We start from the raw sequence: 72,089 nt of genomic DNA on the forward strand, positions 1-72,089 counted from the left end.
CATGGGTCCATAAGGATTATCAAGGGTGATATTTATGTACATATATCTTTCACTGGTCGACGGGGTTCTCAGGATTTATGTGTTTATATAGTTCGATAATGCACTGGATACTGAGATTCAAATGTAGTGTTACCTGATACGTAATATGGTTTGTGGTTGACGAAACAACGATCAAAAGGTAACTATAATTTTCGTAAGCGAAGCTAGGACGAAAATTGCCTGGAGTCTATGGTGAGTACTCTTCGTTGGTTTAGGTATGATGAAAATAGATGCTAATAGGTTGTACCTGCACTGGACTACGCCTTGTAATTATCGATTTCCAATGTTTCATTCCACTTCCTGTAATAAAAATAACGAGGCAGAATCACACGTTCTTTGAAATCAAGTAGTCTTAATACATAATAAACAATACGATTAGGTGCATTTTAGGGTGAATGTTACCCTACAAGACAATATTAAACAAATACATTGATATTGATACAAATAATTTGATTTTGACAATGTCAAACAATGTCATTATCGTGTCAGTTTCAAATATATACTATTTTGGTTGATAAATATAAAACAGATATTTCTTATAATTTGTTTTTAGAATGGAAACGACGATATAAGACTTGTTTAATCCTTCAACACTTATTTAATTCTCCCTTAGATTTAAAATAACCATTTAACATAAATTACGCTACATCATTTAGTTTGAGGTCTCAGTTTACAACATATTCCTTGCCATCACTGTTCACACACGTCCGTGTTGTTTAAGAAACGTTTTTTGCAGCGTCGTGACCACACGGTTTTACGTAAACGACACTTACAATGAGGAAACAAGACATAGTAAGGACGAGTGGAGACCTCTATACCCACTCGTTTTCTGGTGTCTTCCCTTTTTCTTGGCTTAGACGTTCTCATGAGGTTCCGGGTTTAACTTCTGCTTTTCAGTCGTTTCCCCGTGTTCTTCCTTCGGGTTTTGCCTTCTTAGTCTCAGAATTTTTCCATAATTAAAAGTCAGTAAGGCTCTCATGGTCCGGGAAATCGCGAATACGAAACATACGGTCAGTAGTATGTTCCACCAAAAATTGGTTGAGAATAATCCGTATCTATCATCCACGTACGTTAATCTTTGGTCTTCATTAGTAAATAGGGGGTCTGGGTGTCTAATGCTTCTCTTATTTTTGTAAGCCTTAATGTCCCTTTAATCTTTTCTATTTTGGACCATATCGAGGTTTTCATTTCCTCATTTTCTATATTTGGAAGAGTGGACGACAGGTTAATTGCCTTGAAATTGATTATTTTGGGACTTATTATATTTGTGCTCGAGGTAATTAACGGCGTTCGAACAGTTGACTCTTTAGTTACAAGTCGACATCCTTGTTTCACGGTTATCGTACCATATCTTGTAACAGTAATTCTGTCCTGTAACTTGGATCTATTCTTTCTGTATTATTATAACAAGACAAAGTTCCAACTGTTTCTCTTGGAACAGAAAATAACCAAAGATCATTTCTAAGGTGTATGAATATTTGTCGTTTAGTAATTCCTATCAAGACTTGTTTCAGTTGGACTGGATACATCGTACTGGAATGGTACGGGTAGACTTTTTATATTAAAGGAAATTATTCAAATTAATTATATGCAATGTGACTTTTTAATTAGAATTTGTTTTCGGGAACTGATATATGTTGAACAGACGGTATCAGACGGTTTTGATTCCTGCGAAGCCTTGATATATGTTGAACAAAATTTTTCTACAGCATTTTTATAGTTGTATGATTTTTACTTGTGAGCCAAAAGTTTTTAAATTATTATTCCTTTATAACGTCTGTCCATTAAAAATCTTTCAATCCTATACTGATTAAGTGTAATTCCATATATCGGGTTTTTTAACCGTTCTACCCGATTTTGTCGTTATTTTCTCCTCGACTTCTTGCGGTTTTTTCTTTTTCGGTTTTGCTACTGAAATAAGATCAAACTTTTTGTATTGTCTTTTCAAAAATTCTTGCCCTTTTAATACTGTTTCTTTTGCGTGCACGGCCGCTGAAGTCCTTTTTGATTTCCCTATTTCTTTAACTACCATATGGTCTGATTCACCGCCAGACTCTTCGGAACTGGTTTCTGATGATTCCGCATTAGAACTCTTAGAAGTGACACTTCGCATTTTTGAGGTATCACCTGCCCTCCCCTCGTATATTTCTACTCCTCTGGAAGTAGAAGGTTTATTCTCTAAGTCATCACTTTGAGTTTTCTACTCGGGAGATTTGAAAGATTCTTGAGAGCTTTGAGAGGAATCAGAAGTTTTTTCGGGGTTCCTCCACTGCTTAAATGCCATGTCTTCGGGGGGATTGGGTATTCTTTGCACTAGTGTTTCCCTCCATGAAGTCCATTGTTTAGGCTTGACCTTGGACACAGTTATATCATGATATTGTCCATGCTGGTCATCGTTGGGAGTTTGATTCCTAGGCAATGTACTTTGACTCTTTTTTATTGGGAAATTTATTAAATCCATAGCTTCTCGCAGATTTATTTTAATTGAATCTGAGAGGAGTTTTCTTTACAGTAATACCCGGAGTTTTTACAGCACTGTTCAATTTCTCCTGCAATGACAGGGGCCTCTCTATTGGTGTTGCAGGGGAAACCATATCGTCTGGAAATCTTTTGGGGGGACAAGGGGTCGAAATTCTATCAGGAAAAAATTGGTTTTTCGGAGATATTGTATAATCTAGTTCTCCTGCGCTCTCCGATGATGAACTTTTTGCATCTGTTGGCGTTTTTATTCTCTCTGGTATTAGGAATGTTCCTTAAGGAATAACTAGATTTTTCATAGCTAATAATTCTTCAAAGTTTTCCTCATCACTCTCATTTTCAAAATAATCTTGTTTGAAATTAAAGAGTTTTAGCCCTGCCAGTCTTGATTTAGGGGGCTCATTTTCCGCGTCTGATGAATCGGTAGACGAGGGCCGCGATACCCATCTTTCTGGAAATTTTGCTTTTTTTATTCAGCTAACATGCACCATTTAAGTTCTTCCACTATCGGGGTTTTCCCTTTTAAAATTATAATCATTATTGTACTTTTTGACTATTCTGTACGGTCCAGAATATTTATTGGAAAGTTTTTTGCCTTCCGTATTTGCCTCGTTCTTTAGGTAGACGCAATCTTCTATCTTGAAATCTATGCTTCCCTTGACTTTGGGCTGGTTTCTTAGTTCTTGGTTTATGTTAATTTTTTCCAACGCTTGCCTAACTATCTTATAAGTTTTCCTCATCCTATTTGTGAATTCTTGTTTGTAATCCTCCGAGTTATTTTAATATTGCCGGGATTCAATAATCTCATCATAGGGGATTATAAAATCGCGACCAAATAGTAAATAAAAAGGGTTGTCTTTGGTTGTTTCTGAATAAGCAGTATTGCTTATGTTAGTTAAATAAGGTAAGAATTGATCCCAATAGTTCCTGTTGTCTTTTGTATAAATGCTTAATACATTCGAAAATATTTTATGCCTATTTTCTATTTCACCATTAGCTTGTGGGTGATATGGGGAAGTCACCAATTTCTCTATGTTAAGAAAACTCATTAAGTCTTTTGTTACTTTTGAAACAAAATTGCTTCCCTTGTCACTTATAACCTTATTTGGAATGCCAAATTTTAAAAATAACTTCGCTAACGCCTTACTTGTGCGTAAGCTCCTTGATTCTTTACTGCTTTTGCAAAAGTAAATCCAGAAAAGTGATCTGTAACAGAAAGAATACAAGTGTGGCCTCTGTTGGAAACAGGTAAGCCTCCACTGGTTCCATACAAATCAAATGTGACAGTATCGAAGGGGAATCTCGCTACCGGGACTCTTCCCATTGCAGGATTAGGATAAGCTTGGGGTTTTTTTCTAAAGTTACACGCTTTGCAGGTACTTACAAATTCCTTGAGTTTTGTTACTGCCGACGGCACGTAAAAATATAGTTTTAATTTCTGAAAATTTTTCGTTACTCCTAAATGTCCGCCTATATTTGAATGAAAATATTCGAATGCAGGTGTTATGAAGTTTTGCAGCAATACAGGTATTATTGAGGTTTCGTTTCTATTTACCTCAGCAGTCACGATTCTGCATAGTATTTCTTGATCAAGGTCATAGTAAGAATTATCTATTTCTTTTCTAAGAGTTTTGAATTTATCCGGCAACGCATCATCATTCACAAAATAATTGATAAGTGCTACAAACATTTCGTCCTTTTTTTGCTTTCTTTTTATATTTCCTAAAGACAAGGGACAACAGTTATCCTTATTTTCTTTTACTGTGTCTTTGACTTTGTTTTTCTTACATTTATGTTTGCTCTTAGTATTGATAGCTTCATATCCCTCGGCTTCCGACGGCATATTTTTTGGGAATCTACTCAAAAAGTCACAAGCTGCATTTTGTTTACCTTTTAAATATTCAAATTCGTAATCTAGGTCTTGGATTTTCATAATCCATCTAGCTAGAATTCCCGTGGGTTTTTTAAATGTACGCAGGTACTGCAAGCTTTTATGGTCTGATCGTAATATAAATTTTCTACCAATTAAATAGTGTCTGAATTTGTCGAAGTGGTGGATTATAGATAATAATTCTAAGTTTGTGGCGGAATAACTGCTTTCGCCCTTTGATAAAGTTCTACTTGAATAGCATGTAACTTTTTCTATTTTTTTTTTATTGGAAGGTCCTTGTTAAGAATCAGGGTTTCCTATGGGAATTATTTACGAAAGAATAACACCAATGCCTTTTGAACTAGGATCGGTTGTGACCACAAATTGTCCATTTTCAAAATCAGGCAGCGATAATATTTGTTCAGAAGTGAGTGCCTTTTTGAGACGGTCTAGGGAAGTTTGAGCTTCTTGGCACAACGTAACATTATGGGAGTTCCCTTTAGTAAGTTCCGTGAGGGGTTTTGCAATTTGGGCGTAATTGCGCACGAATTTTCTAAAGTAGCCAGTAAGACCTAAAATTCCTCTGAATTCTTTCTTAGTTCTAGGGGGTTTGAGGTTTTCAACACATTTTATTTTATCTGGGTCTGGGAATATCTCTCCTTGCGTCATCACTACTCCTAAAAATTTAATTTTAGGTTGAAATAAATTTACTTTTTCAGGCCTGCATTTTAAATTGCCCTCTCTGAATTTCTCGAACACATTAGCTAATGTTGCTAAGTGTTGTTCAGCGTTTTCTCCCACGCATATGACATCATCAACAAAATGAATGATATTCTTTAATCTTCTTAACAGATGTAATAAGGGTCTACATAGCGCGTTTGAACTTGTTTTAAGTCCAAAAGGTACTCTTAAGTATTCATATGAACCACATTCGGTCGTAGAAAACGCAGTTTTATAGACATCTTTTTCGGCTATTTTCACTTGGCGGTAGCCTTGGGTAATATCCTAAGAAGTAAAAATTTTGTTTTTGCTCAAGATAGAGTCAAAGATTTCATGTATTCTTGGTAAAGGAAATTTATCACTAACTACTTGTTTGTTAAGGGATCTATAATCTACAACAAGTCTAAGATCACCATTCTTTTTTGGCACCAAGACCACTGGTGCAGAATACGGACTTGTACTGGGGCGTATAATTTCATTTTTTTCTAATTCATGAATTTTATTTTTTAACCACTCTTTGTGCTTATACGGCATACGATATGGCTGTTTCGCTACAGGATTACCAGTCGTTAAAATTGAATGTTAATAAAAAGGTATCAGTCCGATGTCATCTTCAGATGCGGAAAATACATCTTTAAAATTCCATAATAATTTGCATATTTTTTTCTAAAGATCTAAGTCCGTAATATGATTCATATTACATTTGTTTAAGAATTGCGATTTAGTTAGAGGGTATTTATTATTTGAGGTTTTAATGCCATTAACTAGGTTTCTTTTGGAATTTTCCCATCTATCTAAATCATTCTCCGACATACCTTGAATTTGAACTAAACACGTCCCCTTTTTTATTGTAATTGTATCATTTTCATGGTTATTAGTTACCCAAATAAAACTTTCTCCTTTGTCGTAAGATATTATTTGTTCCTCGCATAACAGATTTTCAGGAATTTCATTTGAAGGGATCGCGAGCCATATTCCAGATTTGCTATCTACTGGTTCAATCATCTGTGATATTTGATTTCTTTGCATCGTTTTGGTAGGGATTTTTGTTTTTCGAATATCGGATCCTTAATATTTTTCTGTACATTCGTTGTTTTAGAAATACATGCTGGTATTTTGCTGCATCACTGCGGCATCTTGTTACGTCACCTTCGGAGATGCTATGAGTTCCAACAAGTCCACCATTCCCTGGATCTTGTTCGATTTATGTTGTCCTGTATCTCCTTTTTTTATTTTTGCACATTCAATTCATTTATTATTTAAATTTACTTCATTTTTGTAATGTCTCTCAGAATAATTGAACAAATTCCTGATTATGCTATGTCCTCCTTGTCAGACATGAGGTTCAAAAGATATCGACATTATACCACCTTATATTTTGTTTACTGTTACATTTTTTTCGTAACTTCTGTTACAATGTCTTAAGGGAGAAATTCCTTTCACATCCTTCACCGGGAAGACGGGCCTTTCGTTTGCTACGTCTAATAATACCTTATTCGACCTTAAAAAATTTACGCCGATAATGGCTTCATACGGAAAGTTATTGCATATTATAAAATTTGTCAGAAAAATTCTATTATCCCTTTTTACGTCTAGGCGAATTGAACCTTTTGCATCCAATTTATGCCCTGTCATGCTAGATAAATTGGGATTATTAAAATTTCTTTGCCGACTAATATGCGGAGGCAGCATATTAAATTGAAACATCTGCAGAATGTAGCATTGACCTTGTGAACCACGAGACAACAGTACAAAAATATTTAAGTCTTATATCTCGATACAAAAATTCCAAAATGAACTTTGCAACATCAATACGAGTGTGACAGTGAAAAGGTAAATCATGAGATACTACTACAGAAATATTCCAAGTATTACCTTTCAACAAAAATTCCAAACTGAACTGTGAAACACCGAAAGAATGTAATAGTTAAGAAGTAACCTACGATATAACAGTATAAAAATATTCCTCGTCTTACATTTCAATGAAAAAATTCCAAATGAACTGTGAAACATCAGGAGAGTGTAACAGTGACAAGGTAAATGTAAGACTTGTAGTTCAAGGAAAAAATTCCGATGGCGTGGTGTTGTGTGTGTGTTTTTTATAGGTGTATGTTTGTGTGTGTGGGTGTGTGTGTTTATGTGTTTGTATTTATGTTTCGTGTGTGTGTGCGTGTGTTATTTGTGTGTGTGTGTATTTGTGTTTGTGTGTGGACATTTTTGTGTGTGTGTGTGCGTTTGTGTGTGTGTGTGTTTTGTGTTCTTGTGTTTTTTTGCGTGTGTGTTTTGTGTTTGTGTGTTTTTTTGTGTGTATGTGCGTGTTTTTTTTTGTGTGTGTGTGTTTTGTGTTTGTTTGTGTGCGTTTTTTGCATGTGTGTGTGTGTTTTTGTTTGTGTGTTTTGTGTTTGTGTGTGTGTTTTTCTTCGTGTGTTTTTGGTGTGCATGTGTTTTTCAGTGTGGGTGTGTTTTTCAGTGTGGGTGTGTTTTGTGTTCGTGTGTGCGCGTTTTTTTGTTCATGTGTTTTTGTTTGTGTGTGCGTTTTGTGTTCGTTTTTTTTCGTTTGTGTGTATGTTTTGTGCTCGTATGTGTGTGTTTGATTGTTTGTGTTTCTGTGTCTGCGTTTGTGTGAGTTTGTGTATGTTTGTGTGTTTGTGTGTGTGTGTCTGTGTTTGTGTTTTTTTTTTGTTTTTTTGGTTTTTGCATTCGTGTGTGTGTGTCTGTGTTTGTGTGTTTGTGTGTGTGTTTTTCAAATGTTAGATGACGCTTACACTGATCTGGTGTTTTAGGGGTAGCAAAACATGATTATTGCTTATTGTCAAGAAGCATTAAACCCAAGAATGCCTGGTGTCCCAGGGGAAAAAACATATTCCCTAACGTTCTTGCAAAGCATCAAGTTAGTAAGGATTGTTTCTTATCGTTACGAAATATTAATGCCCAGAAAGGCACTGTATTCCAAGAAATATCGTAAGGTTCTTCTCTACATGACAGAGTCAGCCCTAGAATTCCGGACTAAGTCATAGAAATCAAGACCATACCCTTAATTTGGGTCAAAGTATAGAAATCATGGTCAACTTCTATGCAAACATTAGCAAAACAATGAAGCCCTGAGAATTTCATAAAAAACAAGAGAAAATAATAGAAATGACGGGTAACCCTATAAATCAAGACCACCGTAAAAAACCCATTGCAAAGCTTAGAAACCGCGGTCAACCAGTAAAATCAATACCGAGACAAAGAAAGCACAAGAAGTGTTTTAAGTGCTCTGTGGGATGAATTGCAAGTGAAAACCCTAATGAATGACTAGAAAAAAAACTTTTAACCAGAAAATATCTGATGAGTATTTTGGGGGAGATGGGGCAATGACATAGGGGTAATGTAGGGGCAGTAATAGTGTGGTACCGTGGCGTGAATCGCTTATGAAAACCTGAATGAATAACTTGAAGTAAAACTGTTAACAAGGATGTCTGAAAAGTGGTTTTTGAAGATGGGGCTGATGGATTATCCCCATGATTAACGAAAACCAATTGAATGTACAAGTGGTTAAGGATATCTGGAAAAAACGCTTGTCTTTCGGCTTTACACCTGCGTTACATTAAGCAGGTGTTAGATTGGTTATAGACAATTTTCAATATATTTATTAAATAAAAAATCTCCGAAGAAGCTTTTTAAAGAAACGTAAAGATATGAGGCGTGTTTTTAATTAAGGTCCGTTTGATTATAAGTACACAATGAATGATTATTTAAAAAAAGTAAAATTCATTATCAAAAATTACATACTTTACTTTATTTAACAGCATAGTTGCGAAGTTTGTTGTAATGCTTACCATACCTCTCAACTAATTTTAAAGTAACCTCTGTATAAAAACTTGCCACCTGTTCCGTTAACCAAGAATTCACTTCCATTTTTACGTTGTTATCATCATTGTAATGATTGCCACTGAGGTGTTGCTTGAGGTGGAGAAACAGATGGTAATCACTTGGCGCAAGATCAGAACTGTATTGCAGGGGCGGATCCAGGATTTTTTTTAGGGGGGCGCAAAACCTAACCTAACCTCAACATTGCAATGCTAATATGAAAATAAATTTGCAGATATTTTAAAGAACCAAAATTTTTCAATAATGACGTCATTTTGACTGTGATGTCAATTTTGTTTGTTTTTTCGACTTTGTTCAATGAAAAATCTGAGGACTTTCTGAGGATCAAAGGTGCTTGACAACTCAGGTAGTTTTCAATTATTAAGCTAAGAGTGAAAATTTGGTCGACAAATTCTCTACCTTTCCTCTCTCTATTCTACAAATTCTCTATAACCGCAGTGTTCTTCTCTTAAAACTTTGTATACAGCATCCCTCAGTCTAAAAAGTATCATATTACTAAGTAATTTGCTACCTACAGAGACCAGACAAATGCCTCGATAATTACCACACTCACTCTTATCACCTTTCTTATACATAGGTTTGATTAAGGTTTTCCTAATTAGAAAGCAGTTTTAATAAGAAAGTAGCTAAAACCAAACAAGAAATGACAGAACTACTGCTGATTAATAAAAAATGAATTTCTTTGGTAAAATACTAATCAAAAACCTATGTATAAGAAAGGTGATAAGAGTGAGTGTGGTAATTATCGAGGCATTTGTCTGGTCTCTGTAGGTAGCAAATTACTTAGTAATATGATACTTTTTAGACTGAGGGATGCTGTATACAAAGTTTTAAGAGAAGAACACTGCGGTTATAGAGAATTTGTAGAATAGAGAGAGGAAAGGTAGAGGATTTGTCGACCAAATTTTCACTCTTAGCTTAATAATTGAAAAGTATCTGAGTTGTCAAGCACCTTTGATCCTCAGAAAGTCCTCAGATTTTTCATTGAACAAAGTCAAAAAACAAACAATGATTCAGATTTGAAATGACCTTCCAGAACAATTTGGATAAAAATAATCTAGATCATGTGTAGGGTTTGCAGATATGTTTCAAAATTGCATTTTATTCTTCACATTCTAGCATTTTATTTTTTTAGGTCTGTCTTTCATTCAGACATATTTGAATTTGTAGACGTGTTGGATCTAGTAAAGATAATGGATTCTTTACCTATTCCTTTACTGCTAAGAGTCTTGAAAGTATGCAAACTACCAGAATAGAACTCAAGAATGGTCGTTGACGAGTGGCGATTAATGCTTGCAAGTAATTTTCTATAAGGTGAGATGGTTGAGATTTGGTTCCTAGTGGCTGATACGAAACCATAAATTGGTGTTTTTTTTGTATTTCAAAAAAATTTAAAAAAATTGAAACTCAAGTCAAAATATCACAATTTTTAACTTTCGTTTTTTGCTATAGAAAGTAGCTAAAACCAAATAAGAAATGAGAAAATTACTACTGATTGATAAAAAATGAATTCTTTGGTAAAATACTAATCAAAAACCTTGAAATGACCTTTCAGAACAATTTGGATAAAAATAATCTAGATCATGTGTAGGGTTTGCGGATATGTTTCAAAATCGTATTTTATTCTTCACATTCTAGCATTTGAATTATTTAGGTCTGTCTTTCATTCAGACATATTTGAATTTGCAGACGTATTGGATCTAGTTAAGATGATGGATTCTTCATCTATTCCCTTACTGCTAAGAGTCTTGAAAGTATGCAAACTATCAGAATAGAACTCAGGAATGGTCGTTGACGAGTGGCAGTTAATGCTTACAAGTAATTTTCTATAAGGTGAGATGGTTGAGATTCGGTTCCTAGTGGCTGATACGAAACCATCAATTGGTGTTTTTTCTTGTGTTTCAAAAATATGTAAAAAAATTAAAGTTCAAGTCAAAATAACACAATTTTTAACTTTCGTTATTTTCAAATGTTGTGCTTTATTTAATGCACTTGCCCTTTTCAGATGCAATTATCGAGTTCATTTTTAGCATTGTCGAAAATGTGAAGAGGGACAAAGGAAAAACATGGGAAAACTGATACTTTGAGATCTGTACTACAAGTTAAACTGGGCTTAAAGAGAGCAAGGCTAGAAGCTTGTTTTTTGTTTCCTGACAAGTCTAAAAATTAAAGAAGCCGAAGTATCAGGTACAGTTAATGAATTTAAGTAATATTTTTTTATTTGATTTTCTGCATTTATTTTTAATGAGTACCCACCAAGTATGTTATTATTTGTTTCAAAGAGAATAAATGAGTTTATTATGTTCCAAGCGTAGAAATGTCAAACATGTCAGTTAACTAGACTTTTTGAACTGTCTGATTGCTGGAACTGGTTTAAAAAATCAAACGGTACAAAACGAGCATATATTTCCAGGAAACAAAATCTAAAGAGCTTCCCTTTGTCGGGAGAAATGTTGGATTTTTACAGTTGCGATAGGATTTCTTCATGGTTCGTTTACACATTGTGGAAATTCATGTGGATTTAGCAATCCGTGCGGAAATTCCATCTGTTTTCGTGCTAGAAAAAATCTCTAGCTTTCCGCAACGTTTTGGTCAAATCAGGACGGAATCTTGGCAAGGTTTTTAAATGAATAAAACCATGAGTATGGATTATCAAAAACTACTAGATCTTGTAACTTTGGTTCAAGGCTACACCCGGCTTCTATGATCCTGCGCACCCAGGCTATAAGAAAACTAAGAAAAACGGTGTCATTTGGCTCTATTGCTCAACAGCTTTCAGAAGAGGGTAAGAACATAGGTCATGTTATTGTGATAATTTAAAATTATTACCTTCAAACGCTGCATCATTTTAGCCATAGTTCGAACGAAAACGGACGGATTTCCGCATGGATTTCCGCAATGTGTAAACGAACCATCAGTATTTTTACAGACACTAACGAATTTATCTATTTCTGGTGTGGAAGCACTGTATAAATCCAAATTCGGTATGTTGCCGAATTTGAAATTGGATCAAGCATGGCTTTTGCTGTACATTGGGAAGAACATTTTGAAGTCATTAAAGGGCAACTTGCTGAAATTGTTAATGATGCTCAATTTGCCAATATAAGAATAATATGTGATGATGGTGCAGTAGCAATAAACAGCTTTGTGCTAAGGGTTCTAGGTAGTTTTAAGACTGATCAAGCATTCAACAGTCAAACATCAATTACATTGAAGGTAATTGTCAGGCTATTAGCATTAGTTTTATCACAGTTATTTTAGCTTCAAAATAGATGAATGAATTACTAGATGACTTTATCTATACTAGATTTGGTAAATCTTTTGTTGTTCATATTGTTGACATCAATAAAGTAAACATAGTTTACCACTTGATGCCTTTTATTATGCTCTTTCCAAGTAAAATAATCATTTCTGTTAGAAATGAATTTTACCCCCACCCATATAGGCTATATATATACCTATTCAGGGTAGCCTATAGGCTAAATTTGCACATTAGGGGGGGGGGGGTTTGTAAATTTTATCCTATCTGATATAAATGAGAGGTAAGTTTAAACTTTCCCAATATCCCCCCCTAATGTGCAAATATATACCCTAAATTGGTATATATTTTGGTGGGGATAAAATTCATTTCCAACAAAAATGATTAGCCTATTTCTTATATTTGGAAAGAGCATAAAAAAGGCATCAAGTGGTATGTTTACTTTATTCATAAGTCAATAATATGTACAACAAAATATTTACCCTAGATTCATCAACATTCCTAGAAAATGCAATTTCACTGGCATATCCAGGGGGGCTAGGGGACCCCGGCCCCCTTTAAGATATTTCTGGTGCCCTCTTATCCTGTTTTTTTCTTTTTTTTTCCTTTTTTAGAATAAATTTGTCAATTTGGTTAATTATTGGCACCTTTGTCATATACTCCCCTCCAAGATTTTGCTCATTGGTGCCCTTGTCAGATTGGGTCAACACCAAGATTTTGCTTTGGATCTACTCCTGCATGGTTTAAGTTAATTCTGGCCTTTACAGTAGGCCTAAGCTATTTGCAAAGGTTTGTGGTAGGCTAGGTGACACCTAGAAGCAGATTTATAGCCAAAATTATGTTGTGGGTTGACATTTTCAGGGTATTGGTAAATTTGGAGAAGTTTACATTGCTGACCTACAAATAGACTAAGGTAGCCTAAATATACCAATCAATGTCTTTCTTTATGCTTTTTCCAATTATGATAGGCTTGTTGTTTTACTTGGAAATCCAATTTTAAGTCTTTTATGGACCCTTGAAGATGATACCTTTTTCTCTTATTTTTGCTATTGAAAATGGTTAAAATTAAGGTTAAAAACTTCTTATTTGACAATAATTCCATTTTGCTAAAATTATACAATCCACAGACATTGATTCATCAAGCCATAGACATTGATCTAATTGAAAAAAAACAGTACTTGTATGAAATACCCCCTACCTAATATTCTTCATATATGTTTCTCTCATGATCAATCCTAATTGAATATACCAAAGTAAGATTAAGATACAATACTTTAGAAACCAATTTGGGCTACATATTTGCACATTAGGGGGGGGGGGGTAAAGTATATTGGATCTGTTTCTCTGGTGCTCAATCCTAATAAAATATGATGAAAATATAATACTATATTAACCAAATTATGGAAACTACAGAGGCACTTTATGCCCCCCCCCGCCTAATGTGCAAATTTGCAGTTTGCTTTTTTAAAAAAAAAAAAAAAAAAAACAGTGGAAGTTTGCTGACATATGCAACCCAGATCTCATACAAGAAGCCCCACATTTTGGCCAAACTGAAAGTGTGAAACTGACTTTCAAAAATATGCAGTCAATGAACTTGGTAATTTCTAGAAAAATTTCTGGGATACAATTTTTCCAAGGAGAAGCAGGTTACTTTATTGAAAGATGACCACCTTATTGAAAGCTGTAGAAATGATCCCAGATGTGCTATATACTCTAGATCTGACACCAGTAGCAAAGACTAATGCAGAACCCAAATGTGTTTCTTGCAATGAACCACTTGCCTGCTTTAGCCTAACATGTCAGAAACTAAAAGAGATTTTGAGAAATAAGAGTTACTCATGAATAGTTCTATAAAAGTTTTAAGCCTAAATATCAACAGATGCTACAATAAAGGAAATGCTCAGGATAATCTTCAATTATATGCTTTGCTATTTATTCAGGAACATTTACTCTCTGGATTGAATGCAAATTTCTTGAATAGATCTAAAGTGTGTGCCATTTTTAGAATACCTGCAAAGTGAATGGCAGGGCATCTATCTGGAGGCCTTGCAACATATACAAAGAAAAACTATCAGCAAAGCTGTCAATCAAAAACAGTAACTTATCATCTGTATTAGCTATGGAAACTGAATTGATAAATGTATATATGCCTACTAATTACAATAACACTATCTTGCTGACAAAGTTTTCAAAAGTATCTGATACCTTTTGGCAACATCTGGAATTGCTTGAGCATAGCATGAGAAAATAGCCTATGGCTGGTGACTTCAACTGCAATCCAACCAAGGATATTATCCATTCTGAGATTTTTCAAAATTGCCTACTACATCCTCTTAAGTTTGGCCAAAGTCTCTGAATTTTAAATATACCCATTCTAGTGGATACACATCTAATGTTCTATTGTGTAGATCTATTCCTTGTCTTCCTGTCACAGTATACACAGACAATCAAATTTTTGAACAATCTTTTCATCTACAGTCACTACAAAATACTAATATTCAAAAGACAGGAAGGTGGGTGCAGGAGAAGAATTGGAATAAATGCAGTGCTGACTTGTATATGGCAACTGTCTTTACTATCCTTTCCTGTATCAATGTGCCATTCCATTTACTCTGCTACAGTCCTTCCCAAATATTTGCTACAAATGATCTTAACACTTACTACCATCGGGTTGTTCGTGCCATGAAAGTTGCCTAACCAACAGCAGTCCCTACTAGGCATGTCAAGTTTAGCCCAAATAAAGCAAGATGGTTCATGTCTGTTGAGGCTCAGACAACAAAGCAATGCACTAAAATGTGGCTGAGCATTTGGATTGCATGTTGAAGACCTTAACAGGGGAGTGTATTTGAGTTGAAATGGAGCACTAATTGTAAGTACAAAGCTGAGCTGAAGAAAAAAGGTATTATTGGAAAACATTTCACCAGAAACATGACATCATGATAAAATATAATCTGATAAAAGCTTGCCTAGTTCTTCTCTTACTATGGACAATTGGGATTCTTATTACAGGTCAATGTACAGAATTGAAAATCTTGCCATAAGAAAAAATCATGAAAAGGAGGTTTCTAGCTGGCTTGAACGTTTTTTTGGGACAGGATTGCATTGTTGCCTTATCACTGAAACAGGTAAATTGGCCATAAGAAAAGATCTGTCTAAGGTTAACACTGATGGCCTTTCAGCAGTACACTTTAAAAACTTTTCTGATTGTTTTATTCTCATCTTAGCTTAAAATTAGAGAGATAACCAGCTTGATGTCCAAAAAGGTGTTGGTTACCCAGAGGCACACAGACTGCTTGCAAATATGCTAATGAATTCTTAGAGAAAAAAGTCACCTGTTTATATATGCACTGATGATTTATTGAAAGTGCATCAATCACATGCAATTTTTTGATGCTCTATTGCACAGAGGTGTAAGTATGAGTATTGTCAAAACTGTAAAATTGTGGTACTCAATTTCAGCAATATCTGCAACATGGAGAGGCACAGTTTCAGAACCAATTGCAGTCAAGTGAGGAATAAGGCAAGGCAGTGTTCTTGTTCCTGTAATTTTCAGCAATATAATCTCATAGCTTATGCTTATGATGCCCTTTTCTCAGCAGATCAAAGGGAGACTGCAAAGTGAATTTTTGGTCTATTTGACTTTTTATTAATATTAATAAGTTCAAGTTTCTAACTCTGGGCATGGCTAGAAGTGACAGTGTTACCCTTGGAAATAATCCAGTTCCTGCTGTGTCAGACTTGAAATAGGCCTACCTTGGCTTAATGATTTCATAAAGGCTCTACAAGACAAGACAAACCATTACAAAGCACACAACCACTGCCATTAAACATGCTTACAGGGCTGTTGTTCCAAATTGGGGGCAATACTCCAGGAACGGGCTTGGCTCAATTTGTTGTGTGGTGTGCCAACCTCACGTTATTTACCTCGCCTATGCGGCTAATGTACTTGCCAAACTGGTACCAAAATTCCAATTTTGAAAAATTTGGAATTACTAATCAAGTCAAAGAGTTGTCAAGAATTCATGAGAAGTCTGTGATACAAGCAATAATGAATAAACAACGTTTTTCTACAATAATATCTTAACTGTTTCTTTTTATTAATTAAAAAAAAAACTTTCCAAAAAAGAAGTTTTTAAAAAAAAAAAAAAAAACTGACCATATTAAACTTAAGATCAGCAGAAATTTAAACCTATAATTATTCAAGTTCAAAATGACCAGAAATTACTATTAAAAAATAAATGAAACCTAAATCAAACAGGAATTAAATAAAGAATAATGGCAATCAAACATACAACAGGTACAAATATTAATAAATAAATGAATCTTAAAACAAAGAAAACTTTTAATGTGCAAATCAAGCTTAAAATTAACAAAAATCACTACAAACCAGAGTTTAGCATCTGTCCTCTTTCCTAACAGTAATAATATAAAATCTACTGCATTATTGACACTTTACTTACAATAAATTATATTACAAATATTTTCTTTTGCAATTATTAAAACATTGAAATTAAAAATTACAGTGAAATGAAATCTTGAATTGTTGAGCTTTTAGTAAATGATATCATTATATATCAAATATTCTGTTTAATTTTATTAGTTCTTTCCAGACTGTTTAAGGCTCATATAGTCTCAAGTAAAGCACCAATATTTTGCAGTGCATAGATGCTCACCTGTAGTTCCAGTAAAATTTACACTTTGTAGCTTCAAGTTAGTTGGTTTATTTCAAACAACTGTTAAGGGGTAACTTCAGAAAATCTACTGAAGTGTCCATAATGACCTACTTGTGGTCAAAACACAAACATTTTCACTTTCAAAGATGATGTTATTTTGCCTAGCATTTGCAAAGGTACATGAGTAATTATCAGGTCATTGCATACCTAAATTCATGTCCTATTCATTTCAAACATCTCCATGTAATACAAAATAAAGCTATAAAAGTTCTTGGCACTTTGCTTCATTTTCCTATGCCACTTCAAAGTTTTCAGAAACAAAGATTATCTTCCTATTTCTTATTATATCAAGCCTTTGTCAACTAAATGAAATACTTTGGACTTAGAATATACTTTCTCCATTCTTGCAAATTTATTTTTAAGATTCCCATGTTCCTGCCACCCACCTTGCTGCTTTGGCTTCAGCTTGTAACAAGTTTTTTCAACTGAAAGTAAGCAGGAACATTAAAACTTAAAACACCAAATTTATTACTTATATCTGGGGGATTATTCCCTCCTCAATACCTCATTATTTATACTTAAGTTATTTAGAACTTTTAAAAAATCTTATTGTTCTGATTAAATGGCCTTTGTGTTTCAGGAGTCATTCTTAAATAATTGGAATAAATAATAACATTAGTGAATTTTTAGTACTTTCAGTTGAAAAATACTTTTTTTTAACCTTGATATCTGATCTTTTTTAAATAATGCTGGGAAATCCAGCCCCCATTCATGGAAAATTTCCTTCTTCCCTGAAGAATTCCTCCATGGAAAGATCCTTCCATGTAACCCCCTTTAGAAAAATCCCCTCCCCCCAAAAAAAAATATCTGTATACTTCCCAACAGCCAATAGTACATGTAAACAATGGGCAAAGTTTGTAGCTTGCAGTCCTTCCCCCAGGGACTGTGGGGGGTTAAGTCATCCTCAAAGACATAGTTATTAGATCTTTCAACTTAGCTAAACAAAATGGCCATTTCAAATTTTTATTGAGTAGCTTTGAGGAAAAAGGGGCATGGGAGCAGGGCTAGCTGCCCTCCAATATTTTTGGTTATTTAAAAACTAGAACTTTTGATTTCCAATAAAATGAGCCCTCTCCCAATTTTCTAAGATGACTGGTTCCATATGATCACCCCTGAAAAACAAACAACTAAACGAATAAAAACGCATCCATGGTCTTGCTTCTGGCAAAAAAAATGCAATATTCCACATTTTGTATATAGGAGCTTGAAATCTCCATAATAGGGTTCTCTGATATTCTGAATCTTACAATGTGATTTTCATTGAGATTGTTTAATATTTTGGGGATGTTTTCCCCCTTTTTCAAAAACTGGATAAAGTTCCTCAGGCTCATACCTTTTGATGATTAACTTTAAACTTGATGAATTTTGTATATTCTAAATAAGCATCAAAATTCGATTCTTTTGATGTATCCATTTTTGTAAAGACTCTGTTTCTTAGAGTTCTGGTTGGCCTACTATTGAATCACTTTGCTCATTACTTACAGTTTGTTACAATAACCTGTTTTATTTGCGATTTTTATTTTATCCATTAAAAAAGTCTAAAAGAAATTCTTTGCTATTTCTTTATCTTAGGTGCCAAGACCTTATAGACGTGGGTCTAGGCGTTTTCCCCCCTAAAAATCCCCTCCCCAAAGAAAATGCACATGTGGGCTACCAGCCCAATAAACACACAATTTATTGCTGTTAAAAGTACATATACCAATAATTGTAAATTGGTTGATAGCTTCCCACTTTTTCAGTTTTCTGCTTGAGAATTCAAATATTGAATTGTAAGTAAAATTTTGGACAAGATTTGATTTAGAATTAAGGCTTTCTGCTGAAACTTATTGCAAGTTAGCAAATTATACAGCGGTTTGTGCTTAGATCACAAAATCTCTAACACAAATCAGTAAGACCTTGCTTGCTTGTAGCAGGACCAGGCGTTTTCTGCCTCACCTTTCAAATTCTTGCTGGATTTCAAAAACAGAACTTGACTGGGCTCTACACAACAAGATTGATCAACTACTACACTTGTTTTATAGTTTACCTAACAATTCTAAGAAAAAAATTCCCAGCTGACATATTCATTTTAAAAACAAACTTTTGACAACAAGTGTGTCTTTTTTTTCTTGACTTGACTGGATTCTATTTATGTTGAAAATATTTTTGGGAACACATGGCTGTTGGTTAATAATGTTCAGTAAGTTCCAAGGGTATTCCTAATTAACTACTCGTTGTTATCTTCATGCCTGCACACAGAGAGAGACTTCTTTTTCATTAAAAAATTAAATAATGTTCATCTAAAATGAAGTTATTTGGCAGGCTTGATCCCCTCCCAACTGAAGAAATTTTCTGAATCTCTCTTAAGACTGGTTTATTGGACTTTCCTTTCTAAAACACTATAAAGTGATGGTTCAAGAATCACCCTTTCCTAAAAAGAGAATCAGTTAGTAGCCCCTTTCCCCAAGGATGTGGCCTATATTAGTATCTATGAAAATAATTATATGTAACCCAATTTCATTTCTTTCTAGGGAAGCAAGCTTGAGAATGTTTATAATATTTTAAGGGTTGCCTGTACAGGAGAAGTTCTTGTAGCCAAAGAACATGTTCCAAATTTGATTACTGCTGCTAGTTTCCTAGATGCAAAAGTAATTGTTGATGCATTGAAGAATTTCAAGCCTGGACATGCACTGAGATTTCAATGGAAAAACCATTATGTTGATATGAAAAACTATCTAGACAAGTCCATGGTATGTATTTCTTCCAGTTGTTTTGAATACTCCAAAAAAGTCATAAGTAGGCCTGATAAGATGGTAGAGATGGAGCAGAGGTTTCAATGCCAGAGCTGTTGATGCAGAATGACACTACTAGGTTTTATTAACTAAGGATTTTTTTTAAATTTCATTAGTAAGTCTATTTATATTACTAGAAAGTTAAGTAGGCCAGTTAAAATGGTAGAGATGGCCAGAACTGTTGCTGCAGAATGACACTACTAGGTTTTGTTAACTAAGGATTCTTTAAAAGTGCATTAGTAAACCTATTTGTATTACTAGAAAGTTAAGTAGACCTGATAAAATGGTAGAGATGGCCAGAGCTGTTGCTCCAGAATGACACTACTAGGTTTTGTTTACTAAGGATTCTTCAAGAGTTAATTAGTAAGCCTATTTATATTACTAGAAAGTTAAGTAGGCCAGATAAAATGGTAGAGATGGCCTGAGCTGTTGCTGCAGAATGACACTACTAGGTTTTGTTAACTAAGGATTCTTTAAAAGTGCATTAGTAAACCTATTTGTATTACTAGAAAGTTAAGTAGACCTGATAAAATGGTAGAGATGGCCAGAGCTGTTGCTCCAGAATGACACTACTAGGTTTTGTTTACTAAGGATTCTTCAAGAGTTCATTAGTAAGCCTATTTATATTACTAGAAAGTTAAGTAGGCCAGATAAAATGGTAGAGATGGCCTGAGCTGTTGCTGCAGAATGACACTACTAGGTTTTGTTAACTAAGGATTCTTTAAAAGTGCATTAGTAAGCCTATTTGTATTACTAGAAAGTATATGTATTTGACATAACAAAGAAAAATGGTTCACATTGTAGATGTTTTTAGTTAGAGGCTCCTATTTTTATTTGTTGGTCATTACTGCTTAAAATTGGAAGAAAATGAACATACCTAAATGAACAAATGAATCCTAAGAAAAACGATAGGATATAGGAAGCAACACTTGCTTAAGCTTTAAGCAAAAACCTATTAATATAGCTGAATTGAGGACTAAGTTAAATTACCTTTTTAAGTCCTCTGCCTATTAAGTCCACACGATCCTCTAATATTCCATTAAGTCTTTTGTTTCTAGATCAGACTCTTTTCTTCTCAATATTTTTTGAAGGTCCATGATTTTAGCTCAGACCGATTTTGAGAAATAAAATAAGAGTAACAAAAAATGTCAATGTCTAGTTTTCCCAGGAAAATCTAAATGGTACCTTCGTTTTCAATTTTACTCTGCACCGTCATTCTATGATTGCTTTTATTACAGATCTATAATTGAGTATTAAGCGGGTACTAATTAGATGGATATTAAACATAAATTAGCCAAAAATTTTCAAGTACCAAGACTTGCCAAATATCTGATTCCCTTCAGCTTTCTAGGTACACAGTGGTTATAAATTTTAGGCCACAGATAATCCAAACTAATAAGACTTCTATTTATCCCCTTTAGCTAGAAAAATGGTATGCTATTTAGCAATCCTGTACAATACACTCTTCTTCAATATCCAAATTTCAATCACTGTATTTTCAAATATGATGTTTTCTTTTCATATTTATTAAAGTAATTTTAGAGTGCTTGCCAGTTCAAGGCCTGGGTGGGGGCGTGGGTGGTAGCTGCGCCCCCAGTTTTCTAATATCTGACATTAAATTCCTCTGATTTTATATTTTACGCTCCAGTAGTATACCTCCCCCCTCCCAGATTATGAGCCCTAAAACCGCTACTGTTCAAGTGTTTTCTGCTTCAACGGAATATCTATTTTAGAATGACAATTGAAGACAGGAATTTTAGATGGCAGAGTTTATTTTTCTTGACCGAAAGTTTCTTAGTCTAATGATCTCTTCGTTTGAGTTCCTGAGTCTATTGATCACTTAGTTTCAGTTATTTATTTATCAACTTCTTAAAAGTGAGCATTAAGGTATATATAAAAGGACTTTCTTGTAAATTCATGTTTTGTTCACTAGTTTGTTGAATAAACTATCTGCTTAAAGATAAACATAACATTTGACTTTCCATCCAATGCAATTCCCAACTGCAATAATCACTACCGTTTTGATTGCCTCCCAGCACAACCCTCCCCCCAATGTTAGGAAATAGTACAAAATGCTAAATCCAAAGCTTCCTTCCTCATTTCAGAAACAGTGGGTTCATAATAGGCTACCAATAAGAAAAGTGAATATAAAAAAAAAACTAGAAAATTGGAAATTTTATGTAGAGTAGAGTTTAGGGGGAAGGAATAATGGGGAGCGGGGGGAGGGAGGGGTGGAAAAATTGCAGCAATAGCAAATACTTTATTTGCGAAAGAGTGCTGAATGGTGGTTCAAATGGAATGTTTATGTGTAAGGTAGAATATTTTTCTGACATTTGATACATTTATCTTTGATTTCTAGCTCATGCTATTTAAGTGGGTCTTGTCTTAACATCTCATTTTTGAGTCACACCATCAAATCTCAGAGTTTTGAGTCACTGTGGTTAACTAATAGCTAAAAGAAAAGAAATGTTTCTTTTTTGACATTTGAAGAATTTTCGTATGAATTATTGCCAGAACATTAGAATTGTAATTTTTTTTTAAGATTCTTTGTCAAAATATTGTTCTTGGCATCGCTATTGCATATACTAAGGTGTTATGGAAGTACTACTTTTATGCATTGAAGAGCTTATTAAAGGAAAAATTAATTAAAACTTAGAATGTTAACTTTAATTTCTGTGTTCAGTTTTTAATATTATATTTTATCATTTAAAATGTTATTGGCTTAAATTGTGAATGTTAGTGCTATTTTATATTGTCTTATTAAACTAAAGATTTGAGTAGCTTTATTATGGTGCTGCTTGCAAAGAGAAAATTCCCCCTCAAAAGATGAATAGTTTTGCTGTTTTTATTTGGGAAACTTTCAAGAGATATATTCACAAATACAGAATTAAGTAGCATCAGAAGGTAATAAAATCGAAAATTCCGTTGAGCCTTCAAGGGGTGGATATTCAAAGTTCCCAAGCTCTACTCAACTTTCTGTGATCTCTCTATTCTTGTTGCTTCTGGAATTTTCCCCCTTCCTAAGAAAAAAGAACTAAAAAGAATACGGATTATTTATTATAGGTCTTGTGTTTTTTGTTGTTTCCTCTACCTTGGGCAAAAAACCGGGTTCTCACTAAAAATTTTCTAGTTCCTGGTCACAGTTTATAGAATTAGCAGTATGATCATACCCTATCTCACCCATTATAAAAACCCGGACCAAGGTGCGAGTGCTCCAGAGAACGTTTTTGCACATATAAACATAAGCGGCATTAGATCTTTTCACGGGTAAATAAGTCAGATTTCTCTTGGACATGAAACAAGTGGAAACCCGCTATTACGAATAATGCACTTTGTAACCATTTCTCATTGATTGACGGTAACAGACTAACCCGCTAATGTAGAAAGAAGTGGGAGGAGCCTTTTGTTCGTACCGAGAATGAAGACCAGACATGATCTGCGATAAACTTACTGGATAATTCTATAAACTGTGTTCCTGGTATTACAGTACAACTGGAAGTATTGCTCAGGAAACTCAAAAGCAGCGTATGTTCGTATTTGTCCGCATCATCACCTTATCCGGTTTTTTCAGTTGCAAGTTATTATTTTTTTTTCTTTTTAGTTTTTTTTTATTTATTGTTGATTGTAGTTTATTGGTTTTTGTTATTGTTTTTGCTTTGTGTATCAGTCCACCCATTATGTTTATATTATATGGTGCGTGTTAAAAATAAATAGTAAAGTTCTCCACGCCGTCGAGAAATGAAATTGTAGTCGTTCTCAATATTCGCCTACATTAATTTATTCTATTTTGAAAATAGCTTTAATTCTATTTTAAAATATAATCGCTCTTAATTTTTTATATAATTCTTCCTTTTGTTCAATCACTATAGTATCAATTGTATAAATTATATAGATATCGGTTCGTTTCTTATTTTTTATTGTTTTTAGTTTTTAATTATAGACTGTACAGATTATTTTATATTTTATCTGTAGTCTTTTAATTAGTTTCTTCTATACTTATTGCTGAAGACTCCTAGTTTTATACAGGCGATATATCCGTCGTTTAGTTTGTCTTTTTCTTTCTATCTACTGGCCCTAAGCCCTTGTTTTGTTCTTTATTTTGAGATTTTCAAAATGATTGTCTTAAGGCTTAAGAAAATTACAAGATATTTTTCTATGGATGCTCCAATAGGATTTGCTCTTTGGCTCAAAAATTTGCAATTGCAAGCTTGTGGATTTGTATCTATATAGAACTTGCAAATAAAGACATAGAATAGATGCATTTGCAATGCAAATACATAGATTTGCAAATGTATAGAAACATCTTTCTTGAAAAAGATTTCTCTTCGATTACACAATCCTTAGAGAAAGCTAAAATTTTTCTAAAAGAAAAATTGCATGCTCCCCCCCCCCTAAAAAAAAGTCTAAATCTGACCCTTAAAACTAATGCACTTTTATGTGCAAAAACAAATTTATTGCGTCTTTCATACAATTAATTGGGGAGAAAGTACAGTAGGGTGGTCCTTAGGAAATGGAAAAATTTTTTTTTACTCTTTTTTTATGGGGCACGGTCTGAAATGATTCCATTCTGATTATAATTGAATAATAAACAAACATTTTAGCATTATTTTCAATTTCAGAGGTCCCTACCATAACTATTAGAAATGTGTAAGCAAGCTTTGATAAAAAAAAACGCACAATAATGCCGTTTAATTAAATAATATCACAAAACAGAAAATAAGTGATTGGAAGTAGTGTCCAGCAATAGTAATAGTGTCCAGTCACTTCAATTGTCAAACCACACAGTTCACATTTTATTTTAAATTGAATTTACCGGCTATGATTTTATGTCGATGGATTCATCTTAGGGCGAATTGCCTTCCAATCCAGAGCAGGCAAACGGTGTTCGAAGGGGGATAGTACATCCTGATGGTCGATATGTGTGTCCTCTTTATAAGATGAGGACGAAGATTTGGACCATTTTCCCGAAAGTGCCCTGTGCTCTCTGATTTAACGGAAAAATACTTATTTGGGATTGTTTTGCTGCCTCCTGGTATTTTACAGAGTAGTAATCCAACCACAATATTTCATGTTGGTGTGTACATAGAGAAGGAATTAGAAAGAAGGAAAAGTTTTTACAATTAATTATTATTAATTATATGGAATTAAACTTATTTTCTCGATAAATTACCATGAGGTATTTTTCGCTATGTATCATCTTAATGTGTGTTTCGTAATTTGTTCTGTTGTGATTTCTTTATTATTTCATAAATTTGTGTGTGTAGATGGCTCTTGGGCTTTGGAAATACACGATCTATCTATCTATCTATCTATGGGCTTCATACTGGTTCATCAATGTCTTTTTGGTTCAATCACTTTAACGCTGTTGGTACTCCTTGACAACTAGCAACAGGAACTGTTTCTTTTCTTCAGATGTTGTGTGCAGTTTGTTATAGTCATCCATCAGTGCAACACCACGTTCGGCAGTGTCATTGATTACCCCCCTGCTGTGCACTATATTTTTAACTGCCTGGTATTCTTAGTCAACTGACCATAAATCAATGTTCTAGTTAGGAATGATGAAGGTAGTCCGGTAATGCTGAAAAATCTGTGGGTATTCTGCGTGACAAAGTTTTCTAACTTCTCCCCCCCCCCGGGGTCAACGGGTCCACTGTTATTCTCTTCAGAGGGTGCTCTACTCCTGATGTTTGCAGAGCCGTAAGCATATGATGTTTGGTATCATTTGATACGTTGTCGTCAAAGAAGGCGAGGGCCACCAATTCCTCTGATAAGTACCATAGGTGTCTTATTATTTTGTTCATGGCAGTTTTTGATATTGATTCTGATATGTTCATGTAGCTGTAGATGTCCTTGAGAAGTTGGAGGTCAATGCAAGGGGCTGATGGTGCAGACGATGCCTGAAACCATTCTTTCACGTAGATGATTGGAGTGAATTGACAAATATCAGCAAGAGGCTTTTCTTGCTTTTTTGTGAGTTGAACTGACTTCTGAACATCCAGATCTTTAGCACATAGATTTGCCATTTGCCATCCACCTTGCTTGATGCAGCCCAGCTGGAGCTCTGAACAAGATTCCCTTAGATGGCGTGCCATCAAGGAATGTGATTGCCAAGTCTAAAAGTTCAGGGTAATGATCACGGAGTTGATAGGCTAGTGTCTTCATCTCAGAAAATGCTATGATATCTGTGATTACATGTGAAAGAGCTGTAAACACGCACTCGTCTGATGAAACGGTCTGAAAGTCTGCTCTGTTAATAAACTGCCAGGTGTTATTAAACCGGTTGAAAATTGTTATCTCTGGGCCTTTGCTAGGACCACGGCAATCAAGAACCTCTGCTTGTAAGACTATTTCTAAGATATGATGTCGACAAGCAAACTAAAGCATGTCCTTGTCAAGTTTTTGTTCCAGAAGGATACAAGCACCATTTCTTAGACTGGAATTGACAGATGTGGTGTCAAAACACATGCACTTTACATTATCTGTAATGTTCCAAGCCACAGACGCTTCAAAAACTGCTGCTGCAGAAGCTTGGCCAGTTCCCGAGGCTAGCTTTGGAACACCAAGAAGCTGATCTACACCTGCTCCGGAGACCAAAATTGAAAGGTGATCGAAAATCTGTCTGCTGCAGATATCCTCTAGCAGTTTTCCATCCCAGTGAATAGTTAGATTAACTGTTGGTTTAAACTCCTGTCGTAGATTTTTGGCTATTACCTGGCGCCGCTTTATCCTGTCTCTGCGAATTGAAGAGTGATTGACATTGTACTCAGCAGGATCATGACCAACGTGTTGCAGAGTCGGAACAAGAAGTAATGCAGCACCTCTGTTACTAACTTTAGCCACATCCAGACAGGCTGAAATTTTGTCATCCAATATGCTTACTCGTCCTCTTTTTTGACGTTTTGCTGAGGTTGATGATTTTATATCTTCTGTTTTGGGGTCTTTAATTTCTTGACCTGTTTTGCTGTCAGATGATGATTCCGGTGTCACTTTCTTTTCTTTTGTTTTTCTTTCGTGCCTCTCCTTCTCAATTCTTATGTCATGGTACTCTTTCCTTTTCTGAGATGATGCTCTTTTTATTTTTACCTTGTCGACACTGCCCATCTTTCCACGGCGTCCTGGTTCCCACTGCGCCAACAGAAACTCACGGTATTCTTGGATACGTATCATCTCCATTGCGTTGGCGTGTGCAATGTCAAACAAAACGTCCCGGCCCACTTTCCACTCTTCTTCCTTCTTTTTCAGTGTCTCAGAACGCTTAGCTTTGTTTTCTTTATTTCTCTTCAGGTTGTCATACTCATTAAAGAGACACTAAATTTTGTTTACCGCATGTTTCTTGAGCCTTGTTGGAATGTGTGCCTTTGTCCAAACTGCAAGGACGTCATTGGCTGTGGAATGTGCTGCTTCACAGACTGTCTTGTTCGCCACTTGCTTGTAGTGATAGAATAGCGCCATGACCTCCTTCTTCGACGGTAGTTTTGTTGAAATCAGAGTGTCTGACAATTGCCCGATGAGCCATATGTCTGTTTCACTTCTTGTAGTTGGTTTTAATATTGCATCAGTACTATCACTTGTAAAGACCATGCAGTCCATGCTGTCACTCATTGCTGTGTCACTGTCAGTGTGTCTGCAACAAAGTATCAGATTAATGAGGTTACCTGTATCAGTGTGAAGCATAATTAATATATTGTAGTTCATAAAACTAATAAAAACTTGAAATTGCATTTTCAGTCACATTGCATACAACAAAAATGGCGTCTTGTGTTGAAATGCATTTTGGGAAGCATACAGATAAATAAGTAAATAAGTCCAGCAGTTCAGAAAGATACTATACTGTACTATAGTGTAGTGTTGACTGTTGAAATGTTTAAAACTGTGCAAGACATGCAGCTTTGAGCATACAGTAACCAAAAATTTTAACCTCTGGTAGGGACCTCTTAATGTCAATATATTTGGCTCTTTTTGGGATTCTGTGGTATTTTAACTATAGAAACAAGATTAGGGGGTGCCTGCTGAAGAAATCCTACTTTGAAAAATAAGGACCACTCTAAAGTACAGACTTGTGGGGGAAGCTTTCAGTGTATTGGAACATTTTTGGCTAACTGCAACGGGATTATATATATATATATATATATATATATATATATATATATATATATATATATATATATATATATATATATATATATATATATATATATATATATATATATATATATATATATATATATATATATATATATATATATATATATATATATATATATATATATATATATATATATATATATATATATATATATATATATATATATATATATATATATATATATATATATATATATATATATATATATATATATATATATATATATATATAATTTCTAGCCTGCAATGCCACATTATATGCTAGAAAAGTGTTATCAATAATTTTTTTTATTTTGGGTGTGAGTGCAACTCATAAAGCACACTGAAGAGCTTATTTTCAATTAGTATGTTCTTTATCCAAAGGTTTTCAAGGTGTGTTTTGTGCAACAAATAGACCAAAGACCAACTTTATTATTTCAGACTGACGAAAACCAGTGCGACGTGACATTCAGGACTAGAAATGGTGTAATACATTCCCATAAGGCAGTTTTATCAGCATGTAGTGGTTATCTCCATAGTCTGTTCCTTGAGCTGCCACAGAAGAGTCCAGTTCACCTTGAAATTGTTGATACAGATCTTGAATCTCTGACAAAAGTAAGTATGAGAAGCTCATTTTTTTTGATAAAATGGAGGAAGAAAAAATTAAACACATATTTTGCCCTGTTTAGGTTGAATGTTTCTTATGCTAAGAGGGAAGAAAGAAAAACAAATTCATATTTCGGATCATTTAAGATTGAGTGAATTTATAGAAATACCTGGCTTTTACAATCTGACGCAGCTTTGGGTGGGAGAATAGTGAGTTGAGAGCTCCCTTTGATAACTAATACTGAATTACTTCTTTTGTATATTAAAGTCAAGAGAGTCAGGGTTAGAGAGATCACAGTTAAAGTCATCCATCAGAAAGCAGGCTAAACATGTTGAAACACAACCAGTAACAGTATTTGAAAGTTTCGAACAAGCTGTAACAAACTTCTCTTTGGAAGCGCTTTTTCTGTAATCAGTCGGCATATAAACTGAAATGACAACTATAGTATCTATTTTTACTATAACGAAAAAATCTGTTATCTTGTATAGGGCCAAATTTTGTCTAATGCATACTAGAACTGTCACTCCGCCAGAAAATGTTCGGGACGATATATCAAAACTACTTCCTAGGGGCCAAGCCTAGGCTAATGAATATTCTTGCCTACAAAATAACTTTTTTAAGGACCAGCCGGACCCGTCAGGACCAGCCGGACCGGTGCTTGCCGGACCAGTCGTTGTGAACTTTGAGGTTATGTATGTGACAGCGTAATCCCACATCTTCTGTATACTTAGTGGTGATTTCTAGACTCCTTTGTTGACTACCTGTAAATGCGTAGTGTCATTTCAATAGCTAGAGCGAGACTTTGACAAAAACTGAAAGAAAAAAAAAACACTTAGGCCTTTTATATTTAGTTAGCAGAACGAAAAGGCACAAGTAGATACCGAAAAAATGCAAATCTTGAACTCTGCTACTGTAGAAAATAGAATAGAAAAGAATAGAAATATATAGAAGAATAGAAAAACAAATATTTTATTGAATAGAAAATGCCGTATGTGAATGAACGGAAAATACGAAACTAAAAATCATCAAAAAAAGAAAAAGAAAATGTAATAAAAGAAGAAAAACTAAACTCTATAGCCAGTTTTCTTTCATTTTATTTTGTTGATAAAGGCTTCTGAATGTGAAGCCGAAACTTTTGGGCTTTCATCAGTATGCATACAGTCTTAGTTAAGATTTATACCTGTTATTTATGTATTTTCATTTCAATTTTTGATTGTTAGAAAAGCATTGTGATCTAAAAATCTGCGTACAAATTGTCTTGACGACGTTTAGCAAAATTTAAGTTACAACCGACCATGTCGCCTCCCTAATTATCTTTTCCAGTATACAAGCTTGCCAATTTTTTTTTTTTTTTTTTTTTTTAACTTTATAATCCTATTAAGTTTGCAGTTATTTGGGTTGTATATGCATTAGATTCTTCATCGTCTATTGTGCGCAAAAGACAACCCAAAGTCGGTAAATGTGTGAAAATTAAATTAAAACTTGGAGAAATGCTAAAAAATACGAATAAAAAAGGGATTAATGTCTAAAATGTATAAAAGTTAAATTAAAACTTGGAAAAAGACTAAAAAAATACGAATCAAAAAGAGATTAATGTCTAAAATGTGTGAAAATTAAATTCAAACTTGGAAAAATGCTGAAAATATGAATCAATAAGACATTAATGTGTAAAAATTAAATTCAAACTTGGAAAAATGCTGAAAGAGATTAATGTCTAAAAATATAACTAAAATAAGAAAAATATCATATCGTCGATATCCTTGTTTTGTAACTACCCTAATGCTACTAACAACGACTAAGTACAGCACCAGGCCGTCTGAGGGCAGCACGCTGCACACGCTGTTCCTCTGCCCCAATTTATCTTTATCCCCTCTGGCCAAGTTTCAATTTTTTTAATCTTTCCTTATGGCCTCTATACACTCCAGGACAACCGGCTTTATTATTCCTGGCTCCAGGAATACTTCTGCCCCCTTTACCGTATGTGTGCAGATATTTGTTGCATATCTTCTGTCATTTGCCATCCTAGCCAAGTGGCTAGCGTTCTGGACTTGAAATTCTTTGTCCAGGAGGACAGGTTTCGTTTTATCGTCTTGAACTCCCCCGCCCTTCCTGCAGGAGCGTAATTTGCAATGGGGTAAGGGGACAACTGCCAATCCCAGACCTCGGCTTGTCCCCCCCCCTCAGATCTCAGTTTGCCCCCCCTCCCCCCCCCCCGCATAAACCCCGGGACGACCGGCTTTTCGTTCGGTCCCAAATTGATTGGCCAAAGAGCACAACCTTTGGGTATTTGTCCTTCATTCATAAAACATGGTCTAGCCGTAAAACTCTTTCTTTTATTATAGCCCTAGAAAGTGGGATAGAAACGTTTTTTCTGTAGCTTATTCTTTTCCTTGAGTGCACGAGTCTGCTTTCAATTTTGTAACTGTTCCACTTTTTCAAGATAATATTGTTGAAATTTGTATAAAGAATACGGGAATGTTATTATTGAAAATGAAAAAAAAGAAGAAAACTTGTCCTTTTATTGACTCGACAACAACTGCACCCTTTAATGAAAGTAACTACAGGAATCAGAATGTTGTACTTTCTTATTTAAAGCAGTATATCTAAAAAGGGTGAGGCAGAAGGGGGGGGGGTAAGAAAGCTAGGAGAAGGAGAAGCACTATTTAAGGTAATATATCTCTGGAGGATTGAGATACAAAATTAGGAGAGGGGGGGGGGGTTCCTGAAACTCGTGGTAAATAATGTAGAGATTGAAATATGAATAGTAAAATCAAAGCATAAATAAATGAAATAAATGATAAATAAATAAATGAAATGAACAGAAATTACAATAAGTAGCCGAGTCAAGCTCAAAACGAGCAGAAGTTAACATGAGTAGGGCAGATAACCCCCGCGCCTTCTCAAGAACAGAACATGAATAACGCTTTACTGAAAAAGCAAAAACAAATGAACATAATGGTCAATTTTATGGACATATATTGATATTAATTGCTTAAAGTTTTGACAGATTTTTATTTATGAAAGTAAAAAAAGGAAAAACATTTAAAACGTATTTTTAAGTACTTTCAAAAGAGCTATCTATTCTAATTAACCGGTCTTTGTGATTCAGGGGTTTGTGTTTCAAACAAAATTCGAACTTTAGCGTAAAGAGCGAGGTATTGACTAGGGGGCGAACTCCCTAATATGCGTAATAAAAACATATGAATATAGAAATTCGTTAGGTAAGTTAATTCGTAAGTTACGTCAGAACAAAATTTCGAGAAAGCCATTTAGCCAAAAAAAAGGAAAATTAATATACGAATTTCGTTTTAATTATTCATGTGCGGTGAGCCAACATCAAAGCTGCATTAACTCAAAAACGTTCAGAAATTAACTAAAAAAAACAAGTTTTTTCAACTGAAAGTAAGGAGCGACATTAAAAGTTAAAACGAACAGAAATTATCCGTATATGAAAGGGGCTTTCCCCTCCTCAACGCCTCGCTCTTTACGCTAAAGTTTGATTCTGTCTCACAACTTTATTTTTTAAAACAACAAAAAACTTTAGCGTAAAGAGCGAAGCGTTGAGGAGGGGACAGCCCCTTTCATATACGGATAATTTCTGTTCGTTTTAACTTTTAATGTCGCTCCTTACTTTCAGTTGAAAAAACTTGTTTTTTTAAGTTAATTTCTGAACGTTTTTGAATTAATGCAGCTTTGATGTTGGCTCACCGTACATGAATAATTAAAACGAAATTCGTATATTTATTTTCCTTTTTTTTGGCTAATTGGGTTTCTCGAAATTTTGTTCTGACATAACTTACGAATTAACTTACGTAACGAATTTCTATATTCATATGTTTTTATTACGTATATTAGGGAGTTCGCTCCCTAGTCAATACCTCGCTCTTTACGCTAAAGTTCGAATTTTGTTCGAATCACAAACCCCTGAATCACAAAGGCCGGCTAATTAGAATAGATAGCTCTTTTGAAAGTACTAAAAAAAACTTTAGCGTAAAGAGCGAGGTATTACCTAGGAGGCGAACCCCCTCAATTACGTAATAATTTCTGTTCGTTTTAAGTTTTAATGTTGCTTCTTACTTTCAGTTGAAAAAAACCTTGTTTTTTATTTAATTTCTGATCGTTTTTTAAATAATGCTTAGAAATCTGGCGCCGCCTTCATAGAAATGTCCCTCCCCGCAAGGAAATATCCTCTATGGAACGATCCTCCCCCGTAACCCCTAATCTGACCCCGACCCCCCACTAGAAAAAAAAATACTCCTGAAAACGCCTGTGTTCTTCCAAATAACCTTGATGGGTAAGACTAAACTTGATGAATCTTATATATTTGAAATCAGCATAAAAATCTGATTATTTTGATGCATCTATTGGTATTAAAATTCCGTTTTTTAAGTTTCGGTTACTATTGAGCCGGGTCGCTCCTTACTTACAGTTTGTTACCACGAACTGTTTGATAGTAATTTGTGGTAGTTTTACGCATAGAAGATAATTTGACTTCATTTCTGCTCATTTTTGGCTTAATGGAGCTCTTTATTTTTCTTTGAAAAACCTTGTTTTGTGGAACAAATTTAATAAATTAATTTCTGTTCGTTTTTTATTGACAGTTTTTTTCATGGAAAATAGATATTTTATATCTTTCCAGTTTGTTTTAAGAATCTATAGTTTGGGTTGCTATTTGTATGTTGGAGAAACTTTTTCAACAATTTTTAATCCTGACGCAAACAGTATTCTTTTTTTTTTAATTTTATAAATCCTGAAGTTGACCTGAAAAATAAATCTTAATATCATTCCCCATTCTATGCTCTTGGACAACCTGGACACACTTACACTCTATTTATTTATTTACATTGTAATAGGTAAAGTAGTAATAGTAGCAATCCCAAAAATTTCACCTTAATACCACCAGTCGTTCTTGATTGCTGAGGTGTCTTATTGGCATAAAAACAATTCCTTTTGGTTTAGATTTAGTTTTAAAGAATAATGGACCAATTTCATAATTTTGGGGGGTTGACATGCCCACCCTAAAGACACAGTTGCTGGACCGTTCTACTATGCTGAACGAAATAGTTGTCTCAAATTTTTGACTGAATGTGTTTGGAAAATGATTGGGCTTGAGAGAAGGGCTGTTGCCCTCCAATCTCTTTTTACTCTTAAAAATGCCACCAGAATTTTTAATTTTGAATCGAATTAGCTACTTTAAAAGTTTCAATGATATTTCTAGCTATTATAGAGTGGTGCTGCCTATGATATTGCTTATATGCTCTTATGACAACCTACATGCATACAATTTTTGCATGTAATTAAGACTCTTCCTAAACGTTCCCTAAAAGTTTCACCTTATTACGCTTAGCATCATTAGTTACAGTGACTGTAGTGGTAGTATTAAAAGTGTACATATAGTGCCTTCTGGCTAGTTCAAAATCCCCCACAACATACCCTTAAAGGTCTAACTAAATAATATAAGTTGTTCTTCACATATTGCTTTGTCACCATTTTGAAATTCAATATGCTCATAGTTTGTTTTGATTTAGTCCCACATCCGCCTAAATATTCTTTAAAAGCTTCACCTTAATGCCCTTAGCTAGCGCAGTAGCAATAGTTGTAGCAACATTAGTATCAGAATGCGCATAGCACCTTTGGTTTCTTCAACACCCCCTTCAACACACGCTGAAAGTTTCAGCTTAATACCATTAACCGTTCCTGAAGCATTTTTGATGTGTCTGCTTGACAACCTGTGTGGGCATAGTGTGTTTCGGATTAGTTCCATACAGTTTCTATACATCCCAAATTTATTGCTTTAATATCCTTAGTTTTAATAGCAGTAGTAGTAGTTGCAGCAGTAGAATTAATTGTAGTAGCTTAAGCTTTAGTGGTAGTAGTAGTAATAGAAGTAGTAATGATATTACCAGCAGTAGTTGTATGAGTAGAAAAAGTAGCAGTAAGATGCAAATATTTTCTTTTTGTTAGTTCAACATCCTTCTCAACAAGCCCTATTAGTTTCAACTTCACACGCCAAACTGTTCCTAAGATAATGCTGTTCCACCCTTTTTAAAACCTGCATACAGACGGTGTGTTTTGATTCAATTCACCCCCCCCCCTCGAAATTCCTTGAAAATTTCACCTTCATACCCTTAGGCATAGTCGTAATAGCAGTCACAGTAGTAGTATTGATATTACTAGTAATAGTGTTGAATAGCGGTAGTACTAGTATCAATAGTATTATTATCATATTGCCTTCTGGTCAGTAGAACATCCCTCTCATCATGTCCTGGAAGTTTCAACTTAATTAGTCATTGCTGATATGTCCTTTTGATAACCTGTATTTTCATATACGATTTGAAATTTTTATCTCAATTCTCTTAACCTTACAAGTAGTTACAATAGAAGTAGTGGCAGTAGTAGTAAATGTAGCAGTAACCGTAGTATTAACAGTAGTGTGCACATATTGCCTTTTGGTGAGATAAATAATATATTGTGCCCACATCGCTCTTTGCTTAAGCAGCGCTATTGCGCTACCTATGATTATCTTCCCTTTTAAGCATTCTCTGGAAGTTCCAACTTAATACCCAAATCAATTCTAGAGATACGCTATTTTTACAATTTGCATGCATATACCGCCTTTTGATCAAGTTTGAATTTTCACTCAAAACTGTAAATAAAGTAGTCTAGTAGTAGTAGGGGTGGTAGTTGTAGTAGTATTGGTAGCATGCAAATACGGCCTTTTTGATCATATCCCTTATCATTTCCTGAATTTTCCAAATTAATATACTCAGTTATTTCTGTGTTACACCCTTTTGACAATCCTTATACACATAAAGTGTTTTGATTTTGTTCAACACTCCCCCCAACATTCTCTGAAAGGCTCACCTGAATGCTCCTCGTCATCTTGGAAAGTAAAGTTCAAACATGCATACCTTTCTCAATAATATATACTAGGTGTAAACAATGAATGAATTGCCTAGCTTACAGCCCTGGCTCTGAGGATTGTGGGGAGGTTGACATCCCCAAAGACATAAGAACTGGACCTTTTAACAAGGCTGAACAAAATAGATCTCTTAAAATTTCAATCGGATATGTTTTGGGGAATGATAATCTTGGGGGGGGGGGGCTGATTGCCCTCCATTCGTTTTCGTTTCTTAAAAGGGTACTAAAACTTCTGACTTCGAATCAAATGAGCTCCATCTGATCCTAAGCTTATACGACCACCCGTTCCATAAAAACCTTATATGCCCTGGGGCATAACTTACAACCCTTGCCCCTGGGCTCTGGAGAATTGTGTCCACCCTGAAGACATTGTTATATGATTCTGGACTATTGGTAAAAAATGACTATATCACAATTTCAATTGAATGCATTTCGGGAAAATATTATGTTTAACTCTTAAACGGGAACTAGAACTACACATTTCCAATCAAATGAGCCTCTTCTAAAGTTCCAAGACCACCCCTTCCATAAAAACCCTATATACCCCTGCGGCATAACTTACAACCCTTACCCCCAAACTCTGGGGGATTGTGTCAACCCCAAAGGCCTTGTTATATGATCTTTGGACTATTTTTTAAACAAATGGCTATCTCCAAATTTCTAGTGGATGCATTTGTGGAAAATGCAAGGGGGTGGGGGTGGGGGGGGTGGCTGCCCTTCAATCACTTTGACTCATAAAAAAAGCGCTAGAACTTCTGATTTCCAATCAAAAGTTGCGCTCCAGTCACTTTCGACTATTAAAAAGGGCACTAGCCCTTTCAATTTCCAATTGAATGAACCTTTTTCGAAGTTTCTACGACAACAAATAGCCGTCTCAAATTCCTTTAGATACATTTCTGGAAAATACGAGGTGTGAACGGGGGGGGGGGGGTATCCACCCTCCGATCACTCAGAATCTTAAAAAGGACAATAAAACTTCTGGTTACCAATCCATTGAACCCCTCCGAAGTTTATTGGATCATCCTTTTCTATATAGACCTTATAAGCCCCCAGGGTATAACTTAAAATCCTTGCCCCGAGGACTCTGTGGGGGGTTGTCATTCTCAAAGACATAATTTCCGGATCTCAACTACGTTGAACAAAATGGTTGAACAAAATCTACGTTGAACAAAATCTCAAAATTTTCATTGGAATGTTTAGGGAAATGATGGGTGTCGGAGGGGGGTTAGTTGTCCTGCAATAATTATAGACTATCAAAGAGGACACTAGCCCTTTCAATTTCCAATCGAATGATCCCTTTTCAAAGTTTCTGTGACGATTCCTTTGATAACGAAGTGCCCTAGTCTAAAAAAAAAAAAAAAAAAAAAAAAAAAAAAAAAAAAAAATTGCCCACATCGCTCTTGACTTATCGTGTTGCCTATGATATATCTTAGGAGGTTGGGTGTACAGAATCTGAAGGGGGGAGTATATTTTAGGAATTCAAAGCTACTAAAACTAGAAATGGAATTATTAATAGTAAAATAAGAAAAATAGAAAGTACATAGAGAAATAGAGAAAAATACATATCCTCTATTGACCTTGCAACAATTGTCCAATTCAGTTAAGACAATTTTACGAAGCAAGCTTAGTGAGGGATTGTCGTACGGTATACATCGTGAAAATTGATAGTTTGTATATGAAACAAAACCGACTGAGATAGCTTGGAATTATAGGACCGGCGGGGGAGGAGTTAATTTTGCCAAAATAAAAATAGCATTTTTGTTTCTAGTTTTTTATTATAGAAATAACTGAAAAGAATTATTCTATACTTCAGGTATTGGATTTCTGCCACAATGGAGAAGTGAAGGTTATAACACCTTGTGTTGATATTAGGGACATTGCAAAAGCTCTTGATGTATCTGAGCTTCATGTGGCTCTGAATTCAATTGACCAAGAGGGTGAACTAATTGAAAAGCCTATTGTTCATGTCATTTCAGAAGTAGCTAATCAAGAAAAAACGTTTGGAAGCTTTGTTGGAAGTGGTTTTTTCTCGGATATCATAATATCAGCTGGTGGAAAGTATGTTAAAGGTAAGTTGATCTCCATTTTTATGTTCGTATTTGTTTTAAACAAATTTTCGAAAGAATTCTCTAAAAAAAAAAAAAAATAAAGAGCGGCAGTAAAAAGCAAGTAGGATTAAAATCATATAATTATTAAAAACAAAAGGGGATAGAATTTACTATGAATGAAGAAACCTTAACCGGACATAACAAAATTCTGTCATACAAATTTCTGTGCATAAATGACATGACATATATCATGATTACAAATAAATTTGTCGTTAATTTAGCTAAGAGGGCTAGGAATATTTGTCAGCAAAAAACATTCTATTTTCGCTGTAATTTCAAAAACGGGTTTTTCACATTTTCAGGCAATTTTATCTAATCCCTAATGCTTCGAAGAGAACTTTAGAGTTTCAAATATGGCCATCAGCCATGTCTTGCATATATACTCTCACTGCATTCGCCAGGCTACATGACTTTTAGGGTAGGGGCTTAGAAAAGCTCCAGCTCCACTATAATATTGATGTTTCTTCTCGTTTTGTCACTCGTTTCGTAACCAAGACAAAAAAAAAGTTGCATACTTTTCATTCATTTAAGTGTTGTTTGTTCAAAATTCATGCCGACACTAGGGAAAGAAATAATAATCGATAATACTGTATGGATTACCAAAATTACTCATTTTTGGTGGCGGAGGGGCGTAAATGGAGAGGGGGTAGGATATATGTGCCCCTATGGAATATTGTTGCCCTCCTCCCCCGTAGATCTGTAAAAATATCCCCATAGATCTAATGAACTCCCAATTGTCAATGGATTGACGCTAATATGGGTACAAAAGTTCTGACTCTATTATGACATTAATATTTCAGTTACCAAGCAACCTGCATTATCCCTTATCGTTTTGTTTATTTTTTTGTGTGTTTTTTTTCTTTTTTTTGTGTTTGTGTTTGTTTGTTTGTTTTTTTTTTCAGCTCATCGGGTCATCCTGTCTTCTTTCAGCCCGAAGTTCGGAGAAATCTTTAAAAAGATTTCAGCAAGAGAGGCTGTCCTGTTTTTCACCAAAAATACCCATTCTGAGATACTTGGTGTTATCGATTATATCTACAAAGGACGTGCCGCAATAGAAGGTTGGTACTCAGTAGTAAAACTGAAAGGCTAAGCAGCCGTAATCAATGCTTCCATTCCTCCCAAAATTGTTGTTTCCTCCCAAATGAATTTCTAATGATGAATTTCTAACGGTCGGCCCCCGAATACCCATTCTGAGATACTTGGTGTTATTGATTTTATCTACAAAGGACGTGCCGCAATAGAAGGTTGGTACTCAGTAGTAAAACTGAAAGGCTAAGCAGCCGTAATCAATGCTTCCATTCCTCCCAAAATTGTTGTTTCCTCCCAAATGAATTTCTAATGATGAATTTCTAACGGTCGGCCCCCGAATACCCATTCTGAGATACTTGGTGTTATTGATTATATCTACAAAGGACGTGCCGCAATAGAAGGTTGGTACTCAGTAGTAAAACTGAAAGGCTAAGCAGCCGTAATCAATGCTTCCATTCCTCCCAAAATTGTTGTTTCCTCCCAAATGAATTTCTAATGATGAATTTCTAACGGTCGGCCCCCGAATACCCATTCTGAGATACTTGGTGCTATTGATTATATCTACAAAGGACGTGCCGCAATAGAAGGTTGGTACTCAGTAGTAAAACTGAAAGGCTCAGCAGCCGTAATCAATGCTTCCATTCCTCCCAAAATTGTTGTTTCCTCCCAAATGAGTTTCTAATGATGAATTTCTAACGGTCGGCCCCCGAATACCCATTCTGAGATACTTGGTGCTATTGATTAAATCTACAAAGGTCGTTCCCAATAGAAGGTTGGCACTCAGTAGTAAAACTGAAAGGCTCAAACAGGCGAAATCATTGCTTCCATTCCTCCCAAAATTTTCGGGGTTTCCTCGTATTTCCCTGGTAGTAAATTGAGTTTTTAGAAATATTCTTGAAAATTAACGGTCATAACCCCCCAATTTTAACGGTCATTATCCTCGAAAATTGACGGTCAGTATCCTCGAATTTTAACGGTTATCCTTGAAAATGGAAGCAAATATTCTCGAAAATTAACGGTCAGTATCCTCGAATTTTAACGGTTATCCTTGAAAATTGAAGTCAAATATTCTCGAAAATTAACGGTCAGTATCCTCGAATTTTAACGATTATCCTTGAAAATTGAAGTCAAATATTCTCGAAAATTACGGTCAATATCCTCAAATTTTATCGGTTATTCTTGAAAATTGAAGTCAAATATTCTCGAAAATTAACGGTTTGCGAATGTTTACTCGATATATATTTGTTAATTTTTGTTAGCGTTAATTTTGAGGGAACGCGATATAGATTTTAACTTTTGTTAACGTTAGTTTTGGGGAAAATATCGGAAAGGCCATTTTCTTTTTAGAAATTTGAGGATAATGGAAGCAGTGGCTGTCAAAAAATTTTAAACTGTAGAAACACACCTAGCATTACTCCCAATGAAAAAAAAAATAATAAACCATAATATAAATCTGGGAAATCCAGTTATTGTTGTCTATGGTATGAAGAGTTTCCAGTTTTGATACGAATTTAGTCTAATTCTACCAAGACTGTTTCATAGATTTATCTTGAAAATAATCGCAACAAAATGTTTTTTAAAACCCGAAAAGAGAATTATTTAACGAATCGGGCTTATTTTTCACAAGTCGCCCTGAATCGAGCAATTTAAAACCATATAATGGTTGGCGAAGTGGAACTGTAGGGATGAGTTATTTCAATTGAAAAACATTCTATGTAGTAAGTAGCTACAAGGAAAATCAAAATACTCCATTTGTCTAATTAAATACTTTATTTATTTGATCAATTATTTAATCGAAATGCTGAAATTGTACAATAAAAGTAAAAGACCTTTTAATGAAAAGGGATTTGACATTTTTTACCTAAATAGGGATTAATCTGATTTATGTTGGCTGTAACCTGATCATCCAGATTTAACCTGGATAAAATTTACTCTTAATTTAAATCAGGCGGGCGCTAATTGAGAGAGGGAAGAGTAGAGGGGCATTTGTGTTCTTTCTATTCCCCCTTTTTTCTGTCTTGTAAATTATCCTTTTTGATATTTTCATGGAAAAAGTTGAAATTGCTCCCCTTCTTCCCCCTCTAGGTTGCGTAAAATTGATTTTTTAATCTTTATTTGAAAAAGAATCTGAAAATATCTCTCCGCCTCCCCCCTACATTTCAAAGAACTGGTGCCCCTAGAATAAACCCACTTTTATCAATTAATTCTGTTTTTCAAATAGAACGTTCATGTGAAATGAATCCTGAATCACTAACACCATTCAACATCTGGTGGTTTGTTCCTATGTTTTAGACTATCCTAAAAAAAAGGATAAAGATCCTCTGGAGCCATTGTTGGCACATGGCGTCGAATCGACGTTCCACTTACTGGGTCTTTTTACAAAGTAGTAAGCTTGTCACTGAACCTTGCTGCGACGGGGATCGAACTCTGGACCCCCTTCTGCCAAACTTGGCATCAATCCACTGTGCTACAACCAGAGTCGCCACCACGGTCAGTTCCTAAAGTACTACAATTGTCCGATTTGGTGTGTTATGCAGTGATTGTTGGTGCCACAGTGCCACAGTCAAAACATTATTTGCATGGTCCTTTTAAGTGTACTTGGATTAGTTTTTGCGCCAATTTTTTAATCTTTTTTAGTGTATCCTTAAGAAATGTAGCTGATCGGAGCGCTGAATGGGAAAATTTCCATGCACACGCATATCCCGTATTTAGATGTATATAGATTATTGTCATGCAAAAAAATGTTTGACATATATTCATGTTCGTTATATATATTCATATAACGTTCATGTGAAATGAATCCTGAATCACTAACACCATTCAACATCTGGTGGTTTGTTCCTATGTTTTAGAATATCCTAAAAAAAAGGATAAAGATCCTCCGGGGCCATTGTTGGCACATGGCGTCGAATCGACGTTCCAGTTACTGGGTCTTTTTACAAAGTAGTAAGCTTGTCACTGAACCTTGCTGCGACGGGGATCCTACAACCAGAGTTGCCACCACGGTCAGTTCCTAAAGTACTACAATTGTCCGATTTGGTGTGCTACGCAGTGATTGTTGGTGCCACAGTGCCACAGTCAAAACATTATTTGCATGGTCCTTTTAAGTGTACTTGGATTAGTTTTTACGCCAATTTTTTAATCTTTAGTGTAGAGAAAAAAAGTATTCTTAAGAAATGTAGCTGATCGGAGCGCTGAATGGGAAAATTTCCGTGCACACGCATATCCCGTATTTAGATGTATATAGATTATTGTCATGCAAAAAAATGTTCTGACATATATTTCAAACAGTCCGTGGTAACGAACTGTAAGTAAGGAGCGACCCGGCAAGTTTCGTCAAGTTTAGTCTTACCCAATAAAAGTTACGAGCCTGAGAATGTATGCCTTATTTTCGAAAAAAGGGGAAACACCCCCTAAAAGTCATAGAATCTTAATGAAAATCACACTATCAGTTTCAGCGTATCAGAGAATCCTACTTTAGAGGTTTCAAGCTCCTATCTGCTTTTGTATTTTTTGCCAGAAGAAAGATCATGGATGCGTGTTTATTTTATTTTTTTTTTTCTTTCAGGGGTGATCGTATCGATCCAGGGGTCCTAGAATTTTGCTAGAGGGCTCGTTCGAACGAAAATTAAAAGTTCTAGTGTCCTTTTTAAGTGACAAAAAAAATGAAGGGCAACTAGGCCCCCTCCCACGCTCATTTTTGCCCAAAGCCACCTGATCAAAATTTTGAGATAGCCATATTGTTCAGCATAGTCTAAAATCTAATAACTATGTCTTTGAGGATGACTTAATCCCCCACAGTCCCCAGGGGAAGGGCTACAAGTTGTGAACCTTGCCTAATGTTTGCATATAGATTTTTTCTGGTGGGGGTTCAGGGGGAGAGGGTTACGTGGGAGGATTTGTCATGGAGGAATTCTTCATGGGGGAAGGGAATTTTCCATGAAGGGGGTGCCGGATTTCCCCACATTATTTAAAAAATAATCAGTAATTAAATTGAAAAAAAAACAACAGAAAATATTACTTATATGAGGGGGGTTGCCTCTCCTCAATAGCTTGCTCTTACGATAAAGTTGTTTTATCTTTTAAAAGAGGTTATTATTCTAATTAAACATCCTTTGTAATTCAGGGTTCACTCTTAAATAAGTGAAATAAAAATCAAATTTAAGCTATTATAAGGTTATTATTAGTTTAGAAAAAGTAAATTGGATTTAGAAATTTCGTTTTAATTATTCATGTACGGTGAGCAATCTTGAAAACCTGCATTAATTAAAAAATATTCAGAAAATTAAATAAAAAAAACAAGTTTTTTAAACTGTAACTAAGGAGCGCCATTAAAACTTAAAACGAACAGAAATTATTCCGTATATGAAAGGGGGCTCTTCAATGCCCCGCTCTTTACGCTAAAGTTTGACTCTTTCTCATAACACTACTTTTCAAAACAATAAATAACTTTAGCGTAAAGAGCTGGGCGTTAAGGAGGGGACAGCCCCTTTCATATACGGAATAATTTCTGTTCGTTTTAATTTTTAACGTCGCTCCTTACTTTCAGTCTAAAAAACTTGTTTTTTTTATATTTAATTTGATGTAAGACACGTCATGTAATTGCGTTTTATGTATCTATATTTTCAATTTGATCATATAAGAGAAAAAGTGCTACATTCAATGTCGCATGTGTTACAGAGCTACACATGATGAAATAGTGCTGAAATAGTACTTTTTTCTACAGGTGGCAACCCTGGCTAAAACAAAGACTATCCTAAACTGCTGCACATTTGTGCAGCAAACTGAAAATATTTTTTCAGTATTAAACTAACACCTATAAGAAGATCTTACAGTCAACATCTGCCCAAGATATTTAAGAAATTGAAATAAAAAAGTGAATTTAATTCAAGTTAAAATAATTCAACTGATTTTTTCGTGACCTTTCTGTTTGTACTTGATATGTATGACCAATTATTTTTTGGCCAATAGTTTTTATCCTCTCACAGTATGATAATGTCAATATCTCTTTTATATCGATATCCTGGATAATATCGATATGTCCTTTTTTAGGTACAGAGACACAAGTGAGAGCTTTGTTATCTGAATGGATTGCTTTGGACCTTTTGCCAGTATCGCAACTTATCCAAGATGAAAACGTCAGTGGCTTACCTCTGATTGGTGGGGAGCCTCGATAATTTCTATTGGTGCTCGAAATGTAAGCTATAAAATAATTGTTGCTTTGACCCCACTTTATTTCATTTTCTTGCTTATAATTAATGATAGCCTGTAGAATGTATTTGTCCTTAAATGACTGCTGCCTATTAAACGTGAAAACTTCTTTATTTTTCAGTTCATTTTTTATATTCTTTGGCAAAATGAAAATTGGTATATTCTAACCTCTGAAAAATTGATATTCCTCGATATAGGAAATGCGGACACGAAGAAAACGATGCAGATATTTGTATCATTTTTAAAGACTGCGGAAACTCTTCATGTACCGCTGTATTAAATTTAAATGTCTGGCTTCTGGAATAATACATGTAATAGACATGTTAGTTTTATTAAATGCTAATTCTAGCATAAAAATCCTCAAAGTACTAAATATCTCCGTTGTTTTTCAGCCCTCCTAAAGCTCAGGGTTTTTTCTTTAAGCTTGGACATCAATTCTTGTTTCTAGGTTTTATTAGCAATGAATATCGGATATGTCATTGAAATATTTAATAGTAGATCTATGATAGCTCCAACGCCTTTTAAAGGGCTATCCAATTTTTTTTTTGTATCTATAAACTATGAACTATTCCCAAGTGTCTGAAACCTTATCTTTTGTTTTTAAAAGTGCTGTCTCTTGCAGCAATAAATGCTACAATCATCTACATTTTTTGAAAAAATTTATTTTTTTTCTTTGCTACAGAAAAATTAGTTGTTTTTTTTCAGAAAAACAAATTTATTTTTGTCAACGTCAAAGAAACACTAATTGATGACGAACAAGAAGATTTTCTTTAAATTACTTTCTTCTGGTTTCTTTTACGTTTCTTTGTAATACAAAAAAATAACCACAAAGTTTATCAAGCTGAATTTTTTGTTGTTGTAATTATGATGTATTGACATTACATGTCGAATTTATTGGAATAAAATACAAAATATAAATATGAGTCAAGTTTCACATTAAAAAGTAACAACTTCGATTCTTAGCATTCACCGTTCACAGCTATAGCCGATGTATTCGAACTATAGTTGAGCCTCCTGTAGCCTTCGATAGACAGCTACAGGATTTTCAAAGAAAAGTGTCCGTAAATGTTTTGTTTGCCTAACATACATTCCCAAGAGCGATTTTTTTTTTTGTAAGTTTAGAAATGTCTCCTGAACAACATGAAATTTTCCATTAATCACTTGATAAATCGTTATTGCCGAATCCACTAAGCCCGGAAATGACTGAAAACTATACCTCTGGTGCCAGGGTCTTGTGAAATGTTGCAGGAACTGTGACCCATGGGTCACTGTTGCGGAGCCACAATTGCAACTATATCTCACTGGTAATAAATTTGTATGGTCAAGGCCCTGCGGAATGTCGCAGTAACTATTCATGTGTCACTGTTGCAGAGCCACAATTACCACTATATCTCACTGGTAATAAATTTGTATGGTCAAGGCCCTGTGGAATGTCGCAGTAACTATTCATGTGTCACTGTTGCAGAGCCACAATTGCAACTATATCTCACTGGTAATAAATTTGTATAGCCAAGGCCCTGTGGAATGTCGCAGAAACTACCCATGGGCCACTGTTGCGGAGCAGCAATTTCAACTATATCTTACTGTTAATAAATTTTTATGGTCAAGGCCCTGTGGAATGTCGCAGTAACTATTCATGTGTCACTGTTGCAGAGCCACAACTGCCGCTATATCTCACTGGTAATAAATTTGTATGGTCAAGGCCCTTTGGAATGTCGCAGTAACTATTCACGTGTCACTGTTGCAGAGCCACAATTGCCACTATATCTCACTGGTAATAAATTTGTATGGTCAAGGCCCTTTGCAATGTCGCAGTAACTATTCATGTGTCACTGTTGCAGAGCCACAATTGCCACTATATCTCACTGGTAATAAATTTATATGGTCAAGGCCCAGTGGATGTCGCAGCAACTACCCATGGGCCTCTGTTGCGGAGCAGCAATTTCAACTATATCTTAGTGGTAATATATTTGTATGGTCAAGGCCCTTTGGAATGTCGCAGTAACTATTCATGTGTCACTGTTGAAGAGCCACAATTGCCACTATATCTCACTGGTAATAAATTTGTATAGCCAAGGCCCTGTGGAATGTTGCAGCAATTACCTATGGGCCACTGTTGTTGAGCAGCAATTTCAACTATATCTTACTGGTAATAAATTTGTATGGTCAAGGCCCTGTGGAATGTCGCAGTAACTATTCATGTGTCACTGTTGCAGAGCCACAATTTCTACTATATCTCACTGGTAATAAATTTGTATGGTCAAGGCCCTTTGGAATGTTGCAGTTACTATTCGTGTGTCACTGTTGCAGAGCCACAATTGCCACTATATCTCACTGGTAATAAATTTGTATGGTCAAGGCCCTTTGGAATGTCGCAGTAACTATTCATGTGTCACTGTTGCAGAGCCACAATTTTTACTATATCTCACTGGTAATAAATTTGTATGGTCAAGGCCCTTTGGAATGTCGCAGTTACTATTCATGTGTCACTGTTGCAGAGCCACAATTGCCACAATATCTCACTGGTAATAAATTTGTATAGCCAAGGCCCTGTGGAATGTCGCAGCAACTACCCATGGGCCACTGTTGCGGAGCAGCAATTTCAACTATATCCTACTGGTAATAAATTTGTATGGTCAAGGCCCTTTGGAATGTCGCAGTAACTATTCATGTGTCACTGTTGCAGAGCCACAATTGCCACTATATCTCACTGGTAATAAATTTGTATGGCCAAGGCCCTTTGGAATGTCGCAGTTACTATTCATGTGTCACTGTTGCAGAGCCACAATTGCCACTATATCTCACTGGTAATAAATTTGTATAGCCAAGGCCCTGTGGAATGTCGCAGCAACTACCCATGGGCCACTGTTGCGGAGCAGCAATTTCAACTATATCCTACTGGTAATAAATTTGTATGGTCAAGGCCCTTTGGAATGTCGCAGTAACTATTCATGTGTCACTGTTGCAGAGCCACAATTGCCACTATATCTCCACTGTTAATAAATTTCTATGGTCAAGGCCCTTTGGAATGTCGCAGTAACTATTCATGTGTCACTGTTGCAGAGCCACAATTGCCACTATATCTCACTGGTAATAAATTTGTATGGTCAAGGCCCTTTGGAATGTCGCATTAACTATTCACGTGCCACTGTTGCAGAGCCACAATTGCCACTATATCTCACTGGTAATAAATTTGTATGGTCAAGGCCCTTTGGAATGTCGCAGTTACTATTCATGTGTCACTGTTGCAGAGCCACAATTGCCACTATATCTCACTGGTAATAAATTTATATTGTCAAGGCCCAGTGTAATGTTGCAGCAACTACCCATGGGTCACAGTTGCGGAGCCACAGTGTAATAAACTCACTTGTAATAAACTTGTATGCTCCCGTATCACGTTTGCAAATACTACATCATTGTTGTAAATTATTATTTATAATATCAACGTGTGATAAGAGAAATTCTGAAATGAGTTCTATATGTACGAAGTAATCGTAAAATTTATATCCTGTAATATCCTTATTTAATATTTAATGAGGATGTTTTATATAAACTATAATGATATTATTATAACCTAAATTTAATATTTAATTTTATTTTACCCTTGTTTAATATTTAAAAATTCAGAACTTCTTTTCCAAACTAGGATTTCCGGTATTATTTCCCCAAAATTTATGAGAGATACGGGAATCTACTTAGGTTGTCGAAGAGGTAATACAAATTTCCATTGGTATTAAAGTTAATTGATTCCTAAAATGTTAATCTTTGAAGCTACAACATTTTACTTAGATAGAATGTAAGGAATTCACAGGATCAAAACTGCAAAATAGGAAAGTCAGGTGGAAAACCAATGTCAGCTTTAGTTCTTAGAAGATTTAAACCTGTATATCCGCGTTGAAAAAAAAAAATCTCCTTTGTCGAGAAAAATGTTACTTTTTGGGTATAAAAAAATTTAACGCGTTATGAAAACTTCGGAAATGATTTCTAAGTGAACAAAGTAAATTTATATAAGGTAAAGTTCTCATCTTCCTTGATTTTCATGGATTTAATCGAACAAAATACAAGAGACATTAAATCAAAAATTTCTGACAGTATCCTAAAAAATCGTAATTTGGCAACCAATATTGACTTTTCCGGAATTAGTTCCCGAAATCCTAGAAGACATATGCAAATCTTTCTCTGTTTATAAGATTAATTTTTCTGCTGGAGTACGATAAAAAAAATGTCGGAAAAAAGTTTGCTGTCTCAGCAAGAATAGTTAAGTTGCGGAGCAAAACTATATTGACGTTCTTACGTTTTACGCAAAACTTTCCAGGAACTGTTGAATACAAAATTAGAGCGTCTAAAATTTCACAATGTAGAAGACAGATTGAATAATTTTAGTAAAATATTTTGTGACGACACTGATGGTATCTTAGGGAGAAAAGCTAGAAATGCAGTTAGGAACATTAGTGATAATGGTTAATGTTTAGTAGAAAGTATATTACGTTACGTTTACTATATTACGTAAAACAAACTATATTACGTTTTTTTTGCCTGTTTTTTTCCGTGATCAATGGTGTGTAGCTCCTAAGTGGTAAGAAATGCGAACTCGGGATTTTTCCTTGGTATATGAATCGAGACAGAAAAGTTTCAGTGAAGTGTGTGCAATATCCAGTAGTTTTCGAGTAAATAAAAACTTCATATTTTATATGGCTTCAGAGCAATGTTTTGATTTATTTTTTTATTTTGACAATTTTAAGACAGATTTTGCGCTTCGAAGAACAGAAGTTTGCATTAATTTATCATAAATAAGGTTCCCTCTGTGACTTTTCTATTGTGAAGTTTTTGATTCTCTGAATTCACTACATATTGTCTCAGTAAAATGCCTTAGCTTCGGAGCTTAACTTTTTAGAAATCATATAATCTTGAATACTGATAGAACTTTATACTATCGCTTCGACAACCGGATGAAAGTTTCCTTATCTCTAATATATTTTTGGAAATAATTCTAGAGATCCTGATTTCGAAACAGTAGTTCTAATTTTTTTTTTTCATAAATTTTTGTATTTCCATATGCATTATATTTGACACGTTTAATGTCATGAGAAGTAAGCTAGAAGACATGCTATCTTCTATATTAAAAAATGGTCTGAAATATCCAGATATAATATTTAAGGTTATTATTATACATTGATTTCCTAGACATCCTGGAGGTAACCTTTTTTCTTGACAATGTAGAATCCAACGCTGATAGACCAATCTTAATCTTCTAGGAACTGAAGTTTACAGTGGTTTTCCAGGAACAAAATTCCTTCTGTGACTTTTTCTGTTCTGAAGTTTTGATTTTGCGGATTCCCTACATTTTGTATCAGTAAAATGCCAAAGCTTTAAAGCTTAACTTTTTAGAAATCAATTAACTTTTAATACTGGTAGAATTTCAAACTGCCTCGTCGACAACCAAGAAAAATTTTCGTGCGTCTCGTAAAATTTTCTGCAAATAATAACATAAATGCTTATTTCAAAACATAAGTTTCGATTTTTTTTTCTTTTTCCCCCAAATTTTCCAATCTAGATGTTTATTATATTTTAGAGGTTTAATGCCATGAAAAAAAAGCAAGAAGACATGTACTCTTCCATATCCGTATATCAACTGCGCATTAAAAAAAAGGTTAAATCTACCCTCTTCCACCATGGGGATGCCACATGCAACGTCTGGAGTTCATAAAAAAAACGCTTTCTTTTTCAAAAAACGTTAATATCAGGGCCAAACTTTTGTTTACGTTCTCCTTTAACTTTTTCATCTTGATATTTAATTCCTGCTGAATAACGTTCTTGGCTAGGCCACGTTTTACGGACAAAGGATTAAGAATTCCCAAAGAGTATCCTTTTTGTTCATCTATCCTTGGCCTAACGAAAAGCAGTTCGTCCCCAAATTTTTGGGCAGAAATTATATACAAGAACTTAAAAGAAATGTGCACAGCTGTATTGGCCTCTCCTGACTTGGTGCTTCACTGAGTTGTTACTACTAGTAATAGTAATAGACTTTTATGAAACCTTTTTTTCCAGGTGGGCTGATTTTACTACACTGATTTTCTACCAAGTGCAGATCGATGTTTTTATAGAAATTGAAACTACATTCTAAGATTTTGTCAAAAGATTAGAATACATTTTTTTCTTTTTTTTATGTTTTGCTGTTATATTTTTGAGAAATCGAAGAAGCGAAATTTCATTAAGAAAGTTGTTTAATTTTATTTTAAATAATATTTCCATTTGCCCTGTACTATTGAGTAGTTTTTATTCCAAGAGTATGATACAAGCGTAAGGACTAGCATTACTGAAACACAAAGTAGCCTATAAAAGAGGGAACTAGGAGCCCAAGCCAGCTTGAATAGGGCAGGAGGATTCCTCTCCTACATTTAAATATAACCCGGTCTAAAAAAAACTGTTCGGAATTTATATTGACTGAAGTGGCAGTCAAATAGTCAATTCAATGGGTCCTCTACATTGCGATTTTAACGATAATTCAAAAAATTCCATTTCATGTCACATATGCTTTGAATCGGGTATTTGTTTCGTATGTAATTTTAACCGTAGATTAAATTGTCAACCAACATTAATACAAAACTTATTTTTTGGTGCTAGCCAAAATGCCTGTTGGGCGGCAGGCGTTAAATGAAAAAAAAAACTTAGCATGAATGCTTGTTCGGACCGAATAGAAACACTTAGCACTCTTACATCCAACCTAAATAAGAAGTCCCTTTCCCCCCTCCCCCCAAAAAATCCTGTAAGTTTCAACTTGGTCCCCCAGTCATGAGACAAAATATGTTAGACTCGCCAAAATTATATATATATATATATTCGTCACCCTTCTAATTAAGCCCACTGACCATGTAGTGAGCAATGCTTATTTGGTGTCACGATTCAGGCTCCTGTTGTGTAACATACACAATTTTTTTCTGAGCTGAAAATTAGTAACTGGCTGGGAGCTACCAACAAAGGTGATTATCGTATTGCGATATGTGTAAATGTTGATGAACTGTGGGGCTAATTCTTTCAGACAGGAACAAGAAACTTCATCAAATGATAAAATATCTAGGGCTCCGCACCGAAAAAGATTACGTCGGATCCCGTTGTTTACCTGGTCATAAAAAAGATTGAAAAAAGAGTAAATTGCGTGAAGCCTTTTCCTTGAGATTTGACTTACAACGTATATGAGCTAACAAAGCATATTGTGAGTTTAACATTTCAAGAAAATCACTTATGCATGGTCGTATCCAGGATTTTTTTCGGTGGGGGGGGGGGGGGTTACAAAAAACTTTAAAAACGCATAAAAAATTGTTTACATTCATTTTTGGTACGTGTTTGTGACTCGGACAAAATTTTTGGGCGGGGGGGGGGCTTCAAAGCCCCTAACCCCCCTCCCTCCCTGGATACGGCCTTGCACTGGCGTAAAAGTTTTTGAAATTTCTGTTTTTTTGCTTAGTCGTCTTAAGTTTTTGCCATTTGTGTCAACAGTTTTGACTTAATGGACTGACCTATAATGAGGGGCTAGTGTCACAGCCAGGTATAAAAGAAGGAAAATAAAAACGGTTTTCGTCAATTATGGATATCCTACCTTATGAAAAAGAAGAATAACGTGAAACCAAATGGATTGTACTTGGGAATCCTGTAACTTGAGGATAATCAGAGCTAGGGGTTCATATTCTTCGTATTTTCAAGAAATTTTCAAGAAGAAGGGAAAACAGGGAATCATTTGGGGAAGTACACTCTCCGAGACTTAGATCATGCCGATGATTCAAGCATCCTAGATGAAAGTCTTAGCAAAATTAATGAATTTTAGAGGTTTTGCGAGTTCATGGTGCAAGAATAGATTTGAAAATTAATGTTAAGAATACTTTGTTACTAAGACTAGAAAATAGTGAAGGTAAAGAAGTGATGTGTAACGAGAAGATCGATCAAGTTGACAGCCAAGTATATTTACAGTATTTACAAAGTTATATTACATAACCTGTAGTGTCTTAAGAGAAAGATTGACCTTCCAAAATTAGGCTGGGATGGGTTTGTAAAAATAATTACTTCCTCTGGCATCTCTGGAGAGGTAGCCAACGAAGAAGCTCCGAATAGGGAATGGGTTTGCCAGTAAGTCAGACTTGGGTTACTCAGCGCTGTGATGAGCTGGCAGTCATCGTAGCAGTGATAACTACTTGTACTTCCTGCAGGACCAGGCATTTTTCTGCCTAAAATGGCATCCGAAGTTCAGGTTATAAGTAGGAATTCGTTTAACCGCAAGCTTCCCATACTTGCGTCCCCAGACTGTGGCTGAGCTTGTTTAGTCATAGCATTGATTCCCACTCGATCAACAGCTGTTGACCAAGAGTACTACTTTTTTTTTTATATTGACATCTTCAGAAATCTATAAGCCTCTTCATAAATCTATCGGCTGCTTAAGAGGCTAAAAAACGTTGATGTTAGAATAGATGTTAAGCTGTTTTTTGGAAAGCCTAGTTTACCGTTCGACTACTTATAACAGATAGAAGCCTTTGACAGGTGTGGCCAAACCGTAATCTAGTGCTTAAGTCAGGAATGTACGGTTCTAACCCATGTTTTCAAACCTTTTATACGACAGTATATCTGTATTATTTCATTGGAAAGTAATGCATATATATGAGTTGTCTATGCCTTACATGCTTTTTCGTTGCAGCCGAGAAAACACTGACTATCCCAGTTTTGGGTAAAGCAGGCCACTGAAAAGTAGTTTCGACAGCAACCACTGAGTCATATCATATTTACGTAATATATATTAATTGTACCACTTAAATTTCTTTACGCAACTAATCAAAGATAGTTTACTCAATAGGTGATACTTTCTAAAAAAAAAAGGTTTCCAGAACTCATCGTATGAGCTGTATTGCCTTTGGACTGTCATTAAATCTGTAATTATCTGAAGCAAATGTATCTTCTGCAAATAAACTTGAGTCCAAGTGACAACCTGCTTTATATTTATTAACAATAAAACATTTCTACCTCTTCAGAAAAAGAAATTTTTTTTCGCAAGAAACAAGTTCATCGCGCAACACCACTGTTATACTCTCGCAATACCGCTGTTATGATGTCTCCTTTTCATTTTTTAACTCTCAAATATTTCTTCCGCCTTAGAAAAAGAAAACCTTTTTGGTAGGAAATAAGTTCACCTCGCAACAAATCTGTTGTACTCTCGCAACATAATTGTTATGCTGTCTCCTTTTATATTTTTTAACTATCAAACATTTCTATCGCTTCAGAAAAAAAAAACCTTTTTTAGCAGGAAGCAAGTTCATCTCGCAACACCTCTGTTATACTTTCGCAACACCACTGTTCTACTTTCGCAACACCACTGTTATACTCTCGCAATACCACTGTTATGCTGTCTTCTTTTCATTCTTTAACTATCAATCATTTCTACCGCTTCAGAAAAAGAAAATCTTTTTGAAGTAATACCTTCTCCAAACTTACCCAGTCAAAATTTTGAGATAGCCATTTTGTTCAACTTAGTTACAAGACCCGGAAATTATGTCTTTTAGGATGACAACCACTCCACACAGCCTTGAGGAGGTGATGTCCTTGTGTAAGTGATGTCCTAGGGCATATAGGTTTTTTTTAAGGAAAGGGTGGTCGTATAAATTTTGGAGGGAGTTCATGGGATTGGTAATCTGAAGTTCCAGTGCCCGTTTTAAGAGTCAAGGTGAAAATATAAATGTTTTTACTTTTATAACTTTAATAAATCAAATAATATTAACATTTTGATTACTAAATATCAGTATATGTATATTAAACTGACAATGCACATTCATTTGTATTTTTTCAGTAAAGTGCAAATTTTGTTCTGGCCTTGGGAAGGCATAGGGGTTTTCCGCCCAACTTATGTTAATTTCTGCTTGGTTTGAGTTTGACTCGGTTATTTATTGTAATTTCTATTCGTTCTGGGCTTCATTTATTTATCGATGCTGATTTGTGTTAGTTTCACGCTTGGTAGATCATTTAATTGTATTTTTGCTCATTTTTGGTTTAATGGAGATCTTTACTTTTCTTTGAAAAACTTGTTTTGTGGAAAAAGTTTTTTTTAATTAATTTCGGTTCGTTTTACATTGACATGGTCTTTTCAGTTAAAAAGGAAACACCACTTTAAATTTTTTGTTTTTTAAGACTTAAAAGTTTGGCCTGCTAATTGTCTACTGGAGAAAGAATTTCAGAAATTTTTAACAACATATAACTTTTTACAAACATAGACAAAGTAAGCAGTATTTAATTTAGCTCTAGGATTTCTCTATTTGACTTGATATGGAAAACTTGGTGCCATTTGCAAAAAAAATCTGTTTACTTTCTTTGATAGCTTGTATACACCTAAACTATTTTGATTTATTTAAATTTCAAGAGTAGAAATGGGAAGGTTGGCGTGGGAGGGTGGTAGGTGGATATGGGTGGGGAGGGTGGTTGGCGTGGGTGGATATACATATTTCTCTTCTTATAGATGAATTTGAATTTATTTCTTTCAACAAAAATTCTAGTACTCCCCTTCGTTGTAGTGGTTTTACTATCCCTCTCGTAGATGCTCTTCGATGGCTCAGTATTTCTATAACTAATAGTCTTCCGAGCTTGCATCAGCTCACAGTCTCCGATATTAATAAGGAAATTCAATTAGGATATAATGAGATTGTCGGCAATAGAGGTAAATATAATAAACTTGCGTTGGTCAAGCTCTACTGAACTTTTTGTGACCATTCAATTCTTTTTGCTTCTGGAATTTTTACCCTTCTTAAGAAAAAAGAGTTAAGAAGAATCCGGATTAATTTCTTTAGATTTTGAAGATTTTTGTTGTTTCGTCCACCTTGGACTAAAAACCGGGTAATTATTAACAAGTTTCTTGTTCCTGATATTACTGTAAAACTGAAAGTACTACACAGAAAGCTTTCAAATACCGCATGTATCCATTTTTCTCCGCACTATCACCTTATCAGGTTTTTTCAGTCGTAAGTTGTTTTTCCTAAATTTGTTTATTTTTCTCTCTTTGGTTACTCCAAATTTTATAGCTTTGTAAAGAATGAGTAAAAATCAAATAATGATAACAATAATGACAGCGTATGTCCATATTTCTGTATGCTACTGCTTATTAGATTCTGCAAGTTATGAGTTTTTTTTCTCTTCTTCTTCTTACCCTTTTTTTATGTTATTTCTCTTTTGTTTTAGTTTCTTTTAAATTTTATGTTTTACTCTGCAACTGGCTTTCTTTGATTTCTATATTGATTTGCGTTGTATTTTTATGTGTTTTTCTTCGTATTATACTCCACGTATTATACCTTTGTATAGTGAGGGTTAGAAATAAATAATAATAATAATATTCTATTTATTTGTGATTTATGGTAGTTTTTCCCTTGGCAGATTACTTGACTTTATTTCTGCTCGTTTTTGGCTTAATGGAGCTCATTACTTTTCTTTGAAAAACTAATTTTGAGGAAAGTGTTTTTCGAATTAATACATACTCTAGTCGGAAAGAATTACCCAATTTAAGGACATCAATACCTGCTAACCTAGTTCTTTTAGAAAGCATTAAATGTTCAAAATATGATTTTGGGTGGGAGCTTTTAATGAGCTTAGGACTTGTGCCTGATATCTCTCTTGCGACGACCCCCTGTATTTATGGTAGAAATGAGGAAAATAGTGTGCATTTTTCATACGAATTCATTCGTATGAAAAATATTTTTTTTCAATTAAGGCACCCAACGAATTTTCCCAAAGTTTTGACCTATTTAGATCATTTGTTCATAACGAAAAATGGTAGTATGCCCAGTTTTCAGAAAAGATTATGTTGGACAAAAAATTACAGATACGCTTAGAATTAATGCTTGTTTTGAACTAAATTAACTGATTTATTTTGAATTAAAGTATTTCAAATTTGGTTCTTCTTATGGTTCCAAATTTTTTCCAACTTCAAAAAGTTTTCTTGTGTCTTGGCTATTCTACTTCTTACATCTTTACTGCACCCACCGTCCTCAATTATAATACTACTTTAGTAAATTAGGATGCTTCTTACCTCCTTTTTTATTTTTTTATACAAGTGGCTAAGAGCTATACTCTTGTTATGGTTGTATATAGCTATTTGTGAAAGCTATAAAAATCAGAACTGAAAAAAACTCGACAGTTCTTGATATTTTTTTTACCAGATGATTGTTTATCTCATCAATCGAGAATATGACTAAATGAGCCTTATTACTGAGAAAGTACAGTCGGGACCTATTATAGCTAAAGTGTTTTACACGATGTGGAATACGTATTGGATGTATTAACTAAACTACTTAAGCTTCATATCTTTAAAAAAGATACATAAATGTTCATAAGCCTGGAGCGTGCTTTTTCCTAAGATTACGCCTTGACTTGGGAAAACAATAACATTTAAGCCCAGCTTAATTTTTACTTTTATGTATTTGAGTTAGAAATGAAGAAAGGCCCTATAACATTAAATTGGGTTTCGTTTCTGCAATTTTCCTAATTATAACAATATTGCTATGAATATTGTTATAAGTTCCTTAAAAAAAAGTCCTCGTAGCTTTTAATTTGCAACACTAAATTCAGTAAATTTTATATATTTAGAATAAAAACAGTAATCTGATTCTTTTGCAATATTTATTGATATCAAAATTCTGTTTCTTTACAGTTTCGGTTACTATTGAACCGCATCACTCCTTAATTAAACAGTTACCATCAGAGGTGGATCCCGGTGGGGGGGGGGGAACGCAATCCCCCACCCCCACCGTAGTCGTTGATTGGGATTTAGGACTGCTTGCTCTGGTTTGGGTTGGGACGAAAGTTATTTTTGGTAATTGGTTTTCAATAGTTGAGTTATTAGTAAGTTTTTAATTGTTTAGACTTTTTCTTTTCGCAAACAAAGTTTGAAACTAAGTTTCAGTTGCTTTGTGTGGTCTCTTTTAGATTTTACTGATGACGCATACGCCTAAAAGTATCTAATGAAATGTAGATTTATTAAGGGAATTTGTCCGTATTACCACAAAAGCCAAATACTACTACTACTACTAACAACTCATCGCAACACCAAGCCGCCTGAGGCCAACACAGCTACGCACGCTCCTCCTGCACCCCAATCTATTCAAAGCCTCCCTTTTTACACCCACCCACGAAGTTCCCATTTCCTTTAAATCTTTCTTTATGACGTCCTCCTACCCCAGACGGGGACGACCTGTTTTCTGTTAAGCCCTAGATTGTTGGCCGAAAAGAACAATCTTCGGCAATCTGTCATCCTTCATTCGCACAAGATGCCCTAACCACCTCAAGCTTTCTTTCATTATAGACCTACAAAGCGGTATTGAACCACATTTTTCGTATAGCCTATTGTTTGAAATACGGTCAGTCAGCCGGGTACCCAGAATAATCCTTAAGTATTTTATCTGGAAAATATCTAGGAATTCTTCAACTGCTTCTCGGAGTGCCTATACTCCAGAACCATATTTGGCCACTGTCATCACTGTAGCTTCTAAGATTATAACCTTGGTTTGTAAACCTATCTTTCTATTCTTCTAAAATTTTTTTAACTCTGAAAAAACACCCTGAGCCTTGGCTATTCTATATTTTACATCTTTACTGCTCTCGACTGCTTTACGGATAATGCTACAAAGGTAAGCGAAGCTGCCCACCTGATCAATCTCTTCATTACCCAACGTCACCTTTTCATCTTCACTTATTCCTAGCCTTAGTGACTTAGTCTTCCTAACATTAATTTTCAAACCAATACTAGCACCCTGAACTCGTAAAACCTCTAAAAGTTCATTCATTTTGCTCACATTTTCATCTAGGATGCTTAAATCATCAGAATAATCTAAGTCTAGGAGAGTTTTTCCTCTCCATTTGATTCCGTGTTCTCCCATTGCTTTTCCTGTGCTCCTCAAGACAAAATCAATCAAAATGATCCATGTAAAGGGAGATAGAACACAACCCTGCTTAACTCCTGTTTTAATACAAAACCAGCTGCTAACCTCATTTCCTACCTTAACCGCAGCAGTGTTATTCTCGTACATAGCACTAATTACTTTAATGTATTTGTCTGGTATACCATACAAGGATAAAACCTTTACTAAAGCTCCTCTATCAACAGAATCGAACGCTTGCTCATAATCTATAAAACTGAGGACCAAAGGTGTTTGAAAACTTAGGCACTTCTCAATAATTAGCCTAAGAGCGAAAATTTGGTCAACACATCCTCTACCTTTTCTAAAACCACACTGCTCTTCTCTTAAAACTTTGTCTACGGCATCTCTCAGTCTAAAAAGTATCATATTACTAAGCAATTTGCTACCTACAGAGACCAGACTAATACCTTGATAATTACCACATTCACTTTTATCACCTTTCTTATAAAGTGGCTTAATTAAAGTTTTCTTAAAATCGTTAGGTACTACCCCTTTTTCAAAAATCATATTCATAATCTTCAATAACTTATTTCTAACCTCAGAGCCACCATATTTAAGAAACTCATTTACCACCCTATCAGCACCTGAAGCCTTATTATTCTTTAATCCTTTTAGTACTGCTGCTAATTCCTCCTCACAAAAAAAATCTTCCTTTACATCCAAGGTATCACAAACTTTTTCATTTTCCTCTATATTTTTTCCTGCAACTCTATCTCGGTTAAGTAAGTTCTCAAAATGTTCGGCCCATCTCGCTTTAGGTTTTTCCTTATCGCTAATTGCCACCCCATTCCTATCTTTAACTGGGACAAGTCCGGATTGACTACTACCTCTCAATTTGTTAACGTACCAGTACAATATTTTACTATTATGCCGTCTAGCTGCATCTTCTAAATCCTCGGCAATTTTATCCATGGCCTCTACTTCACACCTCCTTAGTTCATATTTCAATGCTTTCTCCACTTTCTTTACATTTCTTTTGTTTTCATGCGATCTATCACTCAGATAATTCTTGTACAAGTCCTTTCTCCTTTCTATTAAACATAAAGCTTTTTCACTAATATTCTTAGCTGCAGTTCTAGCTTTCTTCCCTAATACATCTTCAGCAACTTCACAAATTATTTTTCTAAAATTATTCCAACCATCTTCAACATTATCAAATTTTAAACTCTCAAGTTTAGTATTCAACTGTTCCTGGAAAGTTTCTCTCAAATTCTCATCATGGAGTCTACTAACATCAAAACTTCCCGGGAGGTAGTTACCCTTCCGTTATTTCAACATTAAATTAACCCTTGACACTACTAGATGATGATCTTGACTCTTAACATCAATTAAGGCATTCCTATATGCCCTAGTATCTTGAATTGATCCTGCCAGTCTTCGGTTTACTATAGCATAATCAGTTAGGTTTGCTGTCTTACCATCACGTGAATACCATGTTAGCTTATGAGCCATTTTATGACCAAACACCGTATTGGTTATAACTAGATTGTTATACCTACAAAATTGCAAAAGTCTGTATCCAATACTGTTTTCTTTTCCTACACCAAATTTACCTAAGCTGGGATACCATCTATCCTTATTTCTACCAACCTGGGCGTTAAAATCTCCCAGTAATAACATCATATTTCTACCTCGGACCTTGTCTATTTGCTCCTGTAACTGTAAGTAAAATTGATCTGAGTCACTAGTATCTCCGTCAGTCGGTTCTACAGGGGCGTATACTAAAAGCCAAATGGGAGGGAAAAATCCTATTTATAACAATATTGCTATGAACATTGTTAGAAATTCCTTAAACAAAGACGTTCCCTTAAATTCGGAACAAAAATAAATTGGTTTACCACTTTTTTTATTGTTAAAAATTGATTTTATTTATAATACTATAAACATCATCACTTTTGTAATTTCACTTGCATTGACAGTACACCAAGAGTTGACTTGTCTTAGAAACATGATTTTAATTTTTGCAAAATTTTGGCAAGAAGTTCTAAAATGTTGGAAAACCATCGTTGTTTAGTGAGTCAAAGACCCAAAAACACGAGCTTCTTCTTGTGGATACATTGAAAATTGACTTTATTTTTAATATATTTTGAATTGACTTAATGATCTGGAATGTATCGTGAAGTTTTAAATTTTTGAGCAGTGTGAGAACTTCAGTAAATGGGAATTCTTCTAAGTTCATCATTCCCAAAACTTCTAATGAAGTCATGGATCTTTCTTCAGGTTTCTTGGACGTCCAGCTATAAAATGCTTTTAAGAAACCTTCCCACTGCCCAACTTTTGAGTCTTTCAATACCTCACAACAAATTTTGGAAAACTCTTTGAATTCTTCGGTCGTAAAAAAATCAACAAAACATGGTGCATTTTGCCCCATAGTAACGATTGAAACAACTTCTTTTAAAGCAATCATCCTGGCTTTTTGATTGTTGTAAATGGAAAAAACTTTCCCAAGGGATTCTATATTTCCTGTTTCTCTGTAAATATGAATTGTCTTCTCAGCAGCTACTTCCCGAATACCTAAAAAATTATATTTCTCAGCAATATATTCGAAAGCCTCATTGTCCACTTTTTGGAAACATAAAACACATGTTTCAAATGTATAACACGTGATAATAAACTGCATAGTCTCAAAATGAACATCATCTGCTATAACTGTATTTGCGTTGTCAAGAAAGTCGTTTTCAAACATGCTCTTAAAGACATCACTCATTGTTGTTAACAAACTCTTATTAGCCGTAACATCTCCACCGTTACATTGAATAGTCACTAGGGTGTTGTCGTTGATGCTTAGTCTTCTTAAAAGGGCTATAAAAGGTGAAGAAAATTGGTTCATTTTTAATGACCCTCAACAAAGTTCAGACGTAGACCAATTCTTCCTTGTAGAAAACAGGGAGTCTAAAAACAGAAAAAAAAATTAGTTAAGATGAACACGTGATCATGAAACAAAAGCAGCATTTTCAAAGGCGTTTCAGCAAAACATCATTGAGCTTTCTAGAGAAGGCCAAAGAGTATTAGCGACTTATAAGAGGTGAAACTGGCGATAGTATTGACAAAAAGAAACTATCAACGTCATCTAGTGTTTCGCGAAACTTGGTATTTTTATCAGAGTAAAAATACGAATAATGAATTTAATTAGTGTAATTGGTAAAGTAAAGGCAGTAATACGTATCTGATCCCAGTTCCTGACAGAAAATGATTACAGAGATTGAAAAATGCCAAGTGTTGCCCCATGCTAGATGTGGTGTTGCCACTAGTGCCACATTGCAAGACGTCACATGTACTACCTTTTCTCTTTAGACAGGGCACTTAAGTCAAAGTCCTCTTAAACCAATTTGTGTCATTTACAACAAGTGCATATCGAGATAATTGTTGGTTTAGATTCTTTGGCTAATATTCACGTCTTTTAGCTTGGTCTTTTAGTGTCAAAGCTCTGAAGAAATAAGCCAATTAGAAACACCATTTTTGGCTCCATTAAAAAAATCTCTCATTTTGTATTCGATTTACATGCAGTCTATTCGTAAAACACCATTTCAAAACCAGGTTTTTAAGATAAATGAATTACAAGAAACAGGGAAAGATACAGACTGGTCAGGGCCCGGGGCTTCTTGGTCAACAGACTAGTTATATGCAACAAATTTGCATATACAATTTCAATTGTTTGCAATCACTCTTATCTTGTACACTAAAACTCACTTTATGTATTTTTCCCAATATAAGTTGCGGCAGGTGGGTTTTATTTTTTCATGACAATAAGGATCTTTTTTGTACCACTGAATAGTGCTTGAACTCTAAAATTTGAATTATTGTTTGCTCCTCCAAGAAGCTTATAACTATTGTCCTGATTATAAAACTATTAACAAACCCAATATGAGATAAACTCAAAATAAATATTACACCTTTGAACACAATGGGAAAGTGCAAAAAATAAGTTTATAGCTTAAAAGCATTAACATTTTCAAGAGCTCTACAGATCTTTTCTTCTACACATAACAGGTAAAAAAGGTAAAGGATGCTTCACAAGACCCTCAAGGCCCAGACTGGTGGTGCTGATCTCCGTCTTTTAATTTAGGTCATTAATCCGCTCGGCTCTACACATAATTAATCAAAAAACCTTTTTGCACAAAATAAGATTTTCAAAAAAAAGTGAAGAAATCCGTTAAACCAAAAATGAACATAAATACAATCAAATAATCTACTAAGTATACAGCTACCACAAATGAGTATTAATAAACAAATTACCCCCCCCCCACCCAAAAAAAAACAGAAATTAAAATAAGTCAAACTCAAAACAAGCAGAAATTATTCTGAGTAGGGTTCTAAACCTATGATTTTTAAGTCAGAATATAATTTGTACTTTACTGAAAAAATGTGCATTATCAGTTTAATATAAACACGCTGATATTAATTCCTTAAAATCTTAATTAATTTTTGATTTCTTAATGTTATAAAAGTGAAAACATTTAAAAGAATTTTTTTCAGTAAAGTCTATAAAAAAAAAAATACATGGTGCCAATATCGTTCTTTACTTAGGCAGTGCTATTGCGCTGCCTATGATAGGCTATAATTTCGTTAAATTGGGGTTTTTTGGTAAATAAAATTATCAAGAAGAAACAAAAACCGAAAATAAAAAAAACCGTACACTAGGATTCAAACCCTCGCCCTCTCGGACAAAGGATCTTAAATCCAGCGCATTAATCCGCTCGACTCTACGCATAATAGGCTATAATTTCATTAAATTGGGGCCATACGGGAAATAAAATAATCAAGAAGAAACAAAAACGGATAATATTAAACGCCTTTCTAGTTAGTTTTTCAGAAAACACCGACATACTTCAACCACACAATTCATAAAAATAATTAAGTTGGAACCAAATACTATAGTGGCGTCGATATCAGAAGCTCTATATTAATATTGAATTTGAAAAACGAAAAATAAATTAAAGTTGTGTTCCACTAAATGTGAAAGTCACAAATACTTTACAATACCACAAAACAATTATAGCTTTTGGTGTTCAAAGTTGAGAGCGCCATTCTCCAATCCTGTCGTCATAAAATTATATCCACCCTTTGAAGGCTCCCAGATCACTCCACCTCCTCCAGTCAAAAGATCTTGACACAGTTTGAAACGAATGCACAAAACTGTTTCCTACGAGTAGAGTTACATGTAGACATTTCTAATATAGGGGAACTTCCCTCTGTCAACCACCGTCTCTTCTTCTATCACTATCGCTCCCCGAATAAAGCCACGCCTACTCTCCCCTACTAAACGTTGATGCGTTCAGGAGATGGAAAACTAGGGTACAAATTGTATTTAATCTGACCAAAAAGTACCTTAGGAAGCACTGCCAACTACATACCGGTGCTGGGGGCAGGCTAATCCCTTTGCCATCTCCTCTCCCTAGATCCGTCCCTGACAAGTTTATGTTCTTATGCAAAATTTTATGGGTGCATTTTAGAATATTTTTATAAAATATTTTTCGGACCCCATTTTTTCAGGATTCATCAGACCCCAGAAAATGAATATTTAGTCTAGTAAAATGTTTTATCCAAGATTCGAGCCTGGTTTACCACAACCATAACAGGGTCCTAACCATTGGACTATCATATCTTGGTTGAGTGTTTTTTTTATAGTTTTTTTTTTGGCTCCCAATCAGTCATTTATTGCACCCTAGAAAATTTATAACAGTATGATATTCTAGAGCTCAAAGTTCTATCACTGATCAATGTGTCTTTTGTATGCTCTTTTTAAATGTAAATGTAGAAACAGCACGTTGATATGATCAAGGAATTTTGAATATCTTTTTACGAGGCTACAGTCATCTATTAATTCCAGTGATGTCAAATGGAGATGGGGCCAAGGGACTTATGTCCCCTAGGTTTCATTGCAGCCCCTTAGATGTTAAAAAATATCTAATTTGGGTGTTTTCAATGAAAAAAATTCCCCTTCCGAGGCACTGAAAACTATATTTTCACGTTTCCCCCCTCAATTTTCATGAACTGAAGCCACTATCATAGGTTAGATGTAGCAGATCTACATCATTTACCCTAATTCAATTAGTCAACAGGCAAATAAAAAAAAAAACTTATTAAGGAGACTGGAAGGGGGAATATGCAATTTGATTACAAACCAGATTATAATGTTCAGATTTAGAAATTTTGATTATAAGGGTTATGATGGTGCTCTTTTTTAGCTTTCCATTCTATGCACAACAGAAATTGCACGGTAATGCCCATTTTTCGGTGCCTTATAGACCTTTATGATGCTTTTTATCAAAGCACATTTATGAAAAGCTTATAGATAGAACATAATGCTTTTCTTTTATTACTATAATGCCTCCTTGTGAAGAGCTAAAAATTCGTAAAGATTGCTCAAGTTAGGAGTAGTGACGATTATGAGGTTCAATACTTAGTTTAGTTAAAATAGGGAAGTCTTTCATAGATAATTTTTCTTTTTCGGGATAAATAAAACTGTAGTCCAAAGTCTTACCCAAATAATCTAATCAAGGATTCCAATTCCAAACGATCTTAACAAAATTGTTCACTGTGTTTGAGCTCTGATTCCAATGAAAAAAACAAACAGGAACGATCTTATTTATCATGTTTAATTTCACACAAAACTAGGTTAAGTTGCGAAACTTGGTTACTAATTTAGTCACTATTTGTTAGTCAGTTCCTATCTATTTAAATATACCAAAATAGGTTAGATATTATTTAAATTCGTTCTGACCTCAAACTCATTTAGAATATGTTAAATCGTGGGTTAAGTTACAAAACTAAGCTACTGAACATTATTTTAGTTCTCAGTTAATGTGACTAGTTTTACCAAATTGGGTTTTGTTTTAGCCTCAAACCAGGGCCGTATCCAGGATTTGTCTTTGGGAGGGGGGTTACAAAAAACATCAAAAATTTGTTTTTATGCATTTCTATTTCAATCTTACGACTGGACAAACACTTTTTTTGGTGGGGGTTCAAGCCCCTCCCTTGAATGGCCCCTCAAGCCCCTCCCTTGAATGGCCTTGAATCAAGCCCCTCAAACCCATTTAGAATTGATTAAATTCACGTGTTAATGTTGTCTCGCCTTTGATTGAGGACAACTATGAAGAAGAGTACTGTAAAATTAAGTTGACTCAGCGAAAATTGAATAACAAGGTTTCCAGCTGACAACATGATTTTAAAGACGAAATCGCAAAAAAGGGTAAAAAGCAGACACATATAAAGAATATTGTTCCTCTCTCAGCATTAGCCTTTCGTCAAGTTGAGGAAGGAGTAAAGTGAAAAAAAATCAGTTAAAGAAAACGTGAGGATAATTAATGAAACATTGACAAGAAAGAATATGATTGTTTATGATAATTTATTTGACAATTTATAGATTATGCGATTTTTTTATTGTTTACACCCAAGATTTGTCATTGGGAAAGGGGAAAATGTTCTAACCTGGTTGTGTCCTAAAAGAATAAGGTTCTAAGTGTGAAACTTCAGCAGATGTTAAGGGGAATTTTGAACTAAGTCATGAACCACTGTGTGCATCCTGGTTATATGGAAGGAGGAGTAAAATTTAAGAAATCATCAATTCAAGAAAAAAACGTAAGGATAATTGATGAAATATTGACAATAAAGAATGCGCTTATATTGGGGCAATTTAAAAATCATGCAATTTTTCGATTGTTTGCATACAGGATGTATCATTCAGTAAGGGGGAAATATTTCAACCCAGTTGTGTCCCATAGAGTAAAGGTGTCATTGTGCATCCTGCTTATAAAATGCTGTATTTTTAATACCTTAGGAATAGCTAAGGGTTTCAACTTGAGACTTCAAGCTCCCTATTAATGCTACCTCTGCAACGGCTATGACTGCTCAATAATTTACCCTATATGACTATGACTATAACTGCCCAATGACGCAGTAGGTCTTAGGTTCTTACAGTTAAGGAAGGGGGCAGTATCGAAACTCTTGTTGTAGTGAAACTATATTCGTCTTGAATTATTTTAGAAAGAATTAATAGATTGAACTGAATATTTGATGTATAATGATATTAATTACTGAAAGCTCATCAGTTCAAAGTTTTACTGTAATTTTAATGTTTATTTTCAATATTAAGTACAAAAGAAAACATTTGTAATGCTATTCGTTTTCAGTAAAGCGCCAATGACGAAGTAGGTTTTAGACTTTTACAGTGAGAGTAGGATGCGATACCCAAACTCGTGTTTGTGATGATTTTTGTTCGTTTCAAGCTTGATTTGCATATGCAATTTAAGTTTCACCCCTTTTTTAGATTTATTTATTCATTTATATTGGCATCTAATGTATGTTTGTTTGCATTGATTGTTTATTTGATTTCTATTCGTTTTGGGTTTCATTTATAATTTAATAGCAAAATATTCTTTTTCGTTTTAAGCTTGATTTCCATGTTCAATTTAAGCATTACTCGCTTTAACATTTATTTATTCATTTATATTATTACTTGTTGTATATTTTTTTGTTATGATTGTTTATTTAATTTCTGTTTGTTTTGCGCTTCATTTATTCTTTAATAGGAATTTCTATATGGTTTTGAGTTTGAATTTTAACAGGTATTTGTATTTGCTGATCACAAGTTTAATATGGCCTTTACTTTTCTTTGAAAAAACTTCTTTTTCGGAAATTTTTTTTTTTTAATTAATAGCAGGAGAGAGAGAGAGAGTGACAAAAAAAAACACACCGTAAGACATAGAAAAAAACAAAGATAGACACTTGCTCACAAAAAGTACCATCCTCATCAGCACGGATACCTATAACCAACCCGGGTACCCGCAACCAGCATTTCTCATCCAGGATACCTGCAATTGACCTGTTTTAACACCTTGAAATACAATTTGGTTCATATGGGTATTTCTTGCAAACTCCCACTGTTTTTAAGGATTAATTAAGAAAAAAAACTTTCCGAAAAATAAGTTTTTCAAAGAAAAGTAAAGGGCATTTTAAACTTAAACTCAGCAGATACAAATACCTAGTAAAATTCAAACTCAAAACGAACAGAAATTAAATAAACAATAATAGCAAAAAACATACAACGAGTAACAATATAGATAAATAAATAGATCTTAAAGCGAGTAATGCTTAGATTTAATATGAAAATCAAGCTTAAAACAATAAAAATATTTTCCTATTGAAGTACAAATGAAACTTAAAACAAACAGAAATTAAATAAACAATCAATTCAAACAAACATACAATGGATATTAATGTAACTGAATAAATAAATCTTAAAACGAGTGAAACTTAAATTGAATATGCAAATTAATCTTGAAATGAACAAAATTAACTACAAACAAGAGTTTGTAGTGATTCCGTCTCTTACTGTAAGAGTCTAAAACCTGCTGCGTCATTGGCGATTTACTGAAAACTATATGCGTCTTGAACAGTCTTGGAAAGTATAAACAACATCAAAGAGAATATTTGATGTATACGTACCTTAAATGCTAAAAGGTTCATCCGTTCAAGAATTTTTTTTCACTGTTATTATATTATTATTTTCAATGGTGTCAGAACTTAGAAACAAAATATTTGTAATATAATTTGTTTTCAGTTAACTGTCAATGACGCAGTAGGCTTTTGGTTTTTATTTACAGTTAAGGAAGGAGGCAGTATCCAAAGACTTGTTTGTAGTGAAACTATATTGTCTTGAACAACTTAAAAAAGAGGTAAAAAAAACTAGACTGAATATTTGATGTAAAATGATATTAATTGCTGAAAGCTCGTCAGTTCTAAATGTTACTATAATTTTAAGGTTCATTTTTAATATTAAGTACAAAAGAAAACATTTGTCAGAAAATTGGTTTTCAGTAAAGCGCCATTGACGCAGTAGGTTTTAGACTTTTACAGTGGGAGAAGGAGGTGATACCCAAACTCTTGTTTGTAGTGATTTTGTTGAGTGATTCAAGTTGCCCTTAACTCTCTTGACTCTTAAAAATTGAACTAGAACTTTCAATTTCCAATCAAATGAGCCCTTTATGAAGTTTATACGAGCATCCCTTTCATAAGAACAATACGTGCCCTTAGGGCATAACTTAGAACGCCTTATCCGGGGCCATAGGGGGTTGTATTGACACCGGATTTTTCTTATCCGACCTTTGAACTATTTTTTTTTTAACAAAATGTTGTAACAGGGCATAACTTACAACGCCTGCCCTCGGGCCCTGGGGGGCTGTGTTAAACCCGGAGTTTTCGTTACATGGTCTTTGAACTATTTGAAAGAATAGGCTATCTCAAAGTTCTTATCGGATGGGTTTGAGGAAAAAGGGCGTGGAGGGGGGGGGGCGGCTAGGTGCCTTCCAATCTATTTTTACTCTTAAAAAGTTAACTAAAACTTTCAGTTTCCAATCAAATTAGCCCTCTTTGAAGTTAATACGAGCATCCCTTCCGAGACCCATATATGCCCCCAGGGCATAACTTATAACCCTTGCCCTGAAGACTGTGGGGGGAGTGCCCTGCTAAAAATATGGCTATATCAAAATTTTGATTGTATGTGTTTGGGGAAATGGTGGGCGTGGAAAGGGTGTTAGTTGCCTTCCAATCACTTTCGACTATTAAAAAGGGCACTAGTCATTTAAATTTCCAATCAAATGAGCCCTTTTTGAAGTTTCTACGACAACGCTTTCCATAAAAACCCTATAAAAACATAACTTACAACCCTTGCCCTGAGGGCTGTGGGGGATTGTCCTCCTCAAAGACATAATTTCTATCTGGAAATCCACTACGTTGAACAAAATGGCTATCTCAAAATTTTGATTGGATGTGTTTGGGGAAATGGTGGGCGTGGATCACTTTCCAGTCCCTTCTGACCCTTAAAAAGGGCACCAGAACTCTCAATTTCCAATCGAATGAGCCCCCTTTGAAGTTTCTACGACTACCCATTCCATTTGAAGTTCCTCTGGGAAAAAAAAAACATTGGAGCCGTATGGCCTTTACTATAGGCAACGCTTTAGCGTTGCCTAACCTACCGTGTGTGGGTTAGGTTAACCTAAATTAGTAGCACGTAAGAAAAAATTTGAATCCTTAAAATTGGTGTGAGTTTGCATGAGCCCATATAAACCACATTGTTTTTATAGCTATTCAAACAGGCCGGGTGCAGGTACCCGGGGTACGAACTATTGGTTGCAGATACCTGGGATAGTTATAGGTGTGATCTAGGTACCCGTGCTAAGGAGGCTGGTACTTTAAGTGGTCAACTATCTATCTTTGTGTGTTTCTATGTCTGACTCTGTTTGTTTGCGTGTGTGTGTGTTTTTGTCTCTCTCTCACCATGCCCATGTGTCTGAGCGTATGTTTGCCTGTATCTGTGTCTGTCTTACTCTCGAAGTTTTTGTCTATGCTTATGTGTTTGAGTGTATGTTTGCATGTCTCTGTGTGTTTGTGCGTCTGATTTTGTGTGTGTTTTTTGTCTCTCTCCCACCGTGCCTGTTTGACTGAGTGAAAGTAATTGGAGGGCAACCAGCCCCACTCCCTATGTCAATCATCTCCCCAAACTCATCCGATAAAAAATTTTGAGATAGCCTTTTGTTCAAAGTAGCTTAAAGGTTCAAAAATAATATCTTTCAGGATGACAACCCCCTCACTCCCCCCCCCAACAGCCCTCCGGGTGAAGGTTTTAAGTCATGCCTTGGAGAAGTATAAGGTTTTTAAAAAGGGTGGTCGTATAAACTTTGGGGGGGGGACTCATTGGATCGGTAATTCATTCCAGTGCGCATTTCAAGAGTCAAAGTTATTGGAAGGCAGATGCCCCCCCTCGACACGCACTTCGTATTTTCCCAAAATGAATCTGATAGACATTTTTAGATGGCCATTTGTTGTCTTAGAAACTTCAAAAAAAGCTTATTTTATTGGAAACTGAAAGGACTTCAAATAGTTAAAAGTGATTGAAGAGCAGCCAGCCCCCCTCTCATCATTTTGCCAAACCCATCCAATCGAACTTTTGAGATAACCATTTTGTTCAGCATAGCTAAAAGGTCTGGAAATTATGTCTTTGAGAATGACAACCACCCATAGCTCTAAGGGTAAGGGTTGTAAGTTGGTCCCCGGGGGGGGGGGCTATAAGGTTCTTATAAAAAGCTTGGTCGTGTAAAATTCAGAGGGGGATCATTTGAGTGGTAATCAGAAGTTCTAGTGAGTAGTCATGTGTCAATTAAATGAAGAAGGTTACTATCCTTTTTGCATATATTAATATACACAAGCGGGCAGTACCCATACCATACAAGTGGGCAGTACCCATACCATACAACGGGGCAGTACCCATATCATACAACGGGGGAGTACCCATACCATACAACGGGTCAGTACCCATACCACACAAGTTGGTCTGTATTCCAGTATGGCAGTACCCCTATCATACAAAAAGACAGGTATGGGGCAGGTAGGATATTACTGTGTCAATCTAAGGTACGGGGCAGGTGGGGCATTACTGTGTTAATCTAAGGTACGGTGCAGGTAGGACATTACTTTATCAATTAAAGAGACAAGACAGGTATATGGATGTTATATGTTTATGAATTTTTATTGTTCATTGTATTGGTGTTATATTTGATGTTTTATTGTATGTGAGTCTGATTGTTATTGCAGGGATGGATTTTGATATATGGTTGAATATGTGTGAAACAATATGAGTGATTATACGTATTGTTATATGGTTGGCGTTTTATTTCATGTTTTTTTGTATGGATGTTTTATTGTATGAATATATGGTTTTTAATAGTTTTTCAGGCTGTTATGGATGTTTTAATGTTAGACAGGGTTCTTCATTGTAGCATGATTATAGGAGTTGACGCTTTTACTCTGACATTGAGCGTGAATATAAAAAGTCCGTTACAGAGTTAGTATCTCAGTCAATAAGTTGAATTTCAGTGGGATGAGATGTTTGGCAGATACGTTATATCATTGAGTAAATTTAAGTCAGATGAACAATTATGCTTTGCCGCAAAAGTGAATATAATGTATTTATCACGACTACAACATGGGCTGAATGCTATTATGAAGGACATTGACGAAAATGGATTGCCTCACCTAACGCAAAGAGAGTGAACATATATTCTTTTATTATATTTGTGTCAATAAAAATGTTTTTTTATAATGCTTTTTTGATTAGACACTCTAGATGATCGTTTACTCCACTTTCTCTCTCTCTCTCTCTATGGTGGGGGTTGACCGAGAGATATTGAGATTGTGCAAATGGCAGAAACATTCCATATATATTTTAGACTATTGCTTGTTCTGTTAGGATCAAGGAGTAGAATTATTGGAATTAAAAAACAGAAGATCTTACGGAATCTAGTCAAATGAAGAAAATATCCTGTTACAAATGATGGAGTACTGGAATTAGTTCTAGAAAGGAAAATATTAACCCTAGAAATGCTTAACAGTGTAATGGGAACTGATTCCCCATCTTTGGACTATTGTATGAAGTTTATGCGTTGTGAATCAAATACATTTACTCAATTTATTGATATATTAATTGAAACGAAACAAAATGCCATTGTGATTCTGCTTTTAACCACTCCCTAGAAATTCATTCGTTAAAACAATAGGAAATAAGTTTTAGTGACGATACTCGACTACTTTTCCTCCTCCTCCTAGAAGACAATGTTTTTTTTTATTTATTTTGAGTCAGTTTCTTTTTGGCAGTGAGACGGACAACATCAAAAAAATGTATCATACATGTTCACTATGTTTATATACACTGGGTAGCTGGTCATCATGTCAGAACTGTACTATAGTTGATGACTATAATAAAAAGTGTAGATTATGCAATCCGTGTAACTTGCATAAAGGATATGCTGGACAAATTAAGGACTGTAATACTTGTCTTGAAGAGACTTGTGACTCTCATCCTATTGGATATCTATGCTCCAATTGTCATTATGATAAGTGTGACGAGTGGGAAAATACTTACCCTGGTATGATTGGAAAAAACCCTAAACGTGACTTTAGTTTATTTCTAAGAGATTGGTATCTCTAATAAAAGGTTTATTTCTAATAAAAGGAATATTGATGAAAGCTACATGCAAGAAGTAAGTTATTCATTTATATTCTTAGTGGGTAAAGAAATTAATTCTAATATAATTTATCGAATGGTTTATACAGTCCCCTTATAGTTAACAAATTGTTAAATATTTTTGAATCTGGATCTTCAGCGGTAGGTAAAGAGCAATATCAAAACAAAAAAGTGTGTAAACACTGCATTTAATTGGCTTGCGAGCTTAGTACATGAGGCAAATCATACTTATTTTTTATTCTTGTCCAAAGTGCCCCCCCACTATCCTCTGACTCTATAACCCCCTCCCTCCCTCCTTTAACCCCCCCCCTTTCAAACTTTTTATTTTACATCTCTAAATCATATAAGAAAAATAGAATGACACTTTTGATTTGAATTTTAAAACATAT

The 72,089-nt window shown here is 34.8% G+C and overlaps 2 protein-coding genes across 3 annotated transcripts; one reads left to right on the plus strand and one right to left on the minus strand.

Annotated features, from left to right (window-relative positions):
- The first annotated feature begins 11,937 nt into the window (after positions 1–11,937).
- On the plus strand, positions 11,938–50,025 carry LOC148944239 (uncharacterized). Of its 2 annotated transcripts, XM_089100094.1 has the most exons (7): positions 11,941–12,196; positions 19,483–19,701; positions 28,309–28,482; positions 37,209–37,464; positions 38,406–38,561; positions 43,585–43,729; positions 49,792–50,016. In XM_089100094.1, the coding sequence occupies exons 1-6, from the start codon at positions 11,996–11,998 to the stop codon at positions 43,707–43,709; spliced, it is 1,131 nt and encodes a 376-aa protein (XP_088956220.1). In that variant the 5' UTR covers positions 11,941–11,995; the 3' UTR covers positions 43,710–43,729; positions 49,792–50,016. The 2 variants fall into 2 exon arrangements, with proteins under 2 accessions (XP_088956222.1, XP_088956220.1); XM_089100096.1 differs by lacking the exon at positions 38,406–38,561 and having other exon boundaries at positions 11,938–12,196; positions 49,792–50,025.
- Positions 50,026–59,519: 9,494 nt separating this feature from the next.
- Positions 59,520–64,201, minus strand: LOC148944240 (uncharacterized). The gene is made up of 2 exons (XM_089100767.1): positions 64,165–64,201; positions 59,520–60,572 (listed from the first exon to the last, which is right to left on the minus strand). Exon 2 carries the CDS (start codon positions 60,508–60,510, stop codon positions 59,665–59,667), a length of 846 nt encoding a protein of 281 aa, XP_088956893.1. The 5' UTR covers positions 60,511–60,572; positions 64,165–64,201; the 3' UTR covers positions 59,520–59,664.
- Positions 64,202–72,089: the final 7,888 nt, after the last annotated feature.

Source organism: Artemia sp. Qi Xiang Cuo, chromosome 14, assembly GCF_049724085.1.
Source record: "Artemia sp. Qi Xiang Cuo chromosome 14, ASM4972408v1, whole genome shotgun sequence".
Lineage (NCBI taxonomy): Eukaryota > Metazoa > Arthropoda > Branchiopoda > Anostraca > Artemiidae > Artemia > Artemia sp. Qi Xiang Cuo.

Bases quoted from the DNA above. Each gene is read 5' to 3' on its own strand.
- LOC148944240 (XM_089100767.1), bottom strand. From the start codon at position 60,510: ATGAACCAATTTTCTTCACCTTTTATAGCCCTTTTAAGAAGACTAAGC.
- LOC148944239 (XM_089100094.1), top strand. From the start codon at position 11,996: ATGGCTTTTGCTGTACATTGGGAAGAACATTTTGAAGTCATTAAAGGG. The intron at 12,197-19,482 runs GTAATTGTCAGG...ATTTCTTTCTAG, and splicing joins AAACATCAATTACATTGAAG to GGAAGCAAGCTTGAGAATGT. The intron at 37,465-38,405 runs GTAAGTTGATCT...TTTTTTTTTCAG, and splicing joins TGGTGGAAAGTATGTTAAAG to CTCATCGGGTCATCCTGTCT.